Raw genomic sequence first — 69724 nt, 5'->3', positions numbered from 1 at the left:
AAAAAAAAAAAAAAAACCTACAGAAAATAGGAATAGACGGTCTTTACCTTAATCTGATCAAAGCCATCTATGACAAACCAACAGTCAACATTATACTAAATGAACAAAAACTGAAAGCTTTCACTTTAATATCAGGAACAAGACAAGGATGGCCACTGTTGCCACTCATATTTAACATAGTTTGGGAAACATTAGCCAGAGCAATTAGATAAGAGAGAGATATAACAGGAATAAGGATAGGAAAAGAAGTGAATTATCTTTATTTGCAGATGACATAATACTCTGCATAGAAGACCCACCCACAGACTCCTAGAATTAATCAACAAATTCAGTAGCATACCAGGATACAAAGTTAACCCTCAAAAATCAATAGCATTCCTATACACAACCAATAAACAACACTGAGAGAGAAATTAAGGAAACCATACCTTTCAGAGTAATATCCAAAATATTGAAATGTTCAGGAATCAATCTAAGGAAAGACGTGAAAGACCTTTACAGTGAAAACTACAGTACTCTGAAAAAGGAGATCAAAGACAATCTCAGAAAGTGGAAAAACATTCCTTGCTCATGGATAGGAAGAACCAACATTGTGAAAATGGCCATACTCCCAAAATTGATGTACAGATTCAATGCAATCCCAATTAAAACACCATTAGTGTACCTCACAGATCTAGAGAAAATATTCCTAAAATTTATCTGGAACCTAGAATAGCAAAAGCAATCCTGGGCAACAAAGGAAAGGCAGCAGGCATCACAATCCCCCACTTGAAAACATACTACAGAGCTACTGTCATAAAATCAGCATGGTACTGGCAAAAAAACAGACGTGAAGATCAATGGAACAGATTAGAAGATGCAGACACAACTACAAACACACTCAGCCACCTTATCGTTGACAAAGGGGCCAAACATGTTCTTTGGAAGAAAGATAGCCTCTTTAATAAATACTGCTGGAAAAACTGGTTTCCACATGCCTAAGACTAAAACTAGACCCATGTCTAATATCATGCACTAAAGTCAAAATGGATCAAAGATCTAAATATTAAAACAGAAACACTAAATCTACTGGAAGAGAAAGTAGGTAGGAATCTTGAAGACATAGTGGTAGGCAGAGAGTGCATGAACAAAAACCAAACTGTGCAGGAAATACTTCAAATAAACAACTGGGATCTCCTTACTAAAAGGTTTTTGCACATCAAAATAAGTCACCAACAGAGTAAAAAGAAACCCACGAATTGGGAAAAAATTTTAGCCAACTGTCCCTCAGACAAAGGACTTCTATCTAGAACATATAAAGAATTAAAAATAATTAGGGTCCCAAAATTCAAAGACCCAATCCAAAAATGGGCATCTGAGATGAATACACTCTTCCCAGATGAAGACATACAAATGGCAAGTATTTGAAAAAATGTTGAACATCATTAGTCATTCACAAAATGCAAATTAAAACCAGCACTGAGGTTCCATCTCACCCCAGAAAGAATGACTATCATCAAGAAATCAACCAATAACAAATGCTGGAGGGGCTGTAGGGAAAAAGGAACTCGTCTCCACTGCTGGTGGGAGTCTAGATTGGTGAAACCACTGTGGAAATCAGTGTGGAGATTCCTCATAAAACTATGATTAGAGGTCCCACTTAACTCAGCTATTCCCCTTCTGGGCATTTTCCCAGAATTATTGAAAACATCATACCACATGACTACATGTGTACCCATGTTTATAGCAGTGCAATTTGTCATAGATATATCCTAGAAACAACCTGTCCATCAACTGAGGAATGGATTAAAAAAAAATGTGGTATTTTTATACAATGGAGCATTACTCAGCTATAGAAAAAGATAAACTCGAGGCTTTTATAGGTAAATGGATGCAACTAGAAACCATACTCCTAAGTGAAACAAATTGCACCTACATCTGGAAATATTGAATTGTCTCCCTAGTGTAAGAATCTGAAAGAGTAAATAAAACCCAAAATGTATAACAGATATTACAAAAGGGAAAGAAATTGCTCAAGGAAGGAATAACTGGGATGAGGGAAAGGAGAAAAAGAAACAAGGGAAAAAATATATATGAATATACAAGGATAGCTGGGATAATTGTGCTGCTGATGTCTAATGATTTATTGAAAGGAACAGTTAATGCTTAAATTTTTCTCAGCAATTTTGCATGCTTATATCTGGTAATCTGAACTACTAATTTGAAGATAACAATATCCAATATAGCAACCATTGGTGAATTCCTACCATCTTGTCTAGTGAAGCTCTGTATCATTTCTAATGTTCCTTTAATTATTTTTATTCTCTTTAATAGTTTGATCAATCTTGCATTCTTACATCTGGTAATCTGAACAACTTTGTTGAAGATAACAATATGTAATATAATCACCACTGTTAATTCCTGTCATTCTATTTTTTTTTTTTTTTTTTTTTTTTTTTTGGTTTTTCTCCGGTACCGGGAACCGAACTCACGACCTTGTGCTTGCCAGGCAGGCGCTTTTGCCGCGGAGCTAAATCCCCAGCCCCTCCTGTCATTCTATTTTGAAACTCTGTATCATATTTATTATTTTTGCTTTATTTTGTCCATGTTCTTGTTATTTTGTTATTGTTTTTATTCTTTTGTAAAAACCAAAATAAAATAAAACATAAGACAAATTCTTGGGGTATCTACTGAACCTTTGGCTTCAGTCACAGCTTCATACATTGTTCTCAGGAGCACACTGTCCAGTCTACCAGCCCTTCTTTTCAATTCTGGGTGGAAGCCTCCATGACTGTATATCTCTTGCATTCTCCATGCCTATAAAATAAGCACCATATCAATGACACCAAGGTGTGCCACGAGCTGGAGCAGTAACCTGGCCCATTAGACCCTGGGTGAAGTGGCCTTGGAGTGCCCAATGGATAAATTTGGGGAAATAATTCCCTCTGTGACCTTCAATGAGAAGGATCCTGTGGAGCTCTCAGAGTAACATCTTTCTCAGAGTAACATACTTACAGTTCCACCCTTGTGCCTGCAGAGGTGGGAGTCAAGCCAGTTCCCTACATGCCTTCAAGTCATCTTTCCTGTTGGGTTTTTTTTTTTTTTTTTTTTTTAAGACAGGGTCTCGCTGTGTAGCCCAGTGATCCTCCTGGCCTCAGCCTCCAGAGTGCTGGAATTACAGGTGTGCGCCACCACACCCAGCTTGGCTTCTTTTTAATATATTAATCATTATTAGAACATTTAATAATTCAGCAATCACTCTTTCTCTGCACCCAACTTTGTAGACACTTTCTTTCTGGTGAAACTGCAAACTTTTCACATTTGTTTTGCTCTTGATTCTGATTGTAAATCTTGCTAAATGTGATGATCAGTACCCATGCCACAGCCTGAACACTGTAGGCTACCTTTCATTATTCTCCACCATATTAATTAGCCACCACCTTTATATTGGGCCTCACACAAAATCTTAGGGCGTGAACTAAACCTAAACGAATTCTGTCACAGACAAAACATGCATGCCTTCTAGTCAAATTTCTAAAACAGAATTCATTCCCATCTGAAACTTTTATGAGCCTGACCTTCATTATCCATCCATTCTTAGCATTCATCCATCAATATCCGCTTACATCATTTTAGGGCTTCTCTAACCCACATCTATAGAGCTTTTCAAACTCCCCTGACAAACCAGTTCCAAAGGCTTCTAAACCACATGGTCAGGCATAGTCATACTAACAACTCCAGTTCTGTGGTACCAATTGCATAAGTCACCTTCCTGGTACTGGGACAAAAATACCCAATACCCACAACTTAAAGAACAGGTTTATTTTGGATCACAGTTTCAGTGGATTCAGTCTGTTGTAGGCTGGCTACAAGGTAAAAATGGCATGCTGGAAGACAGTTGCTCACCCCCATTGCATCTACGAAGCACAGAGGGAGAAGAGCTGGGGACAAGGTCATGCCCCTAATGACCCATCCCCTCTGATCCAGGGCCCAACTCCAAACATGAAAATTTTGAGGGATATTTTAGGTCTAAACCGTAACAATCACTTTTGCTATTTTCCATTTTACTATCCTCTTAGAAGAATGTGAGTCTTATCCATCACTAACTCCATAAACACACCAATCATTGAATTACACATTGTAATACAAGGGCTAATCAAAGTATATAGCGAATATTAAAAATATGTTACAGTAAAAGACATGTTGCCATTAATCCCCCTCAATATACTCATCCTCACTTCTAACATACTTATCCCATCGTTTTTGCCACTTAATTCTGGATGTCCTTTTATGTGTCTTTACAAGGTGTGATTAAGAACAAGGTAAATGCCACTGCCAAGTTCCATCCAATGGAAAACAGCCTTATAAAAACATTACGGTGTCTCCCCATTCACTTTCTTCACCAGATCTGGTACCATTTGACTTCTGGCTCTCCCCTAAAGTCAACATGACCACGAAAGGTAAATGTTTTAATTCAGAACACTAAAGCAGTCATAGCAACACAACTAAAGACATGAAAGAGAACTTCCAGAACCACTTCAAAAAGTTGCAGGAATGATGGGATGAGAGTTCAAAGTGAGGAGGAGGATTCTGAGGGGGACTAATGGCTATGTATTTTTTACTGTAATAATTACTTTTAAACTCAAACATTCATCATATTTCTGTCATATCTCGTACATCTGTCTCTTGGTATCCTCAGTATCATGTCCAGCATACCAGCCCTCCATATCGAAATCTGTCGCATAGTATTTGCAAATAACCTCTGGGCATCCATTTACTTTAAACCATGTTCTTTACTTATGATAACTAATGCCATATAAATTATATTTAAAGCCATTATTATACTATATTTCAGTGATAATGACAAGAAAAAAATGTCTGGGGTGTCTAACACACATTTTTCAAATATACTAAATCCAAGTCTGGATAATTCTTGGATGCAAAACCTGCACATATAAAAATCCAACTGTATATTCCTTTGAAATATGAAGTTATTATAAAAATATGAAATATGAAATATGAAGTTATAAAAATAAACTATGCCTGTCATATGATCCAATGACAACAGTATAAGCTTATAATTTTAAAGTGAGTGAAAACAGAAGTATATTGAAATACACAATTTGGCCAAATAGCTAAGTATATAAATCTGTATTTGGCCCAACCAAAGCTCCTATTACCATCATTGAATGAACTAGGAATATATAAGGATAAATCTGAGGTTTTATTCACAGGTATTGTTTCTTAAAATGTAAGAATAGTTTATAATTTGATATTGGTAAAAAATGTGGTACTAGTGTACAGGGAAAAATAATTTCTCAGAACTCTCAGCTACTGGACCATATGTACCTACAGATGCTATATTGTACATCATCAATAATATAAACACTCAGGGGCTGGGGATTTAGCTCAGCGGCAAAGCGCCTGCCTGGCAAGCGCCTGCCTGGCAAGCGCAAGGTCGTGAGTTCAGTTCCCGGTACCAGAGAAAAACAAAACAAAACAAAAATAATAATAATATAAACACTCAGGTTCATGGAGCGCAAGTGTAGGTGGTTGGTGGAGCAGCTTGTCTTGTTATGGCAAAAATTCAGGCTGTATTTCGCAAGAGAATAGACAAAGTTTTAATTTAGACCAGTCACCTCTCATCCTGACTTGCAAGTCAGGGAAGTGGGCATGGACCTGCCTTTGTTCCCAGTTTATATACATTTTTGGTTTCCATGGTAACAGCTTGGAATGTTGTAGCCCTGACCACATGTTGTTTTCCTTGTGCCACGTAACCGGGTCAGGCTCCGGTCATGAGCCCAACCACAGTGATACATACTTTCTGTACTCTGTTCTATATGTCCCCCTTTAAATAACCATACATTTCCTTTATGGTTACAATGTTTATCTAGGGCCAGGAAAGGATGAAACAACCCAGGCAAGGTCAAAGGTAGGTATCTAGGCCCGGGTGTTCCTTGTCTTAGCATTCCAGGGCTAAGTCAGGACTGCAAAGTTAACTCTTTACAACCCCTCTGGGATGTATCTCAAGACACACTTTGAGGCTTGCATTAAGACTAGAATTATTTTATCTTAAAATGATATGCTAAGAGTCACCGTCCCCCACAGTCTAGCATGTGAGAGCCCTGGGTTCAATCCCCAGTACTACATAAATAAATACACATATATTCTGATTCAAGTGACACATGATGTTACTAGGTTATCTGAACATAAAATCTGGGTAATGGTTTTTTTCAGTTCTGCAATTTTCAGAATGAATTTTGATTTAGGAATGACAAATCCTACAAATTCTTGGTCTTCAACTATCAAACCTGGAAGTTTAGAATAAATCATTTTGATAAATTCTACTTTGAATTTTATCCTACCTTTAGAGGTTGCTTTGGGACTTAATCGGTCAGAATAAAATTAACTGTTACTAACACTTTCTTTACATGTTTTTCAAGCAATGAAGATAACATAACTGTATGACAATTACTTGCCACAGTGATGATGTGTAATAGAGCGTGAGGCAACTGTCAGTGATTTATGCAGGATCAGCTGGGCGCACTCACACGTCTGACCATTACCAGCGGAACATCGGAAAAAAAATGGTGTGGACTGAAATAACTAAGACGACCTATGTCTGCTTTGAGATTGTTGTCCTCAACAACCTTGTGTTGGAAATGTTCTCGTGAAAAAGGAAAAGGAGTAAGAGAGGAAACAAACACTTTTAAAAGCTGATATCCCACTGGCAAAGTCACATGGGAAAATTCATAAGCAAAAACATAATTTATTTCTTTAGTGAAATTGTAAATGTGGTAAAAGGATTTGGATACAAAGTGAACTGAGACCATTAATGTAACTGATCTACCATATTTTACCCTATAGGTGTAATTATCTTCACTCAACATGAAAAATATGCAGTACTCTATCCCAAGACCCAAGACCCTGAATGGTCTCACACAACCACAGTATCAGTCTTCAAGTTTAGGATTTCATGTGTGACAGGTACACATACAGTTCCTCTTGAGACAGAGACTTATTAAATGAAATGAAAGGCCCCTCTCCCTCAACATACATATATCCAATGGTACGCGATAAAGAACAGGATAAACACAATAAACATATCAGAAACGGAAAAGAATGGGAAGAATAGTCACTAGTTCTTAACATTTCTGATACCTCACTAAGCCTACATTCTGGCAATTGAAAGACGTTCAGTTACACACAATTCTGCTCTTTGGGAATAGCTGCAAGGCACTGTTCTCCACGGCTTTTGGTTACACTGAGATGTCCTCCTTTTTCCATCACCCTCCATTATTTCTGAAGAAATGACCAGCTGGCTGCTAATTAACTTCCTGTGGCTGCTTCCTATAGAAAGTGAGGGACCTACAGATTTTTTTTTTTTTTTTTTTTGAGACAGGGTCTCCCCATGTAGTTCAGGCTGGCCTTGAGCTCACTGTGTAACCCAGGGTGGTCTTGAACTCGCTGGGATCCTCCTGCCTCAGCCTCCTGAGGGCTAGGATTACAACTGCGCACCACCACATCCCACAGACATTTCCACAAACTGCACTTTTAGCTCTAGCACTTAGTGTTTTTGCTGTGTTGCTCCCTTTAAAATCTTTGAGCTTTCTGATTATGGTCCACTCGTGCACAAAAGCCACACTCACGAGTACTGTGACTTCTCTAAGACTTTTGGTGCTCTTATTGGATCAGGATTCTGTCTGAACACAGCCTTAAACTCTGTCCGTTTATTTTTGTCTTGTTTTTGTTTTTGTTCTTATTCTGGTACCAGGAATCAAAGCCCTGACCTTGCGCTTTCCAGACAGGCACTCTGCCACTGAGCTAAGTTCCCAGCCCCTAAACTCTGTCCATTCGAGCTTACTTTGCACCACTGTAACCCAGAGGGCTTAACAAACCATCTCATAGTCATAGCCTTCCTTGATTTGATGTTTGACCCTTGGTCAATCTCTGAGATTTATGCAAGTTGGAGAAGCTGAAAAAAGACAAGTTTTACGTTCTTGACTTCTCTATGTTACCTTGAACTTCTGCTTGCAAACTGGTAGACTAAAAAACAACAAAAACACCTCAATTGACTTACAGTTAAATACCACCAGGTGGCGCTTTCTACATTTTGCCTGGAGATAATCTAATCCAAAACCAAGCACTTATTAGATACATTTTGTTTTCCAAGAAATCACAGGCAGCTGTTTTATCAGTTGTTTCATAAACGCTTATGTAGTTTCTTCACCATTAGCAACATTTACTAAAACTTTTCCCAACCCCTTGCTGCCCCAAATCCGAAATAGCACGTATTTTGTTTTTGTTGTGTTGCTGGTTATCTATTTGTGAAATAACAGCACAAACCACAAATTTATTTTTGTTTTTTTTGGTTTTTTTGTTTTTGTTTTTCTCTGGTACCGGGAACCGAACTCACGACCTTGCGCTTGCCAGGCAGGCGCTTTTGCCACTGGGCTAAATCCCCAGCCCCTGTATTCTCAATATTGTCAATTTTCCCCTTCTCAGAAACTTGAAAATTGTAATTGTTTTATACATACAAGATTTCACAATTGTTGGTTACTTCAACAAAGATTTGTATTTTTATGGAATCACAACAGAAAGCTCGTGAGGTTTTAAGTAACATCTAGAATGCTTACCTGTATTTGGAAATGAATCCTCAGATGTTAACAAACCTAAATGTGATGCCTTAGTTTTAAGATTGGGATCATGAATTCTCGGTAGATATAATAGGAAATTACGCAGTTACATAATTTTATGCACAATGTCATGGGAAGCCACAAATGATGCTGAAATAATTATATTTTGCCACCTAAAACCAAGTAACTGTATTTGGCTGAACAGCAACTAGCGCTGAAGATGGGTAAATATATACACATACTGGGAATGTGTGCCTCCAAAATTATTTTCACTGTTAGTGTTGCAGCAATGAAGTGAAGATACTAAACTAGAACATTATAGTGTAGCTAAACCTAAAATGAAATATTCTATTAACATCTCAAATTTTTATTTGGTATATATCCATGTATATTTGGTTTAAAGCAACTGGATGCTAAATTTTATTACAGCCCAAGTTTGCAATGAGACAAAATTACTATTAAACAATTATAACCCTTTTTAAGGGTTTTTTGTTTTTTGTCTTTTTACTTTCTATTTTCATTTTTGGTACCAGGAATTAAACTCAGGGCCTTGTGCCTGCTAGGTAGGGGCTACACTGCTGAGCTACATCCCTGGCCCAACCACTTTTTAAAAATTAAGCAATTTCATCTGGGTGTGGTGGTACATGTCTGTAATCACAGCACTAGGGGTGGTGAAGGAGGACTGAAATAACTTAAGGCCAGCCTGGGCTACACAGTGAGTTCAAGGCCTGCCTGAACTACTTAATGAGACCCTGTCTCAAAAAGAAAAACATCTCTGAGATCCAAAGAATTTAAAAAAAAAAAAGATACACTTCTCATTCCCAAGATAAGCATGTAGGAAATATCTTTAAAAATTAGAAATAATCTCTGAGCTGCAAGGCACTAAAATATATATATAAAAAGATATACCCCTCCTTCCCAAGGTAAGCATTTGGGAAATACTAGTAATATTCTAATTTAAAGATTAAATAAATAACTAGAATATGATTGTAAATAAGTAACTAGAATATCACTGTTTGGAAACAAGGCAGGTATTTATTGTATCTGGTGGCCAACCATGTTCGAGCATGTTAAATTTTTACAGGTAATCAAAAGTAACTGCAATAGAATGTTCACACTTCAAACATACAATAAATGGCAAGACTCAACCAGTTCAAAACGGAGAGAGGATAAAAATGTGTGTGGGTGTGGGGGAGAATTAATATTGCAAAAAGGAAGCAAAACAATGAGACTGTAAAAATAAATACAAATAGATTGGTACTTTGGCACTACAGGTACTCTTTGCAGAGTTCTACTACAAAGCACTAGGATCAGTGACGGCAAACCTTTTAGCTTTCAAAGATAATAATCACCCTCTGCGGCATATGTGCCATAGGTCTGCCATCACTGCACTGGATCCTGGAGAAAAACTTTTAGACTCACTGCCGATTTGTCCTAATCCCTGTACAGTCAACACAGGAAAACAACAAAAAGCCCTGAGACAAAAGCAGGAAAAAAGCAGGAAGCACCAGCCAAGAAGCAAGCCTGAAAGGTGGGGAGTGCCTGAAGGCAAACACTGACAGTAACCAGTACTTGACATCTATAAACAAAAGTATAAGAGGCCAGGACCAAAAGCTGAAATCAAGAAACCATGCTAGTCAGCACGCCCAGAGGGGGGCTAACATGATGCCAAGGAGTTTGTATGAACTCAAAGAAGAAGCCAATACAAATTATTATCTGAAGGAAAGCATCCACCAATGTAGGGCCCTTGTTCTTTCTGCAGATTAAACTAAGCCACATACTGAAGGAAATGAGCTATAAACGGTACACAATAACCACAAATTTAAGCTTATAAAGACTTAAAATATTGAGGTTAACAGAAGTGGAATACAAAATGGGGCTTGATTTTCTGCAACACGGTCTCGCTTTGTAGTGCAGGCTTGCCTTGAGCTCACTGTGCAGCTCAGGTTGGGCTCCAACTCACTGTGATTCTCCTGTCTCAGCTTCTCAAGTGCTGGAATTACAGGCATGCATCACCACACCTGACAAGAGGTTTTTTTTTTTTTTTAATGGATTTACATGAGACTGTAGTGAATGAAGAGAAGATTAAATTGGAATCAAATGAAAATATAAAAACCATTGTAAGTGTGCTAAAGAGCAGGTTAAATGTGGCTAAAACACAAACTGGTGAACAGGAAGACAGCTGATGAAATTACTCAAAATGGGGCAAAAAGAAACAAGAGGATGAAAAATGTAAGAAACTGGGAGACATGCAGGTTACAGTATGAAAGTCTACCATTTGTGCAATCAGAGTCCTATAAGAGAGGAAAAGCAGTTTTTTTAAAAGCTAGTGGCAGAGAATTATACAGAACATGAACTGAAAGACATAGGAAACCAGAATGTAACAAATAAACCCACACTTCCAAATATGAGTAAATCTGCCGAGAACCAAAGGAGAAAAAACAATCGTAAAGGCAGAGAGAAATAAAACATAACCCTAAACATTTCATTCTCAAGCAAACACTCATCTAGAGCCATTAGAAGCAAAACTATGATATAATCCCTTGCACTCTTGACAAACTCCTTTTTTAACTATTTCTCTTTTTAACTGGTTCAAACTATTTACTTTTTTACTTATTTTCCCTGAAAACCATTCTGGGTAGCCAAGTTCCTGAAATCCATCACAAGGATGAAAAATATTTTAAATGGATTATTTTTACAAAAAGTTAAAATATTCCTTTTATGCGTTTCACTGCCTTACCAGAACAATGTACATAGAAAATACGACAGTCCTTCATTCAGAGCACTGACTATTTAGACGGTGATTTTTTTTGCACAAGTTAGTTGCTTTTGGTAACCCCAAACTTTTAAAATATCTTAGTAGTTAAGCAATTTTCAAATTATAAGAAATTAAAATTTAGTGAATTATTTTTAAGCTATTCTTTATTCACATTTGTATACTGTATATTTTAATGTTATTTTTATATCTGTAAAAATTATAAACTTTGAGACCATGAGAATTCAAGGTTGAGAGATACTTTGGTATGTTCTAGAAACATCCCCTATGTCAAATAAATTATAACATGTTCTCAACCTTATACTCAGCTTTTAATATAGCTAGTAAAAGGCAAGACAGTAACACAGTAACAGAATGCCTACCGATTTAGTTTATATGACATCTTTGATTTCATGTCTAAATGCAGAATTCAGAGACATTACAGAACATCTAAGACCCCCCGCCCAAGTTCTGAGGCTCAAACGCGGATCCTTGCACATGGCAGTAAGTGCTCTAGGGCTAAGCCACATCCCTAAGCCCACAAAAAGGATCTAATCCATTGCTTTTAGAGCCTACGAACTGGCTAGAAGGCAATGGAATGCTTCCATTACTAGTACTCTTTATAGGCCCATGAGCCTGCATTTCAGATGTCCATCCTTCCCTTACTATACTTGTATGAAGAGTTCCTTCTACTACTATCCTCTACAACAAACTCATTTCCCCCACCCTCAAATCTCCAGTTCACTTATTCAGTACTTTATGAACTGTACATTATATGCTGGGCATTAAGTTCAGAGTATGAAAAAAGCATTAATTGAATATAAATTGTTTCCCTATTTTAAGTCAATTTACTCGAAGGATATGTGCACTTAGCGAAAGAAATGTACACTTTCAATAGGTTCACTAACAATATGATGTCCTACGTGGCTATTTCATAATAGGCTGAATCTGAGACAGTCTGTATTTCCTAGAAAAAGAACTTTGTTCTCTTATTAACAGAAAGATTTGGTGATCCTTATTTTATACACAAGAACACATCTCTTTTCCCCAATTTATAGAAAAGGTACTAGTGTTGACCAAAATAGTCCTTTTATTGAAAAGCAATAAAAATAGCTGTGGGCCAGGAACGGTGGTACACACCTATAATCCCAGCTTTTAGGAGGCTGAGACAAGAGGATCCTGAGTTCAAGGCCAACCTAAGCTACACAGCAAGTTGCAGGCCAGCCTGGACCTACATAGCGAGACAGTCTCAGAAAAAAAAAAAAACCTGTACAAATAAGAGGAAGGTAATACTTTTACATTATTGCTTCTGTTATATATTTATGCTTTGTGCTGAAATTTACTTCTTGTAACCATTCTTGTTTTATCTGGAACATTTTACATTGGATTTCTGTATTATTGAATATTAGTGTTTAATTCAGAAGAGCTTAACAAACTGCTAATCTGAGACCAACGATACTTCCCTGGCTTTTTAGACCTTTTTCTGAACATGCTTATTTATGTACAATGTGGAGATCTCATCCAGCTCTTTTCCACTCAGCCAGCAGTTCTTTTTGCACCTCTTCCGGTAGTTCATAGAAAACCTGAGGATCTACATCAGGTGGGAAACTAATTTTCTCCTCAGCAGAACCCTGCTCTCTACTTTCTATGAGTCCTTGATGAGAGCCTGTTGGTGTTTGTTCATGGCTATCTGTAGTGTGGTTTTTGGAGAAAAGTTGCTCACTCGGCACATTAGGAAATGAATGGAAAACGGGGTTTGTACTAGGAAAATGGAACCCTTGAGATTCTTTAGGTCCCTGACTCATTCTTAGTCCATTATCGATACAATATGAATACTCTTTTGGGCTAGACAGGCAAGAACTACTGCTATTTAAGCCTGATGTTCCTGCCTCGCAGGGAGACACAGCGGATACCTGCTTGCAATTGGACAAATTATCTCTAGGATTTAAGGGAGTATTCTGAATTTGTTTTGTAGAGAAGAAAGATAATACTCCTCTGGAAGTACGCAGTGGACAACTCAACTTTTCATTCGCTTGAAATTTTTCTTTGGATTTCTCAGAAAGGATTTCTTCTTGAATATCTGCTGGAAGCTGCTTAAAGACTTCTTCATCAACATCCTCAGGAAGGGAGTAGTGTGGGGATCCATTAACGTCTTCCTCTCTTGAAAAATTTGTACTATCTGGTGAAGATACTTCTGTCCTCATACTTGCAATTCTCCCCATTGTTAGAAAATCACAGTTTGCTTCTTTGTCTTTGGAAAAGTCTTCCATGTAAGCATCTTTCATTTTCTAGAACACAAAGGTAACAGAAAAATTCAGATATCTGATATTTTTAAATTATCCCTGCTGCTGAAATGAGGCTGTAGCTATTATATGACAAATATTTCAATGCTACTCAGCACCTTCAATCCTTTGTGGCCAGCCCCAAACAACTAGATCAGACCTATCAGGTACACTACCACGTAGATCTTTACTCATTTTTCCAGGAGGAGAGCAAAGTACGGACTTTTGAAACCTGGAAAGGATCTCAATAATCATGTATTTAAAAATCCATTTCTGTAAATAAAAGAACTGTGGCCTAGAAAAAATAAATGGTTCACCTAAAAGTTTGTCTTTTTATAAATACATGCATAGAGTATGAAAGCCTGATTTTCCAAAAATTACTGCTCTAAAGGTATGTTTAATAGAAAGGAAAAGATTATTTCTATAAATGCGATGTTATTCTTCAGATATAATATTTTATGTTTACATAAAATAAAAATTTAAAAACACTTTCAATTCTAATTTATGTGATTTTTCTATAGTTTTTCACTTGAATTTCCTTTCCACGTTTGTTTTTTCTGGTTTTATTTTTTACTAGTACACGGTAATAGCACAGAATGACTCCATTCCTTATGGGGAATTGGTGCATGCACACAGCACATCTTAACTCTTTTTTTCATCCATCCCTTTTCCTCTCTCCCTTCCTCCATCTCTTTTTTGTTTGTTTTTGAGACCAGCCTGTAGTGTAGGCTGGCCCTGAACTCGCTTATGTAGCCCAGGTGGGTGTTAAACTCACTAAGATCCACCCAACGCAGCCTCCCGAATGCTGGTATTACAGGCCTGCGCCACCACTCCCGGCAACTCCTCCTCCGTCTCTTGATCCCTTTCACATCTGAACAAAGTCTATTTCCCTACTTCCTATTATCTTTTATTTCACTTTTTCATATTTTGGATTTCTCATGAGAAACGATGTGGTATTTAAGCTTGTGGATCTGATTTATTTCACTTAACATTCTGGTCTCAAGCTCTATCCATTTTCCTGCAAAGACTCAAATTTATCTTTCTTTATGGTACAGGAAAACTCTACTATGTAGAAATAGCACATTTTCTTTATCTATTCACCTGCTGATGGACACAGTAGCATCCAAATGTATACACCAGCCAATACAGCTCAGTAAACATTACTACAACAGTAACTCCAAAAATATAAAAGGAGTACAAAAGATTCTAGCTATTAGATTTACTGAATACTGTGTTTCAGATATAGAAGGTACTTTCACTTATATTTAATGCTATTCCACTTTTGCTTATATTTATCTCTAATGCCAATGTTCACTACAATCTGTAATTCTCCTTTTTTTGAGACAGGGTCTTGTTATGTAGTACAGATTGGCCTTGAACTCATTTATGTAACCCAGGCTGGCCTCAAAATCATGGTGATCCTCCTGCCTTAGCCTCCCGAGTGCTGGGATTACAGGCATGCACCACCATGCCCAATTTAATTTGCTTCATATGGATTAAATAAAATACTTTAACTTTTAAATAAAAGATAAATACTTTTAAATAAAAAAGAAAATAATTTTCATTTACTAAATAGAATAAAAAAGGTCAAAAAATAAAAGTAATTTGAAGAGAGCATTAATTCATTGTTTTCATAACACTATTCTGTTTTCACTATAAGTTTAAGTGGAGATAAAAATACTACTAAAATTATATTGACTGACTAAAAATATTTAAATTATGAGTTAATCACAAGCATTACTCACTTGTATAAAAATGTTATTTATCTATTTATTTTCTGCTGTACTAGGCAAACCAGAGGGTTGTTTTCATCTATATCCCCAGTTCTTTTTTAATCTGGAGATAAGGTCTCACCAAATTGCTCAGGCCAGCCTTGAACTTGCAAATTTGTGTTCACCCAGCCGCAGTGTTGTAAGTACCTTAGACTATAGGTATGTACTACTGTAAGAGGTGAAAGCAATTTTTTTTTATAGTACCCTACATTTACTAAAGTAGAGGTGCACCTATACAGGTGTTTTAGTCATTTGAAAATGTAACTGGCTTCTGCCTCCCTATTGCCACATTGTTACAACTGTAAAATCAAATCCTATCAATGCTATTGAGAAGTTAATAAAATTTCAAAATTTTAAATATCTTAATTAAAAATTGTGGGACAGATGCCAGTAGTTTATATATAAACTGACAGACAAAAAAAAATTTTATTTCTAATTTCCAAAAACACTATCATATTTATGAGATAACCCGTCACCTTCCTATAGCTAGTTAAGGTAATGTGTTATCACTTCCAAAATAGGGATGCTCCATAACGGTTTTCTCTGATCTGGTGATCCTTGTGTCTTCTTCTTAGATCACTATCGTATTTCCCAGAATATAAGACCTAACTGGAAAATAAGTCCTAGCATGAATTTTTATGGTGCTTGTAATATAAATCCTACCCCCAAAATAAGCCCCATCAGCCAAAAGTAAGCATTTAATACATGCAGTGCAACACATGAGGGACACAATGAATTATAAAATAATATTAATATGTAATTAAATATAAATATTGACATTAATGCTTAAATGATAATAAAAATTATAATTAAGTATCTGTAAATATCCAACCGGGTGCCTTCTACAATAGGTAAACGCTTATGTAAACAGGTAAACACAAAATTTAATTGCCAAATGACCAGAGTACTGACCCACTGCACAAATAATATGTGTACCTGATGCCAAAAGGAACGTGATTGTGTCTAATATGAATCATCATAATTTAATCTGTCATTTGTGGTAATGGACATGCTTAATGCACTCATGTGAAATAACAAGACATTTTCTGAATTTTGGGGCCGGCAATTTTTCACTGCTTTTGTATGGACCATCTTTTATTGCTTGCTTTGTTTTTTTTGAGACAAGAGTCTCAGTAGTAGCTCAGGCTGGCCTTAAACTCACTATGTAGCCCAGGCTGGCCTCAAACTTGTGGTGATCTTCTTGCCTCAGCCTCCTGCGTGCTGCAGTTATGGGCATATGCCACTATACCTAGCTTGCACCTTCATTCCTTACTGTCACCACTTTTGTTGCCACTCTTGTCGCACACATCTTCAGTTAACACTTGATTTATGGAAACTTTGTGAAGCCTCACCTTTCAGAGGTTGACATTTGGGTGAAGAATTCATGGGATAAAATCACTGACAGCTATGTTGCAAACACACTACAAGCAAGCTACATGGATAAGAACTGTTCATTGAAGGATAGCTCTATTGCTGGACATGAGAGATTAGGGCCAATGGTTCTACAGGAGATGGAGTCTCAAGAAAAAAAAATATATATACATATATATACACAAGACAGTTATACAGCTAGTTTCTTAGTTCATTAAAAAGAAAGGTTTGTGCTAACATTGTTTGGATAAGATATCATGACTATACCTTATACTCTGAATAACTACTATGAAGACAACAATACACAGTGTATTAATTATTGTAACTCTCTCACTAACCTGTTTTCAAATTATTTTTATTTTTTCTCTTTAAAATAAAAAAAATTTAGTAAAATAGAAAGAAGCTGCCTCAACATAATAAAGAACATCAGTGAAGGGCCAGAGATATAGCTCAGTGGCATAGTGCCTACCTGGCAAGCACAAGGTCCTGAGATCGATTCCTAGTACCAAAACAACAACAACAACAACAACAAAAAACCCAACAAAAAAACAGACACAATCCAAGATCATCAGTGAAAAACATACAGTTAATATTAGATTTCATGGCAAGAATCTAAATGCTTTTTCCCTAACACTGGGAGCAAGGCCATTTATTCAACAGAGCAATCTTTTGTTAAGTCACTGCCTAATTATTTCACATTTTTATATTTGTATAAAAAACATTGTTTCTTCAATTATAAATAATTTTGTCCTTTGATTTTAAATAGTATATGTCTCAATTCCTGTACTATATGTAAAATAATTTTTTGTATATTTCACTTTGCACCTTGTAAAACTGTTGAACTAAAAAAAAAAGGTATTTAGGCTGGAATTCAGGGTTTGGAAAGCTATCACAACATTCCAGAAGAAGATGACATGATTATATTTGGGTAAATGTAGATTGTTATACATAAATAAATGCAGGTAGACTGTTGTCTATGAAAAATAAGACAGCACCTGAAAATATGTCCTATTGTGTTTTTTAAAGTAAAAATTAATATAAGATCCAGGCATATTTTTGTGGAAATATGATATATATTCAAGGCCATCAACTGTGATAAATACTAGAGAACAAGTAAATCAAGCACACAATAGTACCCCAAAGAACTGATTTACCATTTAACCTCACTAATCCAGTAAGAGTGTACTTACAAAACTGTGCTTGCCAGAGTGTGATGTTGCTGATAACGATGGTGTTAAATAATAATCCATAAGTCCTTTCTTAGCAATATTGAGTGCTTTAAGGTTGCAGAAGCACACACTTAGAAGGGTAAGATGAAATGGCATCTTCACATTTATCATATTCCGAAACAGTTTCATTAGTATATTAACCAATGGGGTCATCACATCACAACTTCCTAAATAAAATGTTTAAGAAGATAGTATCTAAACACATTGTAATATATATATAAGTAATATTAAGAGGTTAAGATACATTTTTACTGCTTAAATTAAGAAATTACTACTCAAGAGGCTAAAACAAGAAGATCGTAAAATCAAGGCCTGGCTGGGCAACTTAGTGAGATCCTATCTCCAACTAAAAAGTAAAAAGAGCTAAGGATATAGCTCCGCAGTCAAATGCCCCTGGGTTGAATCCCCAGTACAAAAAAAGAGAAAAAATTAAAATACACTGGGCATGGTGACACATGCTTGTAATCTGACCAATCAGGAGACTGAGATAGAAGGACCATCCCAAGTTCAAGGCCAGCTTAGACTGTACAGAGCAACACCCTGTCTCAAAAAAAAAAAAAAATTGAAAAAAAAGAACTAAAATCCAAAATATGTATCACTGGGCACATTGACATTATTCGCTAAATTTTCAATATATAATTACCATAATTTTGTTCACTTTGAAGTTTGTACACTGAATCTTAGGTGAATCTTAGAATCTAGGTGCTTCACTGAATGTTTACTTTTATTATCCATTTAAAACATCAAAAAAACAATTTTCTAGTGAAAGTTTCCAACAGAATAAAAATATTTAAATGGGAAAAAAAACCCAAGTTATCATGTATAGGTATAAATTCTCTATGATGAATGTGATAACTATGTATATCTAAAATGTACCAATAAAATCTAATTGAACAAAATACATCCAAAAATTGAAATGCTCGCTTACTCCACATGAACACTCCTTTTTGGAGTAGATTTCTAATTGAAAGTTTGCTCTTTACAAATACAATCTGTCAACTAATTCCTTAGAAAACTAGTCCATACCTGTCCCCAACTTTTGAATTACATGGGCTGGAATAGGGCACTGCCGACTCTCACGACTATAGTACTTGGATGAAGACCGACGGATTGCTAATCTTACTGTATGGGGCTTCCTTCCATCTTGGCATACTCTTAAAAAAAGGGAAAATAAGAAATTATAAAAAGTATTAAGGATTTTTAAAATGGCGTAACACTGCATTTGTTCAACAGTGTCAGCTGCATAACATGCAGTAGATAACTAAATACTAAGCAATAAAAGTTCCAAAATATCTAAATAAATATCTCAAAAGTCCACACATTAAAGCTCAGAAATTTTAAACGTAAGGCTTACAGGCCTCACTCAGAACTGGGTACTGTCAAAATTAGAAAAGGAGTAAGACATAACAAGCTGTTTTATAATCCAAATCTACAATGTAAGCAACATATTAAAGTCAGCAGGACATCTGGCAGAAGCAAGTAAACCAAAACTTACAAAAGGAAAGTTTTTATAAATTTGTTTCAGGAAATGAGGTTACAGAATAAAAACTTTTATTTGCTTCACAAAACAAAATTACTTTTACAAAAATAAAAGGCATTCCCCAAACAGATCTCAGGGAACCAGTAATATCACCATAAGATGATATTATATTAGAGCAATTATTATGTAGATCAACTACCTACTATATTTAGGGCAAATACAGGCACATACATCTTAAAAGAATTACATACAAATGATCTTGGTTGTTGAGTTAAAACGAAAGTTTTAATAATAAGGAAAATTTACTTAAAAAGTAGAAAATTTAATTACTAGATGTAAAGGTATCAGTAAAAGTAACACTTTGCTTTTATTTGCAGAGTAACACATATAAAAATCAAGAACACAAATAATACATATTGTTAAATATACTGCAAATGATGATTCTGAATTGAAAAATGAGATTGTTACCAAATTATACCTTTGTTATTGCTTTATCAGAAAACTTGATGGCTAGTCAACTAGGATAATTAAATGGTACCTATAAATATGTTACTAGTTTAAGTATCTTCTAGTTAAACTTATTTTTTATGTAAGAATATCATTCAAAGAGTATGATATGCTAAAGAAGATGCACTAGAAAAAGATTAAATCTAAGCACTTTTAAATGATTAACAATTATATGGTCTTATACTTCTTTCATTCCTATAGAATTCACCATCATATACTGAAGAAAAAAGTAATTACAGAGACACATACGTAATTGTGTTTTTACTAATAACTTAGAAGCTATTATATTTCAGTCACTGACACAGGCCCCACGATGTGGAAAAAGGGGACTAGCAAGCAGAGCTTGGATCAATGTTTAACACCTGGCATCTCATAGGTTCTAAAATCTGGTTTGATTCTTCACATAAGAAAAACCAGTCAAACATACACTTCTTGTGGTTTCTCTATGGGTAGAACTGTTTCCAGTTATTGCCTGGTATTTCAAAGTACGGAGTCCTATTTAGCTGAAGCTGAGCAGATGACCCAGTTTCACTTGTGCGCTCCCCCGCAGAGCCTGAGTCATGTTGCTGCAGCCTCCGCTGCATGCAGCCAGCAGTGATTAAAACTCCAGACGTGACCGCATGCTGCGTGTGACAGCATGCCACATGTGACAACTAAGTTTTCAGAAATGTCACCTCATCAGTTCCCTGAGACTTAAGAGTCAACTCAAATCCACTTTCTTAAGATACAGCTAGCCCTTCTAGAATTATTACAGAAGCACACCTAAAGTGTTAGACTTCTGCTACCTCAATTTGAGAAATCTGTAATAACAGAGAATCAGAGAAATGGGAGAAGAGATTAGTATTCTTCTACGAAGTGAAAAACATTTGCTAAGGCAAATCAGAAAACCAAATCTGTACTTCAGTTTGTTACACTGTTCATACATTCAGAATCATCCCAGTAGACTGTTCATGTCAACTCAGAAATCAGAAGCCCTGCACACACTCACAATCACACCCAGTCTCACGTCGCCATTTCTTCAACTCCTTTCTCTTTTATACAGACAGACGAAGGAGATAAAAGGCTTCTTTCAGTTCCCCCAACATTGTGCTTTAATAACTTCCTATCCCCTCAACTACCACAAATTTATGTAACTGTTCCTATAGAAGTTTTAGAATTCTGACAGAATTACTTCTGTTTTTTCCTCTTACTGAAAAGACAATAACTATAAAGTTAAGGGCAAAGGCTTTGCATCTGCCATCAAAAAATATTAAGATTTCCTTCTCACATAGGGAGTTGAACATATTTAGGAACACTGAAGATGTGGATAAAACTCAGGTTTACGATAATTGAAGATCCACAGTATAACTACCACATCACTAGAATCAGACTAATGGAAGTAGATGGATTAAATCAGTTAAAAACACGTATTGTAAGCTGGACATGGTTGTGCATGCCCATAATCCCAGCACCCAGGAGGCTAAGGCAGGGAGATCACCATGACTTTAAAGCCAGTGGGGCTACATAATGAGCTCAAAGCAAACTCAAACTACAGAGCAAGACCGTGTCTCAAAAAAACCATAAAAGAAGCACATATTACTGTCTTTGCAGTAGTTTATAATATAGATAATAAAAACCTTATGATGAATACCATTATTGACAGTCTCCAGTTAATCCAGTAAAATCCAAGCTAGAACACTCAGTGTTTTTCATATAGAATGGAAGACTCGGCAAAATAGACTGAAAATCACCTATTCAAAAGGATAGCAAGTAGTTCTTCAATCTTCTTTTTAGCTTCGACTTCTGATGAACACTTTTTGAATGAGTCTTCTTCACTAAAGGACTACCAAAGAATTATAAACAAGAATTAATGTAAACACCAATAAACATCCAATTAGCCGTGCACATGTCAGATAAATACTTAACACATTCTTTATTAACTTATCTCTCAGTCTTAGTTTGAACCATTTAGTTCACTTTTATATTAACTCTTTTTATCTTCAAGTTATTGAAGTTATTTGTCTTAATCCCAAACTTTATTATATGACTATAGCCAGGATTTTAATCCCCTAAAATACAAATATGATTTATCCTTGGGGAAGTATTTAGCCTTTGTGAAGTACACTATCCTCATCTTTAAAAAAGAAAAAATAATAGTACTGCCTATTTCAAGTTTGTTTTAAAGAAGGCTAAATAAAGCACTTAGTGCCTGTAACACAGGAAAAAAAACAGTATTAACTGAGTGATTACACCTTTTCCAGTCTGTTAAATCACTGAACTATTCAGAATACAACATTTTTAAAACATTAAAATATTTTGCCACATATTTGCATTATAAGCTAGTAAAATTAAGCTGTATTCAAAGTGGCTAACATTAGATTTACAAATAATATCAAAGTGTCAAGGGGCTGGGGATTTAGCTCAGCGGCAAAAGCGCCTGCCTGGCAAGCGCAAGGTCGTGAGTTCGGTTCCCGGTACCGGAGAAAAACCAAAAAAAAAAAAAAAAAAAAAAAAAAAAAAAAAATATCAAAGTGTCAATTTAAGAATATTTATTAATCTAGTATAATAAATTACCCTTCTCATAGGAAAGGGATCATTTACTAACTGAAAATCAAATTAGAATAGTAAAAACATGATCGTAATAAACTAGAAAGCCAACTAGGCTAATACAAACACTAGAAATCTTGATTTCAAATAATGTGACAACCAGTACTTAATTAAGATAAATAGCATGGTCTTATACCTGAGGTGGTCCTGAGGGTATCACAGAAGAATTATCCTCTCCAAAACTGAGTTTCTGTATATGCTGAGCAACTGAAATTCCTAATTGCTTTTCTAGTATTTTGGATGAAAAAGTTTGGAGATCATGTACACTATGGATTCCCAGTGCTTCGAGACATTTGGCAGTTTTATAGCCAATACCTAAACAAAACAAAAGTATAAAATGTTAAGTATCTTTACTCCTTAAAGTAAAGCTAATTAAAATGTTAAAAAAATATGAACTATATCTTTTGTGTGTGTGTGTTCTGAAGTTGGAGTTTTTCTTTTTTCTTTTAAACAGAAACCCACAAAATTTCAAAACAAGGTAAGAGGAGGGTAACAATGGTTAATAGCTTGCATATTGTTATCTTTAAATTACTCAGAGTACAAGATATCGGCATTTAACTGTCCAAACAATATTAGCACAAACCTTTCTTTTCAATGAACTAAGAGAAATTAGTGGTATAACTATCTTTTATATTTATGTACTTTTTTGCCTTTTCCTTCTTTCCTCCATTTCCACATCCAAGTTGCTCTTTTGAAGTTTCTTCCCATTTTACAATGTCCACTGTACATTCTAGATATTGTTTACTCTTTCAGCTTCTTATACTAGGGAGACAATACCATGTTTACTCATCTGGCTTATTTAACTTATGAGTATCGTCCTGACTTGCATCTATTTACCTATAAAGTCTCCAGTTTATCCTTCTTTATGGCTGAATAATACTCTATTATATAAAAAGACACCTTCTTTATCCATTCCTCAGTTGATGGGCATTTGGGTTGTTTCCAAGATTTAACTATTAGAAATTGTGCTGCTATAAACATAGGTGCACATATATTGCTGTGATATGATGTTTTTAATTCTTCTGGAAAGATACCCAGAAGGGAATAGATGGGTCAAATGGGACCTCTAATCCTAGTTTTTTGAGGAATCTCCATACTGAATTCCACAGTTGAACCATATCTTAAATTCCTAAGTTCTGTAATATTTTGCTAAAATCATCTGGGCATGGTGGCACATGCCTGTAATCCAAACACTCAAGAAGCTGAAGCAGGAGGACTGTTCCAAGTTCAAGACCAAGCTGGGCTACACAGTGAGCTGAAGGCCAGCCTGGACTACAGAGCAGAACTCTGTCTCAAAAAAAGAACAAAAACAAAAAAACTTTTTTGCTAAATCAAACTCCATTGCAAATTAGGTTATTCTTCTATTCAGGTCCCCTGAGTTTTAGGTGAAGCCTGTGCATGTAGCACAGTAAAATAAATTGACAGACAGCCAATAAATTCTGTCTTGATAAAATGAAATTTTTATCACCTGTTATACACTACTGTGGAAGAACTCAAGAATCATGATTATTAATGTAAACAAAAAGACTATCACTATAGGAATTCATGTGTGTTTATCAGCTAAGCTGTTTTCTATAAACACCACCACACAAATCCTATCTTGCACAAATCTTACTTACAAAATTTTTACTATGAATTTCTTGCACTAAAAGTTGTTTTATTCATAGGAGAAACAGACCACTTAATGCCTTTGTACTTCTTTCATTTAAAAAAAAAATAGTACTTCTCTAACTATCAGATCTTCTTGCACAGTAAATGTAGTAAACAGAGGAGACAGGTGAGGGGGTGGGGTAATGATCAAAGTGGACTGATCCTTGTTTTATAGTAGAAATATAGGAACAGTAGCAATAGCAATGAGAGAAAAAGCCAAAAGCCTATAAAAACACAGATGCAGTCCCTCAAAATACAAAGCAAGTAAGAATGTTATTAGTATGACACTGTTCTTCAGAATGCAGGCCCCAAATTACACATTATAATTATACAGTAACACCTCGGGTCATGAACACTTCTGTTTGCAAACAATTCAGTTCACAAACAAAAGCACCTAGCAAAATTTTGTTCCATTTGCAAACTCTGCATCAGGTGATAAAACACGACCATAGGCATCTTATCCAAACAAACATAAATGCAGCCATCTTCCCCAAAATCATAAAACAAATTAAGTCTGTAAACCAAAGTACCACTGTACTATATTGAGGATGGTATGATAGTATATCATACATTTTAGAATCACACAAACATGGGTTAAGATGAGAAGTTACAACATCTAGAAGATTACATTTCAATTGTCTTACAGATTTATTAATCTCATTCCCCAGGATTGCTACAATAAAATTTACCATGTTCACTACAGATGGTTTATAAAAATGTAAGTATTTAGTCTCTAAAGATACAAGTTTGCCCTGTGTGAACCCCTAAAGGAAATCTGTTCCCTCATCTTTAAAATGAGAAACTTGACCTAGAAATTTGAAAGGTCCACTGGAGCCCAAATATTTTATATATAATCCCCAAAGAACATTAGAAAAAGCTGAACTTTCCTCTACAGATGTAATACACAGAGTATGAACACTAGACTGGTAATAAAAGATCATACATTTCCAGGTTATAACTTTTATGACCATAAGTAGAAAAGTACTTTCATTTGGTTCCTTATACAGATTTGTTCCAGGGAACATCATGGGTTTGTTTCATTTTCCTTTAAGTTTTCTCCAAGAGCAAGAACAAGTTTCTAGGAATTATGTTGTATCTATAAACTTTAAGATTATAAAGAAATACAATAAAGCCAATATAAGCATTTAAAATCTATTTGTCTTACCAGGTATTTCCTTTACATGGTTCAAGCCAAGAATGAGATCTTGACAACTTTCAGGTAGTAAGACTGTTTGTTGATTTGGTTTAAAGACACCAGAAACTAATTTTGCCAATAGTTTATTAGAAGCGATTCCAGCACAGCCAGTGAGTCCCAACTGATTATACATGGCTTCCCGCATCTCTGCTGCAATCTGGGATCCAATAAGTAGTCTGATGTGTACAGTATCATTCAAGTTTACAGCTACAAAAAGTGTCGTTAAAAGTTACACAAAATTATTGTAGTTTTCTTTTCTACAAGAATTTTTATAAGGTACAGGGCTCAGTCTATACCCAAATCCTCCTACCCCTACTACCACTACCCTGCTACCCATTTGACTTATTTCTTTAGTTTTTTACAGGAATACTGTGAACAAATACCACATGTGAATTCCAATGCCCTGTGATAACAAATATATACTAGGAATACTTAGATTATGAAAACTGATCTGTTAAAAAATTCCTACTGGCATTAATACCTAAAATTTACACACTAACTTTATGTGCTCCTAAAAAATTTCTGACCTGTACAAAACTTTAAGAGAACTTTCCTGAAAAGTGTAGGGAAACTGCATAAAAGCAAATTTTCTAAGGTGTGAAATATTAAGTTATATATCCTTATTCTCGGCACTCATGCTAGAAGGATTCAGGGAAGAAGTGACATAATTTCTGCAATGCACTTTAAAGGGCTCATCAATCAACCAATCTTTCCACAAAAAGAACAAGCTAATCATGGAAAAATGGTATTTGGTATACCTACGAGAAAACATATAATGAGTATTCACTGAACGTTTCTATCAACTTTTCTATAGGTTTGAAACAGAACTTTTTAATCAAGTAAAAAAAATCAGTAAATAATTAGACATTTCCTCTTTGGGATATGAAATCTAGCTCTGCACAGTGGTGTGTTCCAATCAATATAATCTGAGCTTGCTTTAAAAATTACACAGAAGTATGTTATGAATCTTCTTGCAACTTAGCGCTCTGACAAAAAGCACAGGTATAAAGGACACATGAAAAGCTTTGTATCTCCTACAAACTTGAGCTCTGCCCCTTTTCTTCTGTGGAAAACTGTACTGGAGACTGATGACCAGCCTCGAAGTAGATGACCAGCCCTCAAAGTATAAGAGGAGCACATGCTGAGACCTAGCACCAGAGGTCAGGCAATTCTTACACAAAAGAAGAGCAGCCTGTCTTCCATATGGTATGATATGGAGAGTCACCAACAGTCAAAAGATGTCTGCAAGTCCCATGAAGATTTTCACTGGCACTTATCGTCAGTGCAAACATCCCTCGAAACATTATCAGTCATTCATTCTTAATAATGGAATGAAGATGAACCACGCTGGTTTCTTACTAATAATAACGATTATCTGAATGATTAAATAGGAGCTTGGAGAATATACTAGGACATGGCAGACATGATTCCATGGCCTGGACAAGATTCCACAGCTGTTAACTGAGTCAGTGAATAAGGGGCTGAGGGTATGGCTTAGTGGTACAGCACTGAGCTACAAAGTCAAGAGAACAGCATGAGGGGATGACCGAAGGAGGGCACAGTTCTTACAGACACTGTCAGACAGAAGAAAACTGCACTGAGTTCTGAGCTACATGTCATTAAATTTTTTTTTTTTTTGCAAATATTATGGAATAGCAATGCCTAATTTTAGTTATCTTAGACAGATTACTGACTAAATATGGGTATATTTCCAAAAAACAAGTCCTATGCTCTCAGAATGATACAGTGAACTCACTGAACATAATAAGTGTACTTTTAGCCATTAAGCAGAATGAATAAAAACTCACTCACACTTATTACTATAAACATGGCCTGACACCGTCACTGCAGGGAGTTCATCGCTTTGTAGCTGCTGGAGTCGTTTCTCAACCATTTCTGTTAGATCCACAAAATTTTCATCAAATCCGAGTCTTTCAACAAGTGGAGTAAACTCTCCCAACAGTTCTAGATTGAAATAATATAACAATACTGATGTAACTGAAGTTATAACTAGAATAGATCTAACTAATGCTTAAGACACACTACATCTATCCTTAAAGGTTTATATATACAGTTACACAGTATCTTTAATGAGCCTTAATATATGAATAATTTATGTTAATAACACCCTCAGGTAATCAAGAATTTTTTTCCTACAGAACATTTTGAGTACAGGCAATATTTTCCAATGAAATAAGTCCAAAAATGACATTCCCAGGGCAATTACTAATGGTAATATATTTAGCTCAATCTTCTATACTTACAATTTCCGTACCTCTAGTACATTAATCAATGCTTAGAGTTAATTATAATCTTGAAGCAGTGTGTCAAATAAATTACAGTCTGCTTAGGAAAGTAAAAAGTAATAATATATTTTAGCTATATTTTCCACAAGAGTTTAAAATAGGCCAAACAAAATAACTGTTAAATGTTCTACGTATTGAGTCAAACAAGTCACTTAAATTTCAAAAAATACTGTAACACAGTATTTTGATTAGCCATTCCCCAGAATATTTCTTAAGAGCAGAATGGCAGAGATGAGTCACAACTTATATTCAAATACCCAGCATCTAGCATAATAACTAATCTTTAAGTCAAATGTTTAATAAATTGAACTTCATGAATATTAAGAATAAATTTAAAAGGACTACCAATTCTCACCTATTAAAATTAGTAGCAACTTTGAAACCACTTAGAAGAATTTTTCACCTCTCTCTAAATCACCTTTTATTGACATCAGCTAAATGACAGCAATACAGTAGTTCCTTAGTATCCACAGGATTTCAGGACCCCCACTGATCCCAAAACCAGCAGATGCTCAAGTCTTTTATATAAATTGATATGATATTTGCATATATCCTAAGCACATTTTCCCATATATTTTAAATCACCTCTACTTACAATATCTCAAATAGTGCAAATGGTTAGTGTATGTCCAGGGAATACTGTATTATCATACTGTATTATCCAGGGAATAACTCTATTAAGTCTAGTACAGAAAAAAATTTTTTATAGTTTCAATTCAGTTGGTTGAACCCACAGGTACAGAACCCATGGACTCAGTGAGCTAACTATACCTCTCTTAGCATATAAAAATGCACAGGGGCTTAAGGCACTATAATCTGAAGGCTCAGAAATAAAAGGACTAAGTCAGTCCACACAGATCTTTCTTCACAAAAATACTAAAAATACCTATCTGTATTATTGATGCCAACAATGATAACAGAAAAACAATAAAGACAACAATGTGACCTGGTAAATATCAAAAGTAACTTCTGATCTACCTAGAGATCCATTATTTCCCTTGAGGACAGACTGACCATGTATTTGATTATAAAGAATTCCAACCATGTTCAAAAGTACTTACCTAATATTCAAAAGTAACATCTAGAAAAATTTATCAAAAGAATACTACACACTACAAAGAATGGCTTTTGCCCCAGATGGCTCACTTGAGATGTTAGTAAGAACTGCCTCCTCAGTATTCCATAGCCATGACGAGGCAGCGGCCAAGGAGAGAAAACAAAGAGATCGAGAAAAAAGCAGCTGCTTTTGCTGCAGCACTAAGAGAAACAGAGCCCAAGTCTGATTCCCGGGGCCCCAAGAAGAACCTGACGACTGCATTTATCTGCTACCACTGTTAAAAGCCAGGCCACCTCAAGAGGAACTGCCCTAAGAGGCCCCCTGGGCCATGCCCTGAATGCAAAGGTGACCACTGGTGATCGGTCTGCCCTCTGAAGCGGAGGCTCCAGAACTCAGACCCATCCTACCAGTTAGTCCAACAGGAATGAGGGGGCCTGGGGCATACTCTGCCTTCTCCCTCTGGCCAGACCGTCATCTCCATCGAGGAGTCCTGGGTAGTCATGACTATGGAGGAACAAGAAAACAGCCTGTTGCTGGACACAGATGCAAGTCTCTCGGTTCTTCTTTTCAATCCTGGCCTTCCTTCCAGCCGTCACACCTCAGTGACAGGAGTCACTGGTGAGGAGGTAATATGCTATTTTTGACAACCCTTAGGCTGTAACTACTCGTTAGATCCTTCTTGCGTATCTCTGTCTTCCTGAGAAACCACTTTGAAGATACCATGTATTACAGCAGCCATTGATATTTTCCTACTGACCTATCCATAACTCTGTAATGCCTGTATTGTTCCTATTTCGTAAATCGATGTATGTTTATTACTATGTGTTTCCTACAACCACCACTGAGAATAGTTAATGATTATTCAATACGTCATAGCTCTATTTTCTTTAGAAGCCACTTTGAAGTTACCAAAGTAGAGTACAACAACTATTGATAATCTCCTACCTCTTTTGTCTGTAACTCACTATTATTTGTTTATTTGTTTTCCTGACAAACTATCTTGTAGATAACAATATGCAAAACAATAACCATTGGGAGGCTGGGGATATAGCTCAGTGGCATAAGTGCCTGCCTGGCAAGCGCAAGGTCATAAGCTCGATCCCCCGTACTGCAAAAAAAAAAAAAAAAAAAACCATTGATAATTTCCTACCACTTTGTCTGTAATTTGGTAAGCCCTCCCTATTATTCTGTTATCCTTTTTTTACTCTTTAAAATAAAAAGAATACTACACAAAAAAGACAAGTTTTTTAAAATTTTAGGACATAAATCATTTCCTTTCTCTTAAAATTATACAGGACTCAGTGACTCTCTTCAAAGAACTACTGCATTCACTGACTTTGTGTAAGGCTATTAAAATACTGATAGATACACTAAATATTGAGAGCTAAGCTTGCTTTCATAAACTTTTCAATATCAGGTAGGGAACATCTGACTAAAAACTTATTCCATGATATAATACAAGAACAACCCCTTTAATTGACATCATTACTGACACACTGGCATTCTTGAAAGGCCAGGTTTAAGAGGAAAAGTTAAAAATAAAATCATGTACAAAGCTGGTGAATCATCAAATATTAATTACACTGCTCTATTGCTAGGTCTACCGCTCTATTACTAGCATGGATAAAATACTTGACTATTCCATTCTTGAATCTAAAGACTCTTTTGCCAATTACAGACTATGCTAAAATAATTGTGAACTGGTATCTTTAGGCACCACTGGTTTATTTCTATTTAATGAATTTTCAGCAGTGGTATCAGTTGGTATCAGTTGGTTCAGTACCTTCAGAGCACCTGACATCGAACAGGGAGCTTCACACATGCTAGGCAAGAACTCTACCATGAAGCTCCCCCGTTAGCCTTTATCTTTCACTTCAATGTGGTTTTTGATTATTTTTTTAAAAGGCTGTTGCACTTTATACTTCATTTTCTCACATGCTTTATCAGGTATCACAAATATAAAGTGATATCAATTAAAATTTCCTTAGTCATCAATGAATTTGAGCATTTTTTTTCATTGCAGTTGGTGCACACTGGGTTTGCACATCTTTGTCTACTGCTAATTTGTATTGTTTGCCCTTTGTCTATTTTTAAGTTATAAGAGTTGTCTGCATATTATATATATTTAACCCTTTGCATATGAAAATGCTACAATTAATAAAAGAAAAACAAGCAAAACTAATAATAAAAAGGGTAATACAGCCACACAGCTGTGTGGTGAAACATGCCTGTAATCCCAGCTACCTTGAAGGCTGAGACAGGAGAATCTCAAATTTGAAGCCAGCCTGGGTAATTTAGGGAGACCTTGTCTGAAAATTAGAATAAAAAAGGTCTGGGGATATAGGTCAGTGGGAAAGTATCTGCTTAGCATGCAAAAAAAAAACAAAACAAAACCCTCATAGGTTCAACCTTTCCTACACTGGGAAAAAAAAGAAATACAAAGCTGACCTTATGCATTTTTAAACTATATACACTGGCAATATACCAATGCGTTTTTGTATTTCCTCTAATTTAAACCCAAATTTCAGCATGTGCGAACTTTACATTTTTATACTTATACTTAAAAACATAAAAACAATCTACCCATTATCTTCGCTCGGAGTTCTTAAGAAATTAGTTTTTAATTATGCTAAACAAACATTACTGAAGGCTCTCCCAACTATCATTAGTGCTCTAGAACACTGTATTTCTTTATAATTTATTGAAATTTAAAATCTTAGGTCTGGGATATACTCAGTGGCACAAGCACCTGCCTGGCAAGCGCAAGGTCCTGAGTTTGATTTCCATTACAAAAAAAAAAAAAATTTTAATATTTATCTTCTTTTACCATATATTGTCCCATTTTCTAACTCTGAAGCTTTGATTTACAGATTTTGTTATTTGTTTTTGAGGTAGGATCCCACTATGTAGTTTACGCTGGCCTTGAACTTATTATGTCGCCCAGGATGGCCTTGAAATGGCGGTGATCCCTCTTGCCTCAGCCTCCTGAATGCTGGGTGTGCTACCCCGTGTGGCTTTTGTTATTTATATGAACACAAGTCACAGCAAAGTTCAAATTACTTCCAACCATACATTTTTTGTTGACATTATTCATAACACAGAAAGTCACTCCCTTATATAATTTTAAAGTAGTAGACAGGACCTCAAATAAAAAGCTTATAGGAAAAAGGAAATTGATTTGTGCCATTTACAATGTATGCAGTACACAGTATATAGGGGTCCTGTATAAAAATTAATGCTGAAGTATATATTGCCTGTAATTTGTACCTGTAACCTTATAGGACATCTCTCTATAACGAGTCAAGTCTTCTCCGTTCACTAGTATCAACTGTGGACACTTTTCTTTTGCATCTCTCACTTTCATACATTTCTTAATTCCAAGTTTTCTGGCTTCATAATTGCAAGTAATCACAAAAGATTTCTGCTGAACACCTATAAAAAAATAAACACTCCATGTGAATATCACACAGGATTGAAGAAACACTTTAAAATATGATTTACTGGGCTGGGGATTTAGCTCAGCAGCACAGCGCCTGCCTGGCGAGCGCAAGGTTGTGAGTTCAATTCCCGGTACTGGAAAAAACCAAAAAAATAAAATAAAATATGATTTACTGAATCCATTCAAGTGTGTAAGTTACATGCAATGTGTTTTGATAAGAAAAAGATGTCTTAAACACAGCTGTTCATCAAAGCCCTCTGAAGAAGAAACACCAGGTTTCTGAGCTATCTCCTAACTATGAATCATGAGGTAGTAAAAAATTCTTTTCCCATATCCATCCTACTTTTTCCTCCTCCTCTGGTACTGGAGATGGAACCCAGATGTATTCTGCTACCAAGTCACAATCCCAGCCCTTTTTGGGGGAGACAGTCTCACTAAATTGCCAGACTGAGACTCAACTTGCAATCTTTCTGCCTTACTTTCCCTCAGGACTGGGATTACAAGCAGACACCACTGCACTCAGCTTCCCATATCCTACTTTTAATCTTTGGTTGTTTTGTCTGCTTGGGGAAGAAGGCTGTCATTAAGTCAAACAACACTGAATAACAGTAGTAGGACCTACATATTAGAATGTAGGTCTATCATTCTTATACAATAGGCAAGCTGTGAATGTCTCTCAAACTTAACAAAAATTACCACAAATCAGTACTTTATATGGACTTGCAGTGATGACAGAAATCAAATCATTCGAGGATTTTTTTCCAAACACAAAATCCCATTAATTTATACTGTCACATAATCAGTTTAAAATAACTGACTTAAAAACTGGTTGCTGCTTAAGAAAATAATTTACAGTATCTTCTGAGTAAAATGCCAGTAAATAAAAGCAATGTTCTGCTACAAGCGCCAACTTACAGCAACTGTTAGGCATCTTCCCCCAATAAATATCCTAATTACTGAACTGTTCTTTATTATCATCTCCAGATGATTTGATAGTGAGGGTAGTATTATGAGCTATCAGAAATGATACCATGATTACCCACAGACTGCACAAAAATTCTAATTTATTGGCAACTTAGGATATCTAAAATTAATGTGTTTTTCTTAAAAATAAATTGACAAATTGATGCCCCTATAAAACAACGTTTATCCATCATATCACAGTGATGTATGTGCACCTATGTTCATAGCAGCACAATCTGTAATTGCTAAAATGTGGAAGCAACCCAAATGTCCATCCACTGAGGATTGGATAAGAAAATTGTGGTACTTTTATATAATGGAATATTACTCAGCTGTAAAGAAAGATAAACTCGAGGCTTTTATAGGCAAATGGTCACAACTAGAGACCATACTCATAAGCGAAATAAATCAAACATACATGTGCAAGCACCGCATTGTTTCTCTAGTGTAAAGCCTGAAAGAGTTAATTTAAACTAGGAGATATGACAGACATTGGGAATTGATACGAAAGCACTCTTAGGTAAAGGATAACTGGAATATGGGAAAAGAGAAGGGAAAGAAGGAGAAAGTTTGTATATATGTATATGCAGGATAGTTAACACAGGTGTTCTACTGTCCTGTATTTCCTTGCTGAAAGAAACTGTCAGTGAGGCATTGGTTGATTAGCTTTGTATGTCTATATGTGTTTTCATGAGAAACTACATTGAAGATATCAATATGTAATACAATAAGCATTGTTAATTCCCTACCACTCTGTTTGTAACTCTGTAATGTCTGTACTGATCCTTTGCTATTTTGTAAAATGTCGTCGATCTGTTAGTATTTTCCTCCTTTTATTTCTAAAATAAAAAAAATAAAAATAAAAAAAATAAAACGTTTATCTAAAAAATATGTAACATGCAAACACATAGGTTATGTCCATTCCTGTTACAATTTGTTTTTAAATTTTTGTGTTTTGTTGTTGTTTTGTGACAGGGACCTTCTATTTAGTCCAAGATGGCCTAGCCCAGGCTGGCCTCAAACCCATGGCAATTCTCCTGCCTCAGCTCCCAGGTGCTGGGATTCAGGCACACACTACCTTACCTGGCTTGTTTTTAATTTTTTTCTAGTTAATTTTATTGGTACATTTTAGGTACAGTAACAATCAATACAGGGAATTATCTTTAAATTTTTAATATAAAATAGATAAACACTAATTTCTTTATATCAGATTATACTCAAAAATATAATCACTGTCAAAGGTAATAGTTTAATCATCATTGAAATATATAAAAATCAGACGGGGGTAAAATCTTCCATAAAGTCTTTTAATACAGAATTACACTATAAGGATTCCCTACTGTATATCACAGCCTGAGTTGGTCATATATTTGTAGAGTATAAATGAAAGATTACCTAGTTTTCTCCAAGAAACTCTCAGCATTCAAATCCTTCACTTGATGATAATCACGTATTTGTACTTCTTAATCACATAATACAATTTAATAAACATTATCTATAGACCATCCTGTGCTCCATTACTACTATAATTAGAAATGTCTTTAGGAGCGGGAGATACGGCTCAACAGCACAGCACCTGCTCGGCAAGTGCAAGGTCCTGAGTTCAATTCCTGGTTTAAAAAAAATGTCCTTAAGAGAAAAAAATTAGGTCTTTTAATTCTAAATCCTTCATATCCTTAGAAAAGTTTAAAGATCCTAGCCTTACCTTCATATGCCAAAAACTAGTCACTCCTTTGTTCACAGATCATCAAAGAAGCTAGAAAAGCACAGGAAGGTAGAAAAAAACCCAAAATTGTTCTTTACGCTAATACTAAAATATCCTCTGGCATGCATGAAAGAAATCCTTACTTTCCAATGCAAGATATGCTATAAAAACGTTAAAATATGAAAAATACCAACATGTAAATCCTCAATATAAAATTTTTATATTTAAAAATTTGCTTGCATTATTCTGGAAATTTTGCTGTTAATATTTAGAGTTCTGTTTAAAATCCAACTATTTTGTTAGCTATTACCATTCACGAATTAAGTTTGAAAAGGAAAAGATGAAAATTTTGACTAAAATGCAACAAAAATAACAAGGTTGTTTTTGACATATTGTGTGTAAAATTTCAAACTCTGAAAAAGAAACCTGCCTAGAAAGCTAAGTTAATGTTTAACACAGAAACAGTTTACTTTGCTATTTATTAATTCAGTTAGCTATACAGTATGAGTCTTAAGAGTTATCATTTATTGAGGATCATGAAGTTTATAATTGATCATGAAACAAATATTGCCTATAAAGAATCTTTAAGTTTTCAAAAGCTTTAATATGCTTACTAAATCAAAATATTGTACAGTACAGTGAAAGTAGCTATATCTATCATTACACAACAAAAATATCAATGTCAAGAATTACCTAAAGGTTTGTTCTTTAATTCCGGATTTGAGATCATTTCTACTTGTGCGTAAAAGCAATCTAGATCCACATGCACTATGACTCTGGGTGAAATGTTTCGTGTTGGCACCGCTTGATCAGGAGCTGCTGCACATTATACAAGGAAATAAAAACACATAGTCAGGCAGCTTATCCTCTCTGAGTAGCTGACAGTTCTTTACAATATTTTGTCTGGAAAGGAATCCACAGCAGTTTCAACTTTTTTCCCTGGATTCTTATATCAAAGCATTAAAAAAAAATAAAACTACATATGCAGTAGGGCCTTCAAACCTGTTTACTTTGCATCGCTTACACTGTTTTTCTTGGAATAGTAATTTGAGGGTGGAACAATCTTGATCAGTAATGGGTGTAAACGAATGCTACCACCGAGAAGTTGGTACTGTTAGAGAAATCAGAGGAGGTAAGAAAGTTGAAACAATGTCGACTCCCAACCAACTTGAAAATTATCCTCAGTGGCCTGTACCCATATTGAAAAAACAAAAAAATCTGAAATACGAAATACCAAAAATCACCCTGTGGGTGAGTGAAACATACTTAGCTCCCTCATGAAAGCAGACTGTTTTAGCGCTAAAGCCCTATGGCCTAGAACAGAACTTGGAATATAACAGACTATCAATGAACATTAAATTGAAAGACTGAATAAGCACAGTATTCTGAGATTTTAAAAATCTAGGGACTGGGGCATAGTTCAGTTGATAGAGCACAAGCTTAACTTGCTGAAGGTTCTGAGTTCAAGTCCCAGCACCAATAAATACATAATTAAAAAAAAAAAAAACTACCTTATGCCATGAGTGGAGAGGGTGTCAAGAGGTGAACCCTGCTCTTAACTATGGTTAAAAACAAGCGAGGCTAAATGCAATGTGATATTAGTATGGCTCCAGGAAGAAAAAAGAAACATCAGTAGAAAATCTAGCAACATCTGAATACAGCGTTGTTGGGTTACTCGCACACCAACGTTAATTTCTTAATTCTGACAGACGTGCCAAACGATGCACGATATGAACACTAAGAAGCGGGTCACCATGGGGAGACCACAGCAGACGCGCGACGTTCCGAGCCATGCCCTCCCGCCTGGCGGGGCCAGCTCTCAGTCTCGGTCTAGAAAGAGGAGCCACAGGGTCCTCAGCTTCTCCGACCCTAACCGGCCAGAAACCGGGGCGGGGGGCTCTCCCCGGGGCTGCTTCTGGGATTCCCGCCCTCTCCCACGGGTGGTGGGGTGCAGATGCCCCTCCACACGCACTGCAGAGCTGACGCGCCCTCCCTAGCCTTACAGGGTGAGTCCTCCCCGCAAGGTACTAGCCGCGAACACCTAGGAGAGAGCCGGGAAAACGAAAGGAACCGAGAGGGGGTGGGGAGGGACTGTCGCGTCCCAACGGCCGCCGCCTCGGGCGCCCGCCAGCCTCACCGCGCCCCGCCCCAACCTCCGCAGTCACACCAGGGAGAAGGCCGGGTTCTCCAGGCCCGGGCGCACCCTGCGAGCCGCCAGCCGCCCCCGCGTCCGCCGGCTCCATGACGGGATCCTCATCCTAGTCCTCTTCCTGGTCGCGGCCACCTTCCTCCTCCGGCCCCGCCCCCGGTCTCTCCATGCTGCCGCGGCCAACCGCAGTTCGGCTTCCCGCCGCTTCCTCTCGGTCTCCAAGGAAACCGCGGCCCCACCGCCCCCCAAACGCGGGGGGTCCTCACGCATGCGCAGTAGTGGCTGACCGGCCGGGCCCGAAGTGACGCGACCGCCGAGAGTCGCGCAGCCGCACGTGCTGGAGCTCGCTGCGGCGCCGTCGAGGCCGGAAGTGAGGGAGTGAGACGCCGGGCAGCTCCCTTTTTGTCTCCAGGGCTGTAGTGTTAGGCCTGTGACTCAAATTTTAATTTTTATATCTTTGCTGTGTTCATCTGATCAACTGTTAACGAAATTTCTAAGCCCTTGTCCTAGCCATTTGTGGGGCGGGGGGAGGGCGGAAATTGGGTAAAAGGCAAGGCAGCTGTCTCCACTAGCGTGATCAGCAGGCGTGTTAAGGTTTGGTGTGCTGCGTTTTCTTTCTTAGAGGCAGTGATACACGGAACCTGAATATTTAACATCTAAACTGACTAGGATTTTGGTTCTGAGTTTGGAGGGGTCAGATAAAATTCCTAATCGAGACCCAGCATCTTGCTGTGTGTCTTCGGGTCGGTTATATAATTCCTTCGGGTCGGTTATAAAATAGGAGATTCAGTTGCTCCACTATTTTTTTAAAATTCTCTTGAAAAAAGCGAAATGGCAACTAGTTCTTTTGAGGCTGAGCAACCTCTCAGATGCTCACAGCGGCTGAGCTCTGTTGCTTGGAACTTGTGGTAAGACTTGCTGAGGTCTCAGCCTTTCTTCAAGACCGAGCTGCCCCGGGGCGTTCCAAGCCCGCCTGTCCACTGGACTGGTGAGAGAGCTGTCAGTGTTTTGCTCTGCGCTTGCAACACGCATCCAGCTCCGCGTTTGAGACTGCTGCCTAGCTGCAGCCTTACCTCTCCGGAGTCTCTGGGGCCTAAGATCAGTTGCTCCTATGTTCAAGGGGCTGCTTCCCAGGCAGGTCTTTGACCTTAACCTTTGACCTTAACTATTGCTGCGTTTCTTATTTCAACTATCATGACTTGGACATGTGCAAAGCTGTTGCCATGCTGTGGAAGCTCTGACCTTTTTGACTTAATACCGTAAGGGCTGATTCTTCCCCTTTTTGCCTCTATTCTGTCCTGCCATTCAGCTCACACTAAGGAAGAAATAACAGATAAGTCCATTGGTGAACAAACTGCCTTATCGAATAGCTATTTTCAGCATTTGATTTGGAGGAAAAAGTTTGAGAGGAATTGTATCAAAGAAATGGTGAGACCAAGTTTTCTATTTGGTTGAGTTAATAGGTCTGTCTCCTAGCTCCGAAGACTGAGAGTATATCTAAACGGTACACATGAACTTTGCTTATCAGTCTCTTGGAGAATTCAGCTTTAACTACTGCTAATACTTGATCATACATCTGTATTTTTCTGAGGAATAATGGACAAAAGGAAGTGCTATTAATTAGTAAAGATTTTGCAGAAAATCATTGTTTAATTTGGGGAATTTCCCTATCCAGTTGGTACAAGCAAATGGTCGTTATTATATATCCTAAAGAAACTTTAAAATAGGAGATGCTGATATCTCACTTTATAGGTTTCTAAATCCTAGGAAGGAAATCTTGGAGAGCTTTTGAATTTTGACAACTTCTGTTTAGGGAGGAGATCTCCCTTGTAGATGTACCCAAATATTACAGTCCAAACATGCACAAGTCTCAAATGTGTTTTATTTGTCCCAAAATAATCTGTCTACAAATATAAAATGATAAGAAATTATTTTCCCACTGTGGGAACTGCTAAGGAAAAGATACATTTTATGAAAAGAAACTTTTTCAAGTTTTTTGTATAACAAAAAATATATTTTACTTTTTAAAAAATAGTCAAAATTAAATGAGTGGATAAAAGTTAACATACACTTTCACACTCCAGTGTGTATAAAGCATTTGGCTCATTGGAGCCACTCAGCGTGAGTTCTCTCTCCCTTCTGTTAGGACACCACTTGTGCATGTGTGTGTTGATGTTTGTGTGTATGTTTCTTTGAAGACAGGAAATCTGCCTTGACTTTGATTGAGTAAAACATCATTATGTGGAAAGATGCGATGTTGCAGGTTAAGAGCTAAAATTATCTTGAGCTCTCTTAAGCCCTTTAGAACAAAAGCCATTTACTTTTAACCCTTATTCTGTCTGACCTCACATTCTAATGATTATTAGGTAAACCTCTCCAAAAGTAGCCAGACTACCTAAACACCTCCAAAAGTAGCCAGTGCTCCCACCAGTCTGTTTTGTGGTACTGGAAATTGAGCCCAGGAAACTGAACCCAGGGCCTCATGTATGCTGGGTCAGCAATCTACCACTAAGCTATATACCTAACCATTTTATTTTATTTTATTTATTTATTTTTACTTTTTATTTTCTGAAGACAAAATCTTGCTAAATTTCCGAGTCGACCGTTCGACTTGGAAGTCTCCAGCCTTAGCTTCCAGAGAAGCTGGGAGTACAAGTATAAACCACCACACCCAGTTGCATTTGTTGAGTGTATTGATTTACGACTTTCTTTGTTCTTTGGCTATAAAAGTTCAAGTAACCATTTTCACTTTGCAACATGTAGTCCATGGTATCTTGAATCCATGTTCCTGGAACATGGTCACTCGGATTTGGTTCAATTTTATTTCTTTTAAAGCAGAGTTCTTATTTATGTCAACAATTTATGTATGTGTATGTGTGTTTGTTAACATATATACATAACATTCAAACATTTTTATGATTCTGTTTTTTATCAAACAGGATTTGAGAACCTTGAGAAACCGTTTAAAGGACATGCTGATGCATCGATACAGGAAGAATGATATGCATGGGGCTGGGGATTTAGCTCAGCGGCAAAAGCGCCTGCCTGGCATACGCAAGGTCGTGAGTTCGGTTCCCGGTACCGGAGAAAACCAAAAAAAAAAAAAAAAAAAAAAAAGAATGATATGCAGAGCTGGGGCTCGGTGGTTTGAAGACCACATCTTCCACTTTGCTTATTTCTTATACTTTGCTTATTTCTTATACTTTGCAGTAGCTCCCAAAAAGTCTGCACAGGATCTAATTCACCTTGATGCTCACCTTTTTTTGTGAATGCTGTTTGATAAATGTGAGTAGAGAGCTTTAGATTTGGGTGCCTGTTTGGCCACTGAGTGCATCTGGAGCTATAAATCAAGGATCCCATTACTTATAACTGATTTCTTACTTTCTTCCTTTCTTTCTCTCTCTCTCTTCCCCTCACTCTCTTTCTTTTCCCTCTTTCTTTCCTTCCTCCCCCTCCTTTCTTTTTCTCCTTTCCTCCTCCTGTCCTTTATATCTTCATTCTTTCCTTCCTTTCTTTTCTTTCTTCTCCCAGATTGAGAATGATGCAAACCACTGACAGTAAAACCAGTCCCTTTAGAAGAGTCATAGGCTTACTAGAATTCAACAAACCCTGCCAAGTAAAACCAGTCCCTTTAGAAGAGTCATAGGCTTACTAGAATTCAACATGTTGCTTTAGTAAAAGTGAGCCAACAGTAAAAATACCACACGCATAATCACACCCTCTTTTGTGGATTGCATTTATTTCCTTGTCAGTGTCAGATTTAAAGAATGGCTTATAATTCATTGGAAGGGGAGAAAATTGGACCCATGGGAACCACAGCAGAGTAAGTGGGGTTGGTTTTATGGGTGTGTAGCCTAGGCCCCACACTTAGAACCCCCATACTCTATTTAATATTCTGCTGTTGTCTTGGTTTTGAATGAGAGATCCCATATTTTTAATCTGCACTGACTCCCACAAATTATTTAGCCAGTACTGGGGCCATGGAAGGAAAGTGACATAAAAAATGACACACAAAACACTTGTATGAGCTGGGCATGGTGGCATACACCTGTAATCCCAGCACTTAGGAGGATGAGGCAGGAGGATTGCCAAGAGTTCAAGCACAGCCTAGGCTACACAGTGAGACCTTGTCTCAAAAAACTTAAAAAAAAAAAAAAAACAAAAACCAGCCTGTATGTTGGGCACAGGGCTAAGAGCTTGAAATAGGTCATTCATTCAATATAGATACAGAGAATAAGTATCATTATTCTCGTTTTACCAAAGATGAAACCAGCTTGGAAAAACTAACTTGCTTACTTGAGATTATGAATCTAGTAATGGCAGATCCACTTTTTAGAGTTTTTGTCAAGGAAAAATTCATTGATAAAATTTCTCCCCAACTCCCTCTGTCCATTTTCCTCTGTGCTTCAAATACTGCATGACTTAGAAGAGAATAAATACCCCTTAAATATATTAGGGATCATAACAATAAAATTTATATGAACTAGAGTGCATTGGTTTATTATGAAACATTTTAGAAACAGGTTTCTTTATAATTCTATAAATCCCTGCCTCTAGTTTTTTTTTTTTTTTTTTTTTTTGGTTTTTCTCCGGTACCGGGAACCGAACTCACGACCTTCCGCTTGCCAGGCAGGCGCTTTTGCCGCTGAGCTAAATCCCCAGCCCCTGCCTCTAGTTTTAATTAATAGGCACCAATCCAGGATAATTTCAGAATAGGTATCTTGAGCTTGGATCATAATTATATATTTAAGTATCAAATGAGAAAAACAATTGCAAAGCAGAATAAATTAAATAAAATCATGGGTGATATAATATTTATAGGGAGCCATTGATACTGATGGGGACAGCCAGGTGTGGTTGTGCTCATTTGTTATCCTCTGGGAGGGGAGGAGGCTGGAGGATCTTTGAGCCCCAAAGTTCAAGGCCAGAAAAAAGAAGGATAGGAGGGAGGGAGGGAAGGAGGAAGGGAAGAAAGAAAGAAAGAGGGAAGGAAGAAGGAAGGAAAGGAAAGAAAGTGTGTGCAGACATTTTAGGGTATCAGAAGTCAAGGCATTAGGAACTTAAGAACTTGTCTGTTTGAGACAGAGTTTCACTGTGTAGTCCAGGCTGGCCTCGAATTCTCACTCCTCGCATTATAGGGATGTGCCACCAAGCCAGACTTACGAATTTAAGGACATTAAAGATTATAATCCAATTATGACAACTCATTTCAGTGAAGGATGAGAACAAGCATCAATGACTTTCTCTCTTCCTCGGCAAATTAGCCACGTATGGTAGAGAACCCCAGACAATAATCACAGTGCTTTGACATGGAGCATATGAGGGCATTTGTAAGTATCTATATTCCATGTTAGTAGGTGGATAGCTAGCTAGAGGCTAACCATGGTGCAGGAGAACAATCTGAATTGACAAAGAGGCACAGAAGGCTTGGTTTTATAAGATCTTTGGTCAAGTTCAGTGCTTCTCATTCCAGGGTGATTTTTGTTTCCTAAGGGATGGTAGTGTCTAGAGACATTTTTAGTGATCACCTCTGGGGTGGGGGTGGGGATCTCTGTGCTACTGCGAGTAGGGATGACCAGAGATGTTGTTGAACATTCTATAACAACAGGACCATCCCTCAAAAGAAAGAATTATTCAGTCCAAAGTGCCAAGTGGGCTAGGATCAGGACCCTAGTAATGAGTGCTTTTACCATCTTTAGTGAGTGTCTACCATCTTGCCCCCTACTACCATCTTTAGATTAGGCATTGTAGATATAATTAATTGGCCTTCAGTTACATGCTTTTAAATTATAAGGAGGACTTTCTTTTTCATTTGGTATTGTTGTAAATGGGACTTTTTTTTTGGTTCCAGGAATCGAACTCAGGACCTTGCACTTGCCAGGCAGGCGCTTATGGCACTGAGCTATATCCTCAGCCATAAATGGGACACTTTTAGGGAAAGGATGATATAAAGAGGGAAACCAGTATTATTTAGCTGCGTTCACTCTGGGAACTTCCATTCTTTGGCTAAAAACAAATATGGAAGGGCATGGCTAGAAAAGATATTTAAGAAAAATGCCCACTCTTTTATAAAGCTTGTGAGTTGCCCCGAGGGTGAAAGGCCAGTGAGTCAGAAATAATTTAAAAGCCTAAGAAGCCAAAGCACAGAAAGTGTTAGGATGAGTGGAAGCAAACTATAATTATGCTACACTGGCAGTTGTACGATGTGTATGTTCTACAGTATTTACTTAATAATTTTCACCCAAGGGTCTTAAACTTTTGGAATAAAAATTTCAATTATCATTTTTTAAAACTTCCCCCACCAAACCTCGATCCCCTGCACATTATAGCTACAGCTTTCGTGCTCATAGAACCTGAAAGGATTTACTGCATTCCCTGTTTGGGGCTAAGAGAAGGTGTAAGAGGCTGGAGTTTTTCTTCTTTCTTTCTTTCTATCTTTTTTTGAGACAGAGTCTCGGTATGTAGTTCAGGCTGGTCTTGGAGGCTGGAGTTTTGTTTTATAGCATCTCCTAGTTTTGACCTTTCTTTGTGGCTCTGTCCAACTATGGTGAAAAGCCTGCATAGTCATTTTGATAATGACATTTTTAATATTACTCGCCAGGGTGTGCTCCATGGACCCAACTTTGTCATTTGGGGTCGGGGGAAGGACACCAGTGTGATCACAGTGTAGATCATTTGTCTCAATGTATAAATAAAATCTGCAAGGTTTAGTCATTGAGAGAAAAAGAACTACTTGATGTCATATAGAAACTGCAAGGAGACTGTAATAAACCAGATATACTAGGTTATATTTGTGGACATTTTACTTTAATGTAACATTCTTTTCAAAAGACCCTCTTTTTCTGATTGCAAAAGTAAAACATGATTATTGTGGAGAATTTGGAAAATTTACAAAGGAGCTAAGAAAAAACTGGAAACTGTCTATAGAATCCATGATCTTGGCACTGAAAGATAGCTATGCTTTAACAGTCTTTCAAAAAAGCAGAATTTAAAAAGAAACATTGTTTTATTTCACATAACTTTTTGTATCTATTTATCAAACTATGAAACCACTGTGGTATGCATTACCTGAATAAATATCCAGAAAAACTTTTATCTATTTACTTGTTTTTAATGTTAAAGAAAATGAATATGAATAAAGATATTCTCAACATCATCTTGGAAATACTAATAATTTTAATCAATATTTTTCAATCCTTCTAGTTGGAGATTAATATGAAATCTCCATAAAGAAAAAGAATACTTATATATATTTATAGAATTTACTTCCTAAAATTGATTCAAAGATTTCATTGAGATGTCTATTAAATCCCCAATGTACTGTTTGTGCCTATGCTTAAAAAAATATTTTTCTTGTCATCCACTGTTTAAGAAATTAAAAGAACTAGGGATAATCTCAGTACTACAGCACTTGCCTGGTATGTATGAGGCTCTGGGTTCGATCCCTTACACCAAAAAAAAAAAAAAAAAGGGTGCAGAATGTTTAACCAAATATCTGGGTTCCTCATGACACTGTCAAGTTGAAATGTTAATTAACTATCATTGGCCCATTTCCTGTCTCCAGACCATTTTGTAATTTCACAAAATTGCCTTGTTCTGTTTTTTTAAATTCTCTATTAAATGTCAGCACCTCAGGCTGACCTTTCCAAACTGTGATCTCTCAGAGCCTCCCCCAGAATTACCACATTCTCTCACATCTTACGAGGTTTCATTTATTATAACCCTTACCCCAATATGTAATTATCTTGTTTATTTATTGTTAACTTCTATATAACCCCTCTCTGTCTCTTAAATATAAATTGTTCCGAGTTGGAGACTTTGTATGACTTACATTTTATTGAAATCTAACAATATGTGCACAGCAAATTAACAGTGTTATTGTAACATCAATAGAAGAGTTGGATACCTTGATAATGTTAGATTTCTAAAGTCCTCCATTTACAAATCTCCCTTACAGAAGAGTTTCAAACAATATATATAGGTAAACCCTACATGAATGAGTAAGCTAAATCCTTTACTTGTAGACAAGACTTAGTGACTTGTCAAAGAACAGCACATGAAAAGAGGAATAGTAAATTTACACTGGGAAAACACACAATCACCATGATGTTTACCAAATGATCACGTGGATACCATAAACCCCTGACAGGAGATACTCTGAAGGATATAGCATCATTTCTGTGAGATTCCCATAATGTATAACTTCATACAAACAGCAAGAAGACATTAGATAAACCAAAGTTGAGAAGTGATCTATAAAATTATATTCATTAAAAAAGCCAAGGTCATGAAAAACAAGACTGAGGAACTGTCACAGACTGAAAAAGATATAGATGAAGGAGAGACAACAACTAAATGCAATATGGCATTCTAGGTTGGATCCTGGGACAGAAAGAGGACCTTAATGGAAAAATGATGAAATTTGAATAAAGTCTCAGGTTTGTAGGAAAAACTTCAAGTTACATCAGTGTTGGGTTCTTTGTTTTAAAGGGAAGATTGGTGAGGATTTTATGAGAACTTACCTTTGCAACTTTTCCCTAGGCATAAATTTATTCCAAAATAAAGTTTATTTGTATAAAACAGCTAAACACGTATCAGAATCTAAGTAACCCACAATTTTTAATTTTTCCAAATAAAAATGTAAGACTAAAATGGCTAAAGAAGTACTTATATGCTGCTAATGCTGTTCAAAAGTACAATGAAAATTCTGCCTTTTTATGTTAGGTAACGTACACACAGATTGTTAATTACAACCTTTTGAACTATGTTGAGAAGTTTTTAAACCTCCTAAGTCTCAACTATTCTTTTTCATTTTTGTCGCTACACTTTAAAATACTTAAATGATGCTATCATCAGAATTAATGCCCCTTTAGTGTTTATAGCTGGAGAATATATTTTGACCTACTGACATTAAACAGACAATTATTGCTGTTGAAATCACCACTCATTAAAAAAGAATTTCTACATGAAATGATTTTCATTTGTTGACAAGCTTTAGCTTATTTTTCTTTTGCATAAAATCCAGAAAGACTATTAAGAAATTAATGGTAATAAGTGCTTGAAGTCAGATTTGCTGCATTGCTATTCATTCAAGGTTTTTGAAATGAAATGCTACCAACAAATTCTTCTGCCACTGTCTGAAATGGCTCCTTCTAGAAGGTAAAAACTGGGGAGAATAAGAGTACAGTAGGTATTTTTTCAGTTACCACTCAGGCAGTTAAATTCAACTGGATAATGCCCTCCACTACATTCATTTGTATAATAACAAATTAAGAGTCCATTGTAGAAAATATCCAGGCTTTAGATTTATACAGAATTACTTGGGACATCAATACTGAAGACATGAAAAAATATGTTGAATTTATTTATTTTTCTTTACCTACATGAATTTTGTGAAAGGATAAAAAAAGAGTGAAAAATTGTCACAAACTGGAGGAGATTAGAAAATCTAAAAAATAAAAGAATAATGAGACCCTGGATCAGGTGCTGGAAAGGACAAAAGATTCCAGAGAAAAACCAGTGAGAGGTAAAAATGTTCATGGTTTTGTTCATTTTGTACCAGTACTTATCAGCTAGTTTTGATAATTATACGGTGGTTATTGAAGTTCTTAACGTTAGGGAACACTGAGTAAAAGAGTACATAACCACTTTCTGAAGTATTTTGGTAAATATTTTTTGCAACTTCTATAAGTCTAAAAGTATTTCAAAATAAAAAAAAGACTACAAAAAAAAACTACATTGGAAAATTCCTCAGGAAGTTGTTACTTCAGAGTGAGACATAATATTTCTCAATAGTTCCAATACAGCCAGTTTCCCCTCCAGCTCTGAAACATAACATTGTTTTTCAGTTGAGTAGCAGATAAAGTGCAGTGGTTGGTTTGTGCTTTAGGAGTATTTTGTACAACAATACACATTTCAACATACTAGAATTCTACTCTATATGCTGAGATTTGCATACTTTAAGAGACCTATTGAGAGTCTAACAAATATTTATTCAGATTATTAGTTCATCAAGTGTAATATTGGGCTGAATTTCTTAGATACTTTTTTTTTTTTTTTTTTGTCTTTTTGAGACAGGGTCTCACTATGCAGTTTAGGCTGGCCTTGAGCTCACTTTGTAGCTCAGGCTGGTTTCAAACTCGTAATGATCCTCCTGCCTTAGCCTCCCAAGTGCTGGAATTACAGGCATGTGCCACCACGCCTGGCTCTTGTACAACTGGAGAATTTTCTTCGTATTTTTTCTGGCTTGTCAAGTGCACATAGTTGAATCTGAATAAATTAAGTGTAGATTCCATGTGATTTCACTGAAATCCATTGAAGGAGGTAAATATGTAGAAACTTTGCTAAATGGACAGTGGGAAGTAAGTTTTGGGTATTTTTGTTTGTTTGTTTGCACTGGGAATTAAACTCAGGACCTCACGCTTGCCAGGCAGGTGCTGTGCCACTGAGCTAAATCCCCAGCCCCATGTTTTTTGAAATTATCTTGTAAAAGATAATCATTAAAAAGGAGAACCTTTTGGTAGTTCAGCTATTATACCTTGTTTTAATTTACCACATGCTTGCTTGTCAGTCTTAGTGTAGTCTAACAGAAAACTCAGCTAGGAAATTTCCCATTTCCTTACAGATGAGAAATAAGTAGCTGGCTCAATTTTGTCTTCAAACTCAGATTGGACTGTCTCTAAATCTTTAACTGCTCATAGTGGTTGAGCTACCCTGCCACAAATTCTACCCTTAGTAAATTGTGTCATAGTGAGCTTTCAATGATTAAGTCTTTATCGTAGGGGCTGGGGATTTAGCTCAGCGGCTAAGCGCCTGCCTGGCAAGCGCAAGGTCGTGAGTTCGGTTCCCAGTACCGGAGAAAAACCAAAAAAAAAAAAAAAAAAAAAAAGAAAGTCTTTATCGTACTTGAAATATGTAAATTTTAATATGAAATGTGATATTTCATTTCAAAAGTCATCTATAATTACATTTTCTTCAAAGAATAAAATTATATACGAAAAATTCAAGATTTAGTTATTAATTAAATTATTAGGTTAATAAGTAACAATAGATTAAAGTAATAATTTCTTTTATCGATATATTAATTTAACATCAAGATTCTAGAGGGCTTTTCAATAAGGTGTGTACTACGGCAGTATACTAAGTATGTTTTTTAAACCCAGAAAAAATATCAGTGATGTTAAAGAAGTAACTCTGAATGTTTACTTTAAAAGTCTACTTCCTTGGCCTTTTATTTACCATTCAGAACTACAATGAAAAATTTATGGGTAATCAACTTGGCTGAACATTACCCTTTCAAAGTAGAGATAAATAATTACCTTTTCTCTGATCTCATTGAGAGGTCCTAATAAAAAATTTAATTATGGTCTCTGGAGATGGGAAATATTTTCCAGTTGAGCTTTTATTCTACAATACAGACGCTCTATAATTGGACTGGTAAACAAGATCATTTACTTAAAAGAGTGAAAGAAAATTTTGTGGCTATTGCTGCTTTCACTTTACAATTAAAAGCGACATAATTAGACACTGTACTTTAGAGCCTTGTTATAAGATACAGGTTTAAACCTATCCCTGACATCATGAAACCAACAAGTTTCATTCCGTGTGCTCCAGCAACCCTTCTCAATGCAGCTGGAGTTCATTCAAGGGATTCTGAGATCCTCTTTGCCTGAGAAGACAGTTTTCTCAAAGCTCTCTAAAAATTAAAAAAAATTCACAAAACATCATCATTATTTACTTGAGTTTGCACAACTAACTTGTAGCCTAGATGATCATTATATCCTGAGTGGTGCTGATCACAGAAGCACTTAGATACTTAGTCAAAAAATAGGCACCACATGTATAAATTATAATTTAAGAGATTAAGATTGGGCCTAGGGGCCTGAATCTCATTTATTTACTTACTTATGTTTGCAGTGCTTAGATTCAAGGCCTTGCACATGCTATGCAAGTGCCACACCACTGAGCTACACCCCTAAGCCATGAATCTGAATTTTAGACAAATACCCAGAGGCATATTTGAGATATAGTGGGAACAAATTTTTTAAAAAAATACATCTGTTACTCCTATGGAGCATTATTAAGATTCTGGAAAGAGTTTGAACTCTGCTATTGACAAACTTCAGGTTTTTCCTTGAATAAATTATTTAAACTCCCCTTCGGTATCTGTTTTATTTTATTTTATTTTATTTTATTTACTTTTTGATGTCCATTTTAAAAGATGATGATACTACTTACCTCTCAAATTTATTGTAAGGTTTAGCTATGAAGGATCTGGACTCTTGCTTCACAAAGTGTGGTCTAGAAGTTAGCCATCAGCAGCTAGCAGTCGCTGAAAACTTGTTGAAGTTGCAGATCTCAAAGTTTTTTCCAGGCCTGCTGAATCAGAACAGGCCTGCTAAAATGATTCCCTGGATGATTCACAAACACATTACAGTTGGAGAAGCACTGCCCCAGTCACTGCGGATGTGTTCGGGAAATGCTAGATTCTTTCCTTTTCATCACAATCCTTGTAGCAATGTTTCAGTTCATCTGGGGCTCAGTGTTTATCATCACCACTTACTCTGATTTAAGTCCAACCGGTACGCTTTTGCTCTTACACTAGGGACAGAATTTGTAAGCAAACAAATGCAAGGGCTGGAAATCAGGCTATTACAGAAGGTTAATCCCGAGAGTGTCACTCTCAGACCTTTGCTCCCGCACACTATTGGAAGCTGGAAGCATTTTTCAGTTTCTTTTTTCCTAAGGATGATTTTGAAACTTCTTGTGTGTGCTTTGCTGATAGTTGGCTACAGTACTTTCTGTACTACTTAGGAATTATTGCTACCAGGTTAGGTCTACAGTGAGTAATTATACTCGTCGTTATTTGAATAAAAATTTGGGGGAGGTTTCATAAAAAGGTTTTGTTTTATTGTTGTTGTTTGTTGGTTATTTCATTTTGTTTTTTAATCTTCAGAGTTTATCACTGAACAGTCAGAACAGTAAAACTGGACAAAGACGGTCTTCCTGCATCTAAGACATTCTCAGTAATTGCCTGCATTAAAATGTGCAATACATGTTAGTACATGACAAGTGAAGGTTTTATTTTAAATTTAGGGGGTGAACTCCATTGTTTAAACTTAAACAATGGAACATGCTGGCTGCTACAATGAACATTTTACCTGGAGTGTTTTTATTCAAATGATAAATAAATTTGGTTTTGTGTTGTAAAATAAATAAAACAATTAATTCTTGGGTTGAATCAATGTTTTAGCCACAAGGAAAAATGCTTCTTCATACCTTGTATTACTCACAGAGGGTGCTTCCCAACTGAATTTACTGAAGTCTGGAGTTTTTAAGTATTCGCTCACCAATATATTCTTTATAAGAATCTTTATTTTTTCCTTTTTTTTTTTTTTTTTTTCCTTTAACATTAGTGATTGCCCATCTTCAGAGCTACATCCTGGGGCTAAGTCAGTAGCCAGCTACATTGTTTATGGGTACTGTAGAACGTGAAACCATGCACTCTACCATATTGTTCCTAAATTTTTGAGAAAAGATAACATCTATTCAAAGACTGGCACAGAAAGTTGGGTATGCCTAGGTCTTTGAATTCGCTGCCCACCTTGCAGTATATTGAAGGGGAAGCTCATCCGTCCCCCTTCTTCATCTCAGTAAGATAGATTGTGCTGTTGAAATGAGGCATGATTGAAATTGAGAAAATAAGTTGTTCACTAAAATTAATGACTCATCAAAGAGTTAGAGCTTCAAGAAAGGGCTCTGGCCAGGGATATAGCTTAGCAGCACAGGGCCTACCTGGCAAGTGTGAGGTTGTGAGTTCCATTCCCAGTACCAAAAGAAACAGGCTCTGCACTTATATTCACAAAATAAACTAATTTTTGTGTTACAAATTGAATAGTGTCCCCCTAATTTGTATGTTGAAGTCCTAATCTTTAGTTCCTCAGAATTTGTATAAAGTCTTTCTCAGTTCTCTCTTTCTTTCTCTCTTTCTTTTGTCATTGTTATTTTTGTTTCTGTTTTTCTTTTTGAGACAGGGTCTCACTATGTAGTTCAGCCTGGTCTTGAACTCACTATGTAGCCTAGGTTAGCCTTGAACTTGCAGTGATTCTCCTGCCTCAGCCTTCCAAGTACTGGGATTACAGATGTGCTCCACCACCCCCAGCTCTCTGACATTTTTTTAAAGAGAGTCTCTCACTATGTAGTTCAGGCTGGCCTTGAACTACTATGCAACCCAGGCTGGCCTCAAACTGAAGATAATACTCCTGTCTCAGCCTCCCAAGTGCTAGGATTACAAGCATGTGCCATCACACCTGACTCTCAGCTCTGTTAGGGCCCTGTTATGTAGTTTAATGGCTCAATGGCTCTGTTTTTATTACTACTTTTCTAACATTTGATTTTGAAATAGTTTAGACCCCCAGAAAAGTTGTAAGACTTGCAGAAATAACTATCATTACTAAGATTCATCATTTTTTAACATTGTGACACACACATTTTTTTTCTGCACTATTTAGGAGACAGGTTTATACATTGTCTTTTACTCAATATTTCTGCATATACGTCTTATAAACTGTCACTCTTTTTGGCATGCAACTGTGTAGTCACAAATTTTTAAAATTATACCCTACACATCTTTTCCTACTCAATTTTTTTCTAACATAGTGCATAGCCATATCTTTATGATATGCTATTGCTTTTCATATATTTTTAGTCAGTGAGTTTTCCCTTTAATTTTTCCCAACTCATCATACCTTTGTTCCTTCCTGTACATTATCTCCTTATTTCTTGTAAGGAGGGACCATAGCTGCATCAACTTTCCTCCTCATTGTGGCCTCAAATCTACTCAGAAGAGCTCAGCTGTGTTTTTTCAATTCCTATAATTACCCCCTTACTCATATTATGATAGAGCAGTGGCTCTTTCAGTACTTTTATTTCTTGAATTTGAGTTTAGTGTGATGGAAGCATAAGTAGTTCATGCATATAACTATCCCAAACAATTAATCTTCTTCTCGCATGTTTCTCTGTGGCCTAAACAAAACTGGAGTCAGAAGACCTGAGTTCATGTTTCAGTTCTGTTATTTTTCAGATAATCTCAGTCACCTAATCTCTCATAACCTTAGTAACCACATCTAAAGTGGTACTCAGCTTATCCATCTAGCCTCTAAAATCCTGCCTTGTCTGTTTCAGGGGTTCTTGTGAGGATAAAATTATAAGTCTGTGAAAAAGGCTTTATAAGAAATGCCAAAATATTTAGAAACAGTAGATATCCAAGTATCTACAGTGTGAAAAGGATCATAGGGATTATCCAGTCCAACTGAATTCTTTTACAGACTCAGAAACTGAAAATCAGAAGATTAAGTAATTTGTTCACAATCGCTGAGCTGTTTTGCAGAACCAGGTTTCCTGGTTCCTAGACCAGTGTTTTTTTTTGGTAACCTCAACAAGCTACCTTCCTAGACAGAGTGCATTTCTCAAGTTGCTTAAATTTTCTTCTACACATCATGGTTTTTTGTGGGAAAAAAACACGACCACAGGAGCTAGCTCGCAGAGTTCAAATAAATATACAAGTTTGGAAAGAGCTAGATAATTGTGAAGAAAATGCATAAAGATTATGGATTGCTTTGAATATTTGACATCATGTGAAAGATGTCAGGAAACCACTCTTGACTATGGAGGTATAGGTCCTGTAAAACTGTCAATAACCAGGATCTGTATCAAACTATAGGTTAGCCCTTAGTTTAAGGTCAATTAATAGCCAATAAAAACTGCCAATATGCATCATTTTCCTATTGATTTAATTTTAGATGTAAAAATAATGTAACAGGTTAATAGTGGAATAGTCCTACTTAAAGCTCAATTCAATATTGATCTAAGACTGTAATCAGTGAAGAGGATACTTTCAGGTGAAATGTGCAATAAATTAGTATGTCTGTCGTGTGAGTGTTGAAAATAGGTCTCTGACATTGGGCTGAATGTGACTCCAGTATTGGACTATACGGCAAAATGGTAGGCAAAGCTTGGAACTTACAAGTCTAAAAAGGTTTTTAAATTCCTCTGATTCCCAAAACCTCAGTGTACCCTATTTAATGTGAACTTGTCATTCAGATGAACTATATGAGGCAGTATTATTGAGCTTGAATGAGAGAACAGATTGCAATTTACAAAGTTCAGGACAGTTGTTTTAGGACTATGGAACTGAACAGGCTACCAAAATTTCTCCTAGTTCTAAGACCTTCATCACCAAGAAGAAAAGAAAAAAACCCACAGAACAAAAAAGCTGGGCATAGTGGTGCTCACCTGTAATGTTTGCACTTTGGTGGCTGAGACAGAAGGATTTCCACTAGTTGAGGCCACCCTCAGCTACCTAGGGAGTTCAAGGTCAGCCTGGACTACATAGCAAGAACCTGTCTCGAAAGAAAAAAGAAAAAACCTAAGACCTTCACCATCTCCATCTCAGTTATCCTGATTCAGGGTTATACTTACAGATATTTTAGGTAATATGTAATTAAACTAAAAATTATTTAGCTTCCAAGTAACTTTATCTGAGTTTGTGCCTCTAGTTGACTAACTGATCATGAAATTTTAAATGTAAGGATAAAGTCAGTTTTAGATTGGATCTTTTTTTAAATATATGAGCCAAATTTTATAAAATGATCAATATAATTTGAAAGCTTATAATTTTCAATTAGGACATTTAAACTTGTTTTATTTAATAGCTTTTCTCCAAATATAAAAACAATAAAATAATCATTCATGATTATCAATGTTATTTTCCTAAAGAGTAGTGGACAACACACACAAAATACCTAGACTTGGGAGAAATATGTGTGACATAAATGTATTTTGTGTTAACTTAGTAAATCAGACTAGACAATATCCTCTCTTGAAACAAACCAGATTAGTTTGCATTAAGTCCCCTCTCTAGTAACTCATTTTTTTCTGAGTCACATTTATCAATTATTCAGGAAAAATGGCTGAGATAGGCTCTCACACTGGCCCCATGTTATCATGCTGGAACTCTATTTAGTGTTTTGAATCAGCCCTTTCTACCTTAAAATTTACTGTTGTCGTTACCTATGCTTTCCTCTGCTTCTTGCAAGTCTCTGCAAAGGCTTCTGTAGCATGCAGCCTGTTTTACAAGGTACCTTAATCCTTTGAGTATTGAAGAGAGAGGAGGGAGGCCAGTCTTGAAGGCGTAGAGAGGAGCAAATCTCAGGCCTCCATGAACCATGATTTCTCCGAGGTGAACAATATTTCCTTGAAGGGAACAAATGGGTCCACGTGTTTGCCTAAGTCAGTCACAGCCTTTCTTTTTAAATCTTTTTAAAGCTCATAGCTCAAATCCCTCTCCCAATTCTACTTACAAGTAGTAATGGATCCAACGAGATACAATATGTTTTGATTTTCAACTTTATTAGCAATCAAAGTGGTTTGGGGAGGAGAAGCTTTCTCTTGAGGTCTCTTCACTACCACCCTCACAGCTCTACAGGTTGTGAATGGAATATAAATAGCTCTATGTGAACAGCCAACGTGACTTTCTCGCCCAGTAGCAGGGTAAAAAGCTAGTTCTGAGAGGACAGAGGCCTGCTGGGGCCTGCAAGAGGCAGAACACACCTGCCAGTTCCCAGATTACAGCCTGGACGCACAGTAAACCACAGCATTCTGGGGGAGGCAGTGTCGGACTGAGGCTAAAGGCTGGGCCACAGTGCCATTAACCTCGCATGGCTGTTCGTTATTAAACTCTCTTCCCGTCTGTATTTAAGTAAATCTTGCTTCTTGCCTTGGGAAAGAACAAAGAGGAGATGGAAAGACAGAGAGAAAGGCAGTCAATGCAGTGCCTCTGGGAGGTTAGAGCAGCAGAAGTTGAGTGCCGCCACCCCCCCACAGCTGGAAAAAGAAATAACCATTAGTATTTTGGATGAGACTTTGTATTTTGTTTATGAAACAATGTTGGCCTCCGTCTCCATTTATGTTAGCAACTCATCTTGGAGGCAGCGGTTTAAGATTTAGAGTCAGGGGCTACCAGTCAATGTCTATCGAGTCAAAAATATCCTGAAGGTGCGAGTGAACAGTATCTAATTTTATTTATTTATTTATTTTGCCACTGGGAATCAAACTCAGAATCTGGCATTTCCCCGGCAGGCACTGTGCCTCTAAGCTATATCCTCAGCCCCATCTAATTGTCTTTAACTTAACATGTCTTGTTTTATTTGTTAAGGCTGAGTACAAAGGTCAGTTTCCCTTAGATTTCTAATAGTAATAACTTGTTCTATTTATTGATGCATTTAGAGAAAAATGTTCTGTTTAAGTTCACGTGCTCTCCCAAGAAACGTAACCCTTAAAATAAAAATAAAACATGCACTCAAAAACTTCCATTCTTTGACAGCCAGGCTTTTGGCAGCCCCCACACCAATTCTATGCTCTTATCTTTCACAGTAGTATCCACCATAGGCACTGGGGATGACTATTCAGTGATAAAGAGGACACTAAATCATGACTAAACAGATCAAGCGGTACAGAGAGGATTCTTATATAGTCACTTGATTTGGCGAGATCGAAATAGTTGGCTCCTTCCTGAGCCAGAATTTCCAACATGGTGAAGAAGGTTTTTTGAAGACCAAGTCTTTGCCAGACAAATTCATTAAAATCATACCAAAATATGGGTAAAATCTGCATAGAAAATGGCAAAAAAAATATATGCAAGTAGACAATAAGGATACAGGAAGATGCTTAAAATCATTACTTATCAGGGGAATGTAACTCAAACCACAATGAGACACTACTCCGAACAGAAGAAAGGTGAAACTTTTAAAAAACAGACCAGGCAAGTTAAAAATGAGGATGTGGAGTAGCTGGGTGTTCATGCACTGTTGGTGGGAATGTGAAATGGCACAGTAACTTTGGAAAGCAGTTTGGCAATTTGTGTGTGTGTGTGTGTGTGTGTGTGTGTGTGTGTGTGTGTGTGTTTGAGACAGGGTATCCCTATGCAGTTCAGGCTGGCCTTGAGCTTGATTTGTAGCCCAGGTTGGCCTCGAACTCGCTACGATCCTCCTGCCTCAGCCATCCAAGTGCTGGGATTATGGGTGTGTGCCACCATGCCCTGCTGGCAATTTTCTTAAAAACTTCAATATACACCTTATAAATGTCATCGCACTCTTAGCTAATTACCCCAAAGAAATGAAAGCATGCCTGCATAAAGACTTGTAGTGAAAGAAGCCAAGCTCTCCACCAAATCCCAAAAGGGTAGGGGGCATATTGTGTATGCCATTTATACAGAAGTTAAGAAAATGTTAATAATGCTGTGATTGACTCAAAACAGATCCATGGTTCTCTAGGGAAGGAGTTGGAGGCAGGGAGGGATTGTCAAGGGTCAAAGGAAACTTCTGAGGCTGGTAGAAATGCTGATTATCTTGACTGTGGGTTTGGTTTTTGCTACTGGGGATTGAACCCAGGGCCTCTGCACTGAGCTACGTCTCCAACTTTTTAAAAAAACTTTTCTTTTTTTCTTTTTAGATGAGTTCTTGCCAGCTAGCTAAACTGCCCCAGCAGGGCTTGAATTTTGGATTCCCTTGCCACATCCTCCCAGAGTACTGGGATTGCAGTTGTGTGTGACTATATTCAGCAGTGTATATGTTAAAAGTGATCAAAATATACTCCTTAAATGTGTGTGGTTTGATATACTTCAATTATACTTTAATAAAATTGAACAAAAATATGTAAAAGCCTTACACTTAAAAGTCTTTAGATTTAAGTCCTTTCTTGGGCCCATTTCTTTTTTATTTTTTTATTTTTATTTTTATTTTTTATTTTTTTGGTTTTTCTCCGGTACCGGGAACCGAACTCACGACCTTGCACTTGCCAGGCAGGCGCTTTTTGCCGCTGAGCTAAATCCCCAGCCCCTCTTGGGCCCATTTCTAAAAAGGAATCTTTGTTACTTTGAGGCACTTACAGAAAATCTGCATTTAGAAAATTATATGATTTGGGCTGGGGATTTAGCTCAGCGGCACAGCGCCTGCCTGGCAAGCGCAAGGGCATGAGTTTGATTCTCGGTACCAGAAAAAGAAAAAGAAAGAAAATTATATGATGGATTCTATGCAGTCTACAGCTTCCTCAAACTATAGCTGACAGTTCAGACCATCAGATAAAATACACATAGACAAATCTTGATGATGGGGCAGTTATTTATAAAGATGCATGGCTTAATCCAACACAAATGGGTTATCATATATCACACTGTAGAAGAGCATGAGTCTTAAGAGGGTAAAATAAACTTTTATGACAAGAGTTCATTATGTTAGAATGATGTCAGTAATTCTGCAACCAGGGTAGTGGGGGGTAGTACCTCCATGGAACCTGAGCTTGCCTCGTATGTGCCTGATGTGTATGTTTGATCCCTACCCCCAGGGAGAGAAAAGTCCTATAATCAGACTTTGGTTTTTGGTTTTTTTTTGGTATTTTGAGAGAGGGTCTTCCTATGTAATTCAGGATGGTCTTGAGCTCACTTTGTAGCCCACGTTGGCCTTCAACTCACTATGATCTTTCTGCCTGAGCCTCCTGAATGCTGGGTGGTACAAGCATGTACCACCACACCAGGCTAATTAGACTTAGTAAATATGATCAAATTGTGAAACTGCTTTGTAAGTTCCAATAAAGGAAGTATTGAATTTAAGTATTGCTGGATAAGACCCTGAATTTTCTAGACTTAGTCACTAGCTGCAGATCCAGGCAGCTATCCTGGCTCAAATTCTTTCATGGCTTTCTTTTATTTTTAAGTAATAGTTTAATTAAGCGAAATCTCCTTCAAAACACACACCTCAGTCACCACTTCTATAGATGAAAGCATAAAATAACAGAATGTTTATTCTGTAAATTCACTTTTTTCTCATAATTAATAAGAATAGCCTGGCATGGTGATGCACACCTGTAATCCCAGCACTCAGGAGGCTGAGGCAGGAAGACTGCCTCGAGTTTGAAACCAGCCTGAACTATATAGTAAGATCCAGTCTCGAAAAAATAAAGAAAAAGAAAAACAATATGTAGGCTGGAAACGCTGCTCAAGGGTGCAGCTTAACATGTGAGAAGCCTTAGGTTTTCATCAGCAACAGCAAAAGAAGAAGAAAGAGAAGGAGGAGATGGAGAAGGGAAAAAAAATAACAGAAGGAGAAGAAGGAGGGGGAGGAAGAAGGGGAGAAAGAATGGTACAGAAAGAAGGAAAGAGGGAGAGAAAGGGGCAGGGAGGGAGAAAGGGGTGGAGGAAGAAAGCAGAATTACCATGAGACTCGCCAAGCAGGATTTGTGAGTGATGGTTGGGGATATATCAGCTTTGGCATTCACTTCCAGGTTATGGGATGTGGCTCAGTGGTTATAGCACTTTCTTAACATGTGCAAAGCCCTGAATTCATTCCCTGACACCAGAAAAATAAAACAGAAACAACACTCATTGCTATCTTGCTTGGATCATAGTTTTCAAAAGTATTCTAGAGTCACACAGACGTGGCACTTTGAATGTTTTGCATTTTAGGGGTGTGGGGAATCAAACCCAGGGTCTCACGCTTGCTAGGTCAGAATTCTGCCATTGAGCTACACCCTCAGCCTTCAGATATGTATTTTAAAATCAGTGCCCATTGAGCAGTGAATGTGCTCTCCCTTTAACCTGATCCAGAAGCTTGAGAAAATGATAACAAATGTTCTAGATTTTTAGAATTTTTATTTTTACTGGTACGTGTTTGTAGTACATAATGATTATATCCCTTGTGCAATGGGGGGTGTTGGTACATGTGCATAACCCATCTTAATTCTTTTCTTTCATTCCCCTTCTTCTCTTTCCCTCTCCCTTCATCTCTCAGTCGCTTTCTCTTTTGCAGACGAGCTATCTCCCTATTTTCTATTGTCTGTCTTTTATTTTTGCTCTCTATTTACATATTTTTTGAGTTTCTAAGAAAACCCATATAATATTTAAGAATGTGTGCCTGATTTATTTCACTTAACATGATGGTCTCAAGGTGCATCCATTTTACCACAAATGGTCCAAATTTATCCTTCTTTATGGCAGATCACTGTTGTGCATAAACGTCATGTATTCTTTTTTTTTTAAACGTCATGTATTCTTTACCCATTCATCTGTTTATGGACATATAAGCCACTTCCAAGATTTAGCTACTATGAGTTGTTCTGCTATAAACATGAATATGTATGTACCACTGTAATACGATGTCTTTAACTCCTTCAGAAAGATACCTAGAAGGAGAATAGCTTGGGTTGAATGGAATTTTTAATTTTAGTTTTTTCAGGAATCTCTATATTGATTTCCATAGAGACTATACTAGTTTACATTCCTGCCAACAATCTAGATTCTATTCCTTACTAAAACAGTGAGGAAGCACAGAAATTTACATAGATGTGTAAAATGCTATTCAATATGCTGTACATTTACTTGTTAGTACACAATGTTTACTTCATGATTTGAACACATAAAGTAGATATAGCTGTGCTTTGCCTGACATTTCACAATGGGGCATGGCGTTTTCACCTGTACAGCTTTATGTGTTGGACATGCAAAAATCTAAATTCTGAGAGGGAGGAAAAAGGCTGAGTCAGAGCAGAGTCAATAACTAGTGAAGCAATACAAGTTCAAATATACTAATCCAGATGGCAGGAAAGTTGTGGTAGTCAGAATCTACAAAATGACTCCTTAAAGATCTCAGACTGTTTATCCTCTGTCTTTTAACCATTGGAATAAGACAAGGGTAATAGTCTGTCCCTGGTTAACTGGGTTTAAATTAATTGAAAAGGAGATCATCTTTATCAAGTCTGATTTAACCAAAAGAACCCGTTGAGAAGGGCTCGGTAAAAGTCAGAGACTCTCTTGACTGTCTTGAAGAAAAACAAATCACTACAAAAGAGTTCTACAGCCGAAGGCAATGAACATTGCTAATAAATACATAATCTTGGAAAAGGAAGCTGGATTTCAGATAAGTCCCTGTCAATATCTGGAATACATTCAAGAGCAGAAGATTCAGAGATCATTAACAAAGGACCTATCTAAACCATGCTTACTACAGTCCTAACCCACACAAATTATGGGATAATAAATCTGCTAAATTTGTGGGAATCTGTTATGCAGCAATAAAAAACTAACAGATGCTTTATTCCCAGGAAAATGAATGCTATAAATAGTTCAGGATTATCACTCAGTGTTAAAACTTCTTTTAATTCATAATTATAGCTGAAAGCAACTCTGAAATTCATGTCAGCTAAAAAAAATAATATAGAGTCATCCAACATTTTATGAGAAGAGAATTAGGATGTAGCTCAGTGGTAGAGCACTTGCCTAGCAAGTATGGGACCATGGATTGAATCTTAAGAACCTCAAAATGAAAAGAAAAAAAATTATATGGGAAGGTCCTAAGGAAAATTGCTTGCTAAATTTCATGTGAAAACAAATTAAGTCAACAGCATACAGTGGCTTAAAAGTTGCTTTACACCATATTAAAGTGGATATTATCATTTTTGTTGTTAAAAACTCTATATTTAAACACTAATAAATTTCAGTGATAATAAATACAACTTTACAGTGGGGAAGCTTGGCAGAGAGCACCTTGCAGGTTGAAGTTAGCACTACGAGGGTGGCAGTTAGGGTGGCAGGGCAGTTTGACTGGGTTGGGGATTCACCTAAGGGATTGGTGGAATACAGTTCTGGGTGTGTCTGAATGGGTTGTGGAGGCGTGGGCTTGGAGTCTGCCTATTGGTCTCTGTCGCCCTCCTCCCTGGCACTGTCTGCTCTGCTTCCTGAGCTGCAAACTGAGCGGCTTTGCCCTGCCATGCCTTTTGCCATCATATTCCCGCCTATGAAACCTGCCAATCACACGCTGAATACCCTGAAGCCATGAACTACATAAAACCTTTCCTCCTTCAAGTTGTGAGAGTTGGGTGTTATGTCCTAGCAACAGGAAAACCAACTAATAAAACCAATTATGGGACAAACTGAAATCCTGTTAATTGGAAGAATGTAGGGAGCAGAAGTTATTACTGCTATGTTGCTCCTGCAAAAGATGCACCTAAGATGAATATAATCATGAGGAAACATCGGACAGACCTAAACTGAAGGACAGTGTACAAAGCAATTAACCTGAAATCTCTGGATTTTAAAAAGTATTTCCTCTCTCTCTCTCCATATATGTGTGTGTGTATATATATATAATCTCATTATAGACAAATTGCATGTTTAGAAACATTTGTAAACTGTTATGTTTGTATGCCTTTTAAAGAAAAAATATTTCCCAATAAAATTTTAGACCAGTTTTGATTTATTGCCATTTTCATGAAACTCAGAAATTAGAATAACTATTCTGATTAATAGATGGAGGGGGCAAGTAAGGGAAAGCAATCAGAACGTAATTCTCACTAAAAGAACAAGCTTTACTCTCTCTCCCCTGAGCCCGCTCTTCTCATATTTGGCTCTTTACTCACTGAGTCTACACAAACTGATTTTCTAGACATCAGTCATCTTTTCAGCTAGTACGTTTTTTATACACATGAAGCAATTGGACTTGGAGCTTTATAAATTTTGTGCACAGAGTGGGACTATCACACAATGGTTACAAAATAAGTTCAGAGTTCTGAGAGCCATCTCTGAAACTCAGATCAGCTGAGGAAAAAAAGAACTATGAAGAGTTTCTCAAAATTTTATTCTAGGAACCTGAGGAAAATACAAAATTTATGTGGAAATGCCAATTTAAGGAATGACAACTCAACAGACAGTGCTGACCCAAACATACATAAAGCCCACATGGACTAACTGGCTAGTATAGAAAAAAGTTAAAATGCCACATACATAAAGGTATAGCTGTGTTTCACTACAGTGTGTAATCAAAAGACGTCACGTTTTAAATCCAGATGGATTCCAGCTCAATTCCAGTTTTATTATTTACCAGCTGGGTAAATTCTGAGGGATGCTTTAACCTCTCAATACCTTCCAATTCTTTTCTTGAAAATGACAGTAATATCAACTTTGTATAGTAGTGTAACAATTACATAAAATACATGGAAAGTTTCCAATATAACGGCTGGATGTAATCAGCACTTAGGAGAAAAATGGTAATTTTCCTTAATACAAGGTTTGAATAAAGTTTCCAAAACATGACATTTTTTTCAGTATTGAGAATTGAACTCAGGGCCTTGTGCATGCTAGGCAAGGACTCTCTCCCCTCAAGCTACCTCCTCAATCTTTTTTTTTTTTTTTTTTTCCAGTACTGGGTATTGAACTCACGACCTTGTACTTGCCGGGCAGGCGCTGTGCCGCTGAGCTAAATCCCCAGCCCCAAAATCATTCTGTTTTTTTTTTTTTTTCTTCCCATACCAGGAATTGAACTCACAACTGAGCTAAATCCCCAGCCCCTCTCAATCCTTTTAATTCCTTTATTTTGAGTCAAGATCTTGCTGAGTTGCCTAGAATGGCCTCAAGCTCAAGATCCTGCCTCAGTCTCTTGACTTGTTGCAATTACAGGTGTGTGTCACATTATAATTTTTTAAATGTTAAATTTTTAATTAAAATAATAGATGAATATGGTTTCAAAATTAAATAACATTAAGAAGTTTTTAAAATTTCAGTACTTGGGCCATCTGTCTTTATTTCTTGATCTCATTCCCTAGAGGAAACCAATCTTTGCTTTTTTTAGGAGCATGCTTTGAGACAGGGTCTCACACTGTGCAGCCTAGGATGGCCAAGATGGACTCAAACTTGTGATACTCTAGTTTCAGACTCCTGAGTACTGGGTTTACATACATGCTTCACCATGCTCAGCTCAAATTTCTGCTTTTTCAGCTGCTTCCTCTCATATGAGTTCGTCTTCTCAACTTTTGGTTAAATTACTCAAATGTTACTACATATTGCAAAATATCACGATATTATGATCATGATTATGATCCCTTTCCTTTTTCTCTGAAGTAAGCCATGACATTTTTAGAATTTCTTTTTTAGTGTTCTATGTAATTATCATCATTTTCCCCCATACCCTCCAAGAGCCTTTTAATATAATTTCCTGCACAGCCATCAGAATAGATTATTAATCCTCTTTATTTCTTGATTCTTTTCCGTAGAAATGTGCCTCCTGTCTTCTATCCTTGTCACTCTTGCTCTTTGGGCCTGTTGCCCATATAAGAGCTCTTTTTATTTATTTATTTATTTATTTATTTATTTATTTATTGTCTTCTTAAGACAGGGTCTCACTATGCAGTTCAGGCTAGCCTTGAGCTCCTTTTGTAGCCCAGGCTGGTCTAAGAGCTCTTTTTAGATGTTGCAAGATTAAATAGCATATGCTCTAAACTAACATTGTTTTGGCAAAGAAAATTTCCACACTATGCTGATCCCAAGAGGCTCACATTTCAGTTATGTTCAGAGATGATTCCTTTTTCTCAACTGTTTCATGATAAAGTGAAGTTAGGAAAAAACTAGACCTAAATAAAATTATATGTTTTAAATCACATTACAGACTTTCCTTATTTTCTCCCAAACCTGCAATAACATATCAAAACTTGCTTTACTTCATTGAAATATTGTGGCAACATCTTGTCCTTCTACTTTATGGGACCACTCAGCTGTTACAATGTGGTTATTCTAAACTGAGTTTTAATTTATCTGAATATTTTCTAAACTTCATTAGAATATGTCCTTTAACATATGACTTTGTAACATAACATTCAAAGGGACAAGTTTCAACCATCATACATGTTACTGTTAGAGGGAAATGTCTTCTAGGGTTATTTTTTCTTCTTCAGATTCCTAGTCACTTGTCCCAACCCTGAAGAGATAGAGTGGATGATGAATTTTGGAAAGAAGGATCTTTGCAGCTCAGTTCTTTCATCACTTCTCTTCCTTCATGGCATTCTCCTGCTTGCCCAGGACATTTGCTTTTTTATTATTCTTGACCATGTTATCAAGTTTAAGGGTAAAGGCTGGCTCCCAGAAATGGAGGGAGAGACTATAGACAGTCTCATCCTGACCAACAGGGCCCATGAAATGTTATCATTCAATGACAAAGCCATTCAGTTCTCTCACTATGTTACATGTTCTCACCCAGCCTTTCTTGATGAAGGGGTCATTTTTTTTTGTTCCTTTCCTTATTTCTTAACTAGATTCACTTCTCCAGAAATAGAAGAGAAGTAGTCTTTGGGACCTATGAAGACTTCATCAGTGGCCAATGAATATGATCCTCCTTTTCATCTGGTAAATTGCTTTGAGTACCTGTAGCACAAGGATCTTGCTTGTGCTGCCTAAGCCACATTGTCAGTGGAAGACAGGAGTCCGTTGCTGAGGCTAGATCTGGAGAGAGGGTGATGCTGCCAAGGAAAAGCATGAGGAAGGAAAAGATGAGGCCCTGGAAGGCGGAGCATGGAAGAGCACCATCAGCTGATGAACTATCCCAGGGAGATGAAATGCTGGCGACACACGGAAAGTAATGGAGAGAAAAAAGAATAATCAGAAGACTGCAATGTCTCTTGAGCCAGAGTAGGAAAAAATTCCAAATTTAAGGGTTATCAAAACAAATTTTAATTTTTCGGAACTCTCATAGCATATGGAGAAAAGATCTGATTGTGAAAGTGCAAATTAGGGCATTGTTCCTCAACTCTGAGAAAGAGGTACTTATTTCTTTTGTAAGAAAATTGAGGGCCCCTCTTCTCCCAGCGCTGAGGTCAATTATTCTGATGTTACTTAAGTATGTAAAAGCATAAAACTAGTTTTAACCTCATTGTTTATGACTTAAATCATGAAGAATGAACAACTTTATAAGTACAAGTAAAATACTCAAGCAAATAGTAGTCCTATCAAATCAGTTTTCTGTTGTGGATTATCCCTCCCCAACCTAGAAATCAAGTTATTGATCCTAAAGTGAATACAGTATACCACGAACTGCTACTAGTCAGAATAGTTTGGATTTTGCCCTATAAATTCCTCTGTATCCTACAGGAGACTAAGTTTTCCCACCACATTTCTTTGATTGAGCAATTGCAACACTTTTACTCAATATGCCCTAAAGTTGCTTATTTGACCTCACACGGCCCAGCCTTATTACTCACATATCGTAGGCTGTTCCTTTGTCATTAGTTAATGTCATTCACAGCAGCACAGCTTGTTGCTGACTGGATCAAACTTGGGCAATGGGAAAAGGTGGCCTGACGCAGACACCAGCTGACTGTACAGGTGGTCCATTATTAGCCCTCACAGTCCCCAAGATGGGCTTGTTGAAAAAAGTAACATTATTACTCAAATGATAATTTCATGTTAAAGTTTTTGGTAGCACATGAGCAAGCTGATCACACCTGTGTATTTCAGCTGTACAAACAATGAGCAAGGCCCTTCTTCCCCACGCCTTTTACTCGGAGGAGAGGACACTTCCCGTGAAATGATCACGTTCAGAGATCACTTATTGGGCCGTACTCTCTAGAGGTGGAGCCTTCCGTGTGCCAAGGAAAGGGGATTGGAGCCCAAGCAGATGCGGTCTCCTGCTTTGCGTTCCATCAGCACCACTCTCCCTTGCTTTTTCATTCTGTTTGTCCCTGACTCCCTCTTTTACTTGCACAGGATTTTCAAGCTAGAAAATGACCTGAATTTTGGCAAGATCTACACAAGTTCAATGAGAGAAGAAATTGTATCTCTGCAAAAAGTACATTTTTTTTTTCTCAATGTATTTAACTCTACAGTGATTTAACCCCCAATTGGCCCATTTTCTCAAATAACAAGTCTGGGTTAGGGAGCATGGGGGTACAACCCTGTAATCCCAGCTACTCTAGAGGCGGAGACAGAAGGATAGCAAATTTAAGGACAGCCTAAGCGATTTAGCAAGACTTTGTCTCAAATTTAAAAAACAAAAATCCGGGCACATTGGCACATGCTTGTAATCCTAGCACTAGGGAGACTGAGGCAGGAGGATCGCTGCAAGTTTGAGCCCAGCCTGAAAAACAAAAGGGAAAAACAAAAATGAAGAAAAAGAAAAAAGTTAGGGAGGGTCTCAAAATGAAATAGAATAAGAACTGGAGAGGTAGCTCAGTGGCAGATTATACAAAAAGGAAAAAAGAAGAAAAGGAATTGCAGAGAATTGTAGTTCTAAGACCATTTAGCTGCTCAGTAATGTCAAATTCCTCATCTTTGCTCTGGTGTTTTTAGGGTGTTTGGGGCCTTTTATCTTTGTGTTCTTTGCTTAATAGTTGCAAGATGAATGTCACAGCTTTCAGAAATCATGTCCGTGTTCCATCTGGAACAAAGAAAAGAATGTACTGCCACTTAAGTTTTATTTGTTTTTTTTATTTTATATTTTTACAAGTTTTAAATTTTATCTTAAAGAGAAAAATAAAAAAAGAACAATAGCAAGATACCAACAACATAAACAAAAACAAAACAAAACAAAAACAGTAAAATAATCCAGGGTTTCAGAACAAAATGAGGAATTAACAGTGTCTTTTTAATTTAATGAAGTCAGTGCTTTCACATTCTCATATTTCCATATCTGCCCTGTTCTCCTGGAAGCTGGCATGTGAGAGGACTTCTATTTCCTAGTCTTTACAGTGGAGGTAGGCAAGGGAGAATCAGGTTAGTAGTGGAGGTGGGGTTATGCCAAGCAGTATGTCTGCCCCAGATGATGACGACAGAGAAAGTTGCTGAGTCATTGTTGTTCCCATCTTTCACTCCAGAGGACAAACTTCCAAACTGTGGATAAGAATATGTGATGATAAGAACATCAGTTGCCTGGGGATAAGCAACTGTGTATAGTTGTGCATAAATGCACAATTTTGGGGGGAGCTTGGTTTAGGTCAAAGGGATAGAAAGAAATATGAAGACTAAAAGTGTTTCAGAATAGGATCATTAGGCCAAGCAGGAGCTCTATTATTTTTTTAAAAGTACCACAAATTAAGGGCAAATTAGAAATTAGCCAAGCCAAAAAGAAAATACGCTGAGAAGAAATTTGTAAGAAATTCTAAAACCAACAAAGTGACAATAAAATATACATTATTTGTATACAATTTTAGAGAATAGTAGGCACACTCAAATTAAAGTCAAATGAATAGAAATAAATGCAGATATTTAATTCAGGAGTGGTTATTTAGAATCTCATTTTATGACTGTCTTTTCACATATATATGTAATATTTTTAAGGGACTGATGGACAGGTTACTTTTTTTGGACAGGTTAAATTAAAGTGGATGTAGAAGAGACTAAAGAAGACTATAACTGAAATAAACATATTTGTATACTGAATTTAGGGCTCATTTTTAATTAACATCAAGTGAAATGTGCTGCTAAATGTCTCTTGAGGGATGGAAAGTATCCAAACGTTCTAATAGTAGAAGGAATACTAGTGTTCTTGTTGTTATGATTTGTGTCTAGATGTTCTCCCAAAGCCTCATGTGGTCATAGGGTTTTTTGGAGGTGGCTGAATTTGGAGTGTGTGATTGACTCACAGTGCAATGCTGGGACTAAGAGTGCTACGATTAAGGGTGGGTGATTGCTGGATCAGTCCACTGACTGGAGTGGCACTGCCTTAATCCAGGTAGACTGGATACAATCTAAAGGACAGAAAGAGGCTTGTCTCGCTCTCTCTTGTTGCTTGGCAGTCTTCTGCCACCATGAACTGCTGCCCCTCTGCCATGTGCCATCCTGCCTTGGATCAAGCTGTTTATGGACAGAAACCTCTACAAACTGTGAGCTAAATAAACCTTTCCCCTTAACTTTGAGTGTCTAGTATTTTGTCTCTGCAAGGTGAAAAGTAACTAAGACACTTATTTTATACAATTCATGTCACAATGGGAAGAAAATACATAGCCCAGTATTTGGAGAGTACGCTATTTTTGCAAGGAGTGCTATTTCAGTTTATTCATTAAGCATCTTCCCATGTGCCAGGCAGGTCCCTGAACAGGTACTAGGAATGCAATAGTGAAAATAAAGACTGGCCCTTTGGGCTAAAAGGGGACAAAAGATAACTAACTACAATAAAGCACAGTAAGTGAATGGGGGAAACACCTAATGGTAATGTGGCACATATTCCTGGGGTGTTAGTACAGATATTGGGGTTTGGGAGTTAAGGAAAGATTCCCTGGATGAAGGTGAGGTAGAAGAGTTGTTATGGTTTGTGTCTGGGTGTCCCCCCAGAGCCTCATGTGGTCATGGGGCAGGTTTTTAGAGTTTGATTGATTATGGGTGTGAGAGCTACACCCGCCCTGGGGTGATAGTTTGCATATGTAAGGGAGAGGAAAGAGGCTGCTTCTGGCCATTCCTCACTTTAGTGCTTGTTGCCTTTGCTGTGTTCTGCCACCATGAGCTGTAGCCCTCTGCCATGTGCCACTCTGCCTTGTAACCTGCCAAGTATGGACTAAAACCTCCACAAACTGTAAGTGAAATAAACCTTTCCTTCCTTAATTTTGGCCGTCAGATATTTTGTCCCAGCAACGAGAGAAAAGTAACCAAGACAAGGGTTAAGTGGGAATCGCCCAGTGAAATGTGCTGGGAGGGCTTGTGGTGCGTGCCTAGTATGGTAGCACTAAACCAGATGAGGAAGGATTGTGTGTTCAAGGCTGGCCTGTGTCATACAGCCAAACCATCACAAAAAAAATGATGTAAAAAAGAAAAGGTGTTAGGGTAGGAGAGGGACTGAAATAGAAAAGCTTTTTTCTCTCTTAGGTGGCAAGGATAAAGAAGCTAAGGGAAAATAGGGCAGTTTCAAGCAAACAAAACTCCGAGCTTGGGGTCAGGAAACTGGGTTCTAGACTTTGTCTTACCACTTGTGAGACATTGGGCAAGCCATCAGAGGCACAAAACCACTCTTGGTGAGATGTACTTTCTGTTACTATTCCTCTAGATAGAGGCCTGAGATAGCAATTAATATGCCTGCTAAACATGTACTTATGTTACAGTGAGCAAAAAAATGTTAAAGTATGACACTTTAAATAATTCCTTTTGGTTCTAAACTCACCTGTTTTCCTGGTAATTAACTCTTCCCTTTTTAGTTTGAATTATGCTGATGTAGGGGAAAGAAACTCCCAGCCTGCTAGATGTTGGGTATGAGTTCGTGTTCTCTCAAACTGAAGAATGAATTCTAGGAATGATGGTGGTTAACAGCAGAATATATTTATCAGGGAAAGAAAGCTTCTGTTTGAGAGAGATAGAAGGGATCCCAAGTGGGCTGCTGAGGACCCTGCCTTTTTAAGGGATTTTCATAGAGAAAAACTATGAGGTGAGGTGGGTCCAAGGTGGGGAAAAATGGGGAATCACAAAGTGGGCATGAGGTGGGACAAAGCTATGTGCAACCAATAAGATCATGAACTTAACTGCTCAGGTAGTACTGATTAAATGGGGATCAAGTGGGGAAGGAGTTATGGAGCAAGCGGACATGAAACAGAGCAGGGGCTTTTCCTGGAGCGGGTGGGTCAGTGGCTCTTCTGGTTTCCCCAAGGTGGTAGATACCTATTTAGAATATCAGTCACTGTTGTTTATCCTTAGAGGAAGTACATGGTGCATTTATTTCATCTTTTGTCATGAGATCTCCTATGTATCCCGTCTTCTGGATTGGCTCCTTCGAGGGCCTAGCCCTGTCTGACAGCCTACACTCTTTCTACCTAATTTAGCTTTCTATAATAATGCCATTTAAGATTCCTCTGCAGTCATCCCAAGTTGAAGG

The 69724-nt window shown here is 37.0% G+C and overlaps 1 protein-coding gene across 2 annotated transcripts; it reads right to left on the bottom strand.

Moving 5' to 3' along the window:
• Window positions 1–12663: 12663 nt before the first annotated feature.
• Window positions 12664–37371, bottom strand: Poli (polymerase (DNA directed) iota). Of its 2 annotated transcripts, XM_013510810.1 has the most exons (10): window positions 37066–37140; window positions 35606–35731; window positions 32073–32237; window positions 27255–27407; window positions 25413–25649; window positions 22734–22912; window positions 21742–21833; window positions 19051–19178; window positions 17986–18191; window positions 12664–13658 (listed from the first exon to the last, which is right to left on the bottom strand). In XM_013510810.1, exons 2-10 carry the CDS (start codon window positions 35640–35642, stop codon window positions 12888–12890), a joined length of 1968 nt encoding a protein of 655 aa, XP_013366264.1. In that variant the 5' UTR covers window positions 35643–35731; window positions 37066–37140; the 3' UTR covers window positions 12664–12887. The 2 variants fall into 2 exon arrangements, with proteins under 2 accessions (XP_013366264.1, XP_013366274.1); XM_013510820.1 differs by lacking the exon at window positions 25413–25649 and having other exon boundaries at window positions 37050–37371.
• Window positions 37372–69724: the final 32353 nt, after the last annotated feature.

This window comes from Chinchilla lanigera, unplaced genomic scaffold, assembly GCF_000276665.1.
Source record: "Chinchilla lanigera isolate Chin_1 unplaced genomic scaffold, ChiLan1.0 scaffold00001, whole genome shotgun sequence".
In the NCBI taxonomy this organism is placed as follows: domain Eukaryota; kingdom Metazoa; phylum Chordata; class Mammalia; order Rodentia; family Chinchillidae; genus Chinchilla; species Chinchilla lanigera.
Note: the sequence above shows the minus strand (reverse complement) of the source record. Positions and strands in the feature narration are given on the sequence as shown.

Coding starts and splice junctions, on each gene's coding strand:
- Poli (XM_013510810.1), bottom strand. CDS start 35,642: ATGATCTCAAATCCGGAATTAAAGAACAAACCTTTAG. Junction 32,238..35,605: donor ATTAAAGAACAAACCTTTAG/GTAATTCTTGAC, acceptor ATTTTTTTATAG/GTGTTCAGCAGAAATCTTTT. Junction 27,408..32,072: donor GATGTCCTATAAGGTTACAG/GTACAAATTACA, acceptor ATTTCAATCTAG/AACTGTTGGGAGAGTTTACT.